This window comes from Salmo salar, chromosome 03, assembly GCF_965601325.2.
Source record: "Salmo salar chromosome 03, fSalSal1, whole genome shotgun sequence".
NCBI lineage: Eukaryota > Metazoa > Chordata > Actinopteri > Salmoniformes > Salmonidae > Salmo > Salmo salar.
Window position 1 is genome coordinate 14,156,881 of NC_138293.1, and position 72,089 is coordinate 14,228,969.

General features: G+C 42.8%; 3 protein-coding genes across 3 annotated transcripts in view; 2 read left to right on the forward strand and 1 right to left on the reverse strand.

Annotated features, from left to right (window-relative positions):
- Positions 1-5,350, forward strand: part of LOC106598862 (unconventional myosin-VIIa) — a 40,795-nt gene extending 35,445 nt beyond the window's left edge. The window contains exons 44-48 of the mRNA XM_014189878.3: positions 1-62; positions 3,591-3,707; positions 3,801-3,884; positions 4,597-4,716; positions 4,938-5,350. The exon at positions 1-62 is cut by the window's left edge and continues 124 nt beyond it. Of these exons, the coding sequence (XP_014045353.1) occupies positions 1-62; positions 3,591-3,707; positions 3,801-3,884; positions 4,597-4,716; positions 4,938-5,036 (482 nt within the window). The 3' untranslated portion in view covers positions 5,037-5,350. The remainder of the gene's footprint in view (positions 63-3,590; positions 3,708-3,800; positions 3,885-4,596; positions 4,717-4,937) is intronic.
- A 21,336-nt stretch (positions 5,351-26,686) lies between these two features.
- Positions 26,687-36,851, reverse strand: LOC106598864 (angiomotin-like 2a). The gene is made up of 10 exons (XM_014189879.3): positions 36,651-36,851; positions 35,153-35,973; positions 34,542-34,656; positions 31,278-31,422; positions 30,953-31,042; positions 29,509-29,980; positions 29,242-29,343; positions 28,925-29,082; positions 28,417-28,551; positions 26,687-28,063 (listed from the first exon to the last, which is right to left on the reverse strand). Exons 2-10 carry the CDS (start codon positions 35,908-35,910, stop codon positions 27,969-27,971), a joined length of 2,070 nt encoding a protein of 689 aa, XP_014045354.1. The 5' UTR covers positions 35,911-35,973; positions 36,651-36,851; the 3' UTR covers positions 26,687-27,968.
- Positions 36,852-68,218: 31,367 nt separating this feature from the next.
- LOC106598738 (uncharacterized) overlaps positions 68,219-72,089 on the forward strand; it is a 7,467-nt gene continuing 3,596 nt past the window's right edge. The window contains exons 1-3 of the mRNA XM_082973283.1: positions 68,219-68,443; positions 68,719-69,066; positions 70,857-71,024. Of these exons, the coding sequence (XP_082829409.1) occupies positions 68,398-68,443; positions 68,719-69,066; positions 70,857-71,024 (562 nt within the window). The 5' untranslated portion in view covers positions 68,219-68,397. The remainder of the gene's footprint in view (positions 68,444-68,718; positions 69,067-70,856; positions 71,025-72,089) is intronic.

The following is a 72,089-nucleotide window of genomic DNA, read 5'->3' on the forward strand; positions in this document are numbered from 1 at the left end:
TGCTGAAGGAGCTGGTGCCAGCTGACGAGATGAAAACCATGTCCCCAGAGGACTGGAAGAAGGTAAGGAGGAGGAGGAGGAGGAGATAACAGACACCTATGGTACACTGTCAGTTCTTCTCATTTTATTGAGCTTTATATGATATTTGGCATACATCTCTTGCTCTCTCCATTACGAAGCAGATGGATCATTCCAATAAAGCATAATTTCTGCAATTAGAACTGCTATCATGACCTCAAGACAATTCAACCACTACCCAAACAGTGTTCTTAGTAAATTAATAGCGCAACATTATGACAAAAATTTGGGCCAGATTTATATCACAGATATGTCAATATTTGAAAGCATACTATATATATATATATAATATATATATATATATATATATATATATATATATATATATATATATACTGCTCAAAAAAATAAAGGGAACACTTAAACAACACATCCTAGATCTGAATGAAAGAAATAATCTTATTAAATACTTTTTTCTTTACATAGTTGAATGTGCTGACAACAAAATCACACAAAAATAATCAATGGAAATCCAATTTATCAACCCATGGAGGTCTGGATTTGGAGTCACACTCAAAATTAAAGTGGAAAACCACACTACAGGCTGATCCAACTTTGATGTAATGTCCTTGAAACAAGTCAAAATGAGGCTCAGTAGTGTGTGTGGCCTCCACGTGCCTGTATGACCTCCCTACAACGCCTGGGCATGCTCCACCAACTCCTGGACAATCTGTGGTGCAACGTGGCGTTGGTGGAAGGAGCGAGACATGATGTCCCAGATGTGCTCAATTGGATTCAGGTCTGGGGAACGGGCGGGCCAGTCCATAGCATCAATGCCTTCCTCTTGCAGGAACTGCTGACACACTCCAGCCACATGAGGTCTAGCATTGTCTTGCATTAGGAGGAACCCAGGGCCAACCTCACCAGCATATGGTCTCACAAGGGGTCTGAGGATCTCATCTCGGTACCTAATGGCAGTCAGGCTACCTCTGGCGAGCACATGGAGGGCTGTGCGGCCCCCCAAAGAAATGCCACCCCACACCATGACTGACCCACCGCCAAACCGGTCATGCTGGAGGATGTTGCAGGCAGCAGAATGTTCTCCACGGCATCTCCAGACTCTGTCACGTCTGTCACGTGCTCAGTGTGAACCTGCTTTCATCTGTGAAGAGCACAGGGCGCCAGTGGCGAATTTGCCAATCTTGGTGTTCTCTGGCAAATGCCAAACGTCCTGCACGGTGTTGGGCTGTAAGCACAACCCCCACCTGTGGACGTCGGGCCCTCATACCACCCTCATGGAGTCTGTTTCTGACCGTTTGAGCAGACACATGCACATTTGTGGCCTGTTGGAGGTCATTTTGCAGGGCTCTGGCAGTGCTTCTCCTGCTCCTCCTGGCACAAAGGCGGAGGTAGCGGTCCTGCTGCTGGGTTGTTGCCCTCCTACGGCCTCCTCCACGTCTCCTGATGTACTGGCCTGTCTCCTGGTAGCGCCTCCATGCTCTGGACACTACGCTGACAGACACAGTAAACCTTCTTGCCACAGCTCGTATTGATGTGCCATCCTGGATGAGCTGCACTACCTGAGCCACTTGTGTTGGTTGTAGACGCCGTCTCATGCTACCACTAGAGTGAAAGCACCACCAGCATTCAAAAGTGACCAAAACATCAGCCAGGAAGCATAGGAACTGAGAAGTAGTCTGTGGTCCCCACCTGCAGAACCACTCCTTTATTGGGGGTGTCTTGCTAATTGCCTATAATTTTCACCTGTTGTCTATTCCATTTGCACAACAGCATGTGAAATTTATTGTCAATCAGTGTTGCTTCCTAAGTGGACAGTTTGATTTCACAGAAGTGTGATTGACTTGGAGTTACATTGTGTTGTTTAAGTGTTCCCTTTATTTTTTTGAGCAGTGTATATATATATACACAGTTGAAGTTGGAAGTTTACATACACTTAGGTTGGAGTCATTAAAACTCGTTTTTCAACCACTCCACAAATTTCTTGTTGCAAACTATAGTTTTGGCAAGTCGGTTAGGACATCTACTTTGTGCATGACACAAGTAATTTTTCCAACAATTGTTTACAGACAGATTATTTCACTTATAATTCACTGTATCACAAATCCAGTGGGTCAGAAGTTTACATTCACTAAGTTGACTGTGCCTTTAAACAGCTTGGAAAATTCCAGAAGATGATGTCATGGCTTTAGAAGCTTCTGATAGACTAATTTACATCATTTGAGTGAATTGGAGGTGTACCTGTGGATGTATTTCAAGGCCTACTTTCAGTGCCTCTTTGCTTGACAGCATGGGAAAATCAAAAGAAATCAGCCAAGAACTCAGAAAAGAAATTGTAGACCTCCACAAGTCTGCTTCACCCTTGGGAGCAATTTCCAAACGCCTGAAGGTATCATGTTCATCTGTACAAACAATAGTACGCAAGTATAAACACCATGGGACCACGCAGCCATCATTCCGCTAAGAAAGGAGACGCGTTCTGTCTCCTAGAGATGAATGTACTTTGGTGAGAAAAGTGCAAATCAATCCCAGAACAACAGCAAAAGACCTTGTAAAGATGCTGGAGGAAACAGGTACAAAAGTATCTTTATCCACAGTAAAACCAGTCCTATATCGACATAACCTGAAAGGCCTCTCAGCAAGGAAGAAGCCACTGCTCCAAACCCGCCATAAAAAAGCCAGACTACGGTTTGCAACTGCACATTGGGACAAGATCGTACTTTTTGGTCCTCTGGTCTGATGAAACCAAAATAGAACTGGCTTGCAAGCTGAAGAACACTATCCCAACTGTGAAGCATTGGGGTGGCAGCATCATGTTGTGGGGGTGCTTTGCTGCAGCAGGGACTGGTGCACTTCACAAAATAGATGGCATCATGAGGATGGAAAATGATGTGGATATATTGAAGCAACATCTCAAGACTTCAGTCAGGAAGTTAAAGCTTGATCGCAAATGGGTCTTTCAAATGGACAATGACCCCAAGCATACTTCCAAAGTTGTGGCAAAATGGCTTAAGGACAACAAAGTCAAGGTATTGGAGTGGCCATCACAAAGCCCTGACCTCAATCCCATAGAAAATTTGTTGGCAGAACTGAAAAAGAGTGTGCGAGCAAGGGAGGCCTACAAACCTGATTCAGTTACACCAGCTCTGTCAGGAGGAATGGGCCAAAATTCACCCAACTTATTGTGGGAAGCTTGTTGAAGGCTACCCAAAATGTTTGACCCAAGTTAAACATTTTAAAGGCAATGTTACCAAATACTAATTGAGTGTATGTACACTTCTGACCCACTGGGATTGTGATGAAAGAAATAAAATCTGAAATAAATAATTTTCTCTACTATTACTCTGACATTTCATATTCTTAAAATAAAGTGGTGATCCTAACTAACCTAAGACAGGGATTTTTTATTAGGATTAAATGTCAGGAATTGTGAAAAACTGAGTTTAAATGTATTTGGCTAAGGTGTATGTAAACTTCCGACTTCAACTGTATATATATAGTAATAAAGAAATACCAACATTTCTGAATCTTTCTGTTTTCTTCTTCCTGTATAGCACATCATCGCCTCCTACAACAAGCAGGCCGGGATCACCATGGACGAGGCTAAAGTGGCCTTTCTAAAAGGCATCTGCCACTGGCCGACGTTCGGCTGTGCTTTCTTCGAAGTAAAGGTGCGTTAGCAGACAGCTCAAGTCGATACAAAAATGATACATACAGACACCAACCATCCCATTGGTGAATTTCTGTATGCTCTTCCTTCACAGCAAACCTCTGAACCAAGTTACCCGAGTATCATCCAGATTGCAATCAGCAAGCAAGGAGTCAACTTCATCAATCCCAAAACAAAGGTAAACGTATCATTGTTTTTTTATATGATTATTTTGATTTGATCAACATTCAGAGCATTTTACTTTAATCTATAGTACATTTACTGACAGATTGTCATATAATTATGCTGACATCAGGTGCAGTTTCCTAAAAATCTGATCGCTTACATGTGTGCCGTGGAAATTACCACCAGGGAAAGTCAAATTTAAATGAATCATTCTGTATTATCAGCAAGCTGGGGAGATTCCAACAAACTTAATGCACCATAGTACACGTCGGTCGGGAGCTCTCCCGGGGCAGTCCCGTTAGTTCTCTTATATACTGCTTACACAGACAAGTTATATTTGCATGATTTACATTATTCATCATTAACATTTGGTTCCTGCATGTGACCGACCAATACTTCACGAGGCTTCTTCTCTCCAAGCTGAGACCTTGAAACTGAGATCCCTTTTGGTTCCTAGAACAATGTTCTGGGTGTACTGCCAATTGGTCTGAGGAGTTCACAGTCACCTGCACGAACCAAGATGGAGAGAGAGGAGATACTGTGTACAATACAATGCTATCTCTTCAGACAACAACATTTTCCCTCACGTTTGTTCTCCAAATGCTGCACCACAACATTAAGACAACATCAAGCTTGTATCCCACTTCTGCCACCATCAGCACTATAAAGTATTTACCTTCTCTGTTTAACCAAATATTACCTTTTGACCTTTACCTAAACCTCAGGAGTTTCTGGTCATGCACCCGTTCAACCGCATCACCAACTGGTCCAGCGGGAGCACTTACTTCCACATCACCATTGGCAACCTGGTCAAAGGGAACACTTTACTTTGTGAGACCTCATTGGTGAGTGGACATTATGTCTTTGAGGCAAAATTAAAGATGTTGCCTTCTTTAAACCAATAAATTACAATTTTGTGTAAATTGAAAGTAGTGTTTGCTGAGGGTGTACTAAATGACCTTCACAAACAGTTGCATTGTAGTGACTTATTCACAAGAGACAGAATGTGATGTGACTTTGCTTCTATGTTCATACCCCAACGACTCTTTTTGACTCTGCTCTTCAGGGTTACAAAATGGATGACCTCTTATCATCTTATGTGAACATGTACGAGATGCAGAGGCAGGCTGTGCGACCCAGAAATAACTCCATGTTCCCTACCTAATGCCTGCTGGGAAATATGGAGGACAAGGAAGATTAATTTAATTGATAGAACTAGTAATTTGATGGAGGAGTTTAATTATTATATTGCTTTTCAGTTGGTCTAAAACCTTTTGCCTAGCTTTGTAATTAAAATGCTGTATTGAATTGACACTGTGCCTTGTGTTTGTGTGTGTGTATGTGAGTAAAAGATTTCTCATAGCAATTTTGAAGACCGGTATCCACAGTGTGAAACCCCCCAAAAATGTAATGTGTAGGCCTATATACAAACAACAAGGATAACTGAATTCAAACTAATAAAGCAATTCTGAAATATAAGATGGCAGCTCATGTTGTATGTGTGAATTGAAAGGATTATTTCAAGGAGTAGAGGGGAATGAAGAGATGGATATTTTTTGGCCAACAACTGGGCACAGATGTCAATTCAATGTCTATTCCACGTTGTTTCAGTGTAATTTCATTGTAATGATGTGGAAACAACATTGATTCAACCATTGTGTGTCCAGTGGGTCTTAGACATATTAATGTTGACATGGAGGTCCCAGTAAAGCAGAGGCCAAGTGGCTAACTTTAGGGAAGTGATTGTTATTAAGAAGTGGCAGGAGATGTGGAATCAGGGGCGGACTGGCCATTGGGCAGTTCAGGCAAAAGCTATATGGGCTGATTCATTTTTGTCCCAGTGGGCCGGTCTAAATTGGGGGTTTTGCGCAAAATCATTATTTGGCTTATAATGGGGTAGGCAAAAATAATGGGTCGGTGTGGGGGCCTCAAGGGACGGAATGGGCCAGTGCGTTAGAAATGCTCGGGCCGATTTCTGAACCCAGTCCGCCCCTGTGTGAAATGGAGGGAAAGGGCCTACATCTTTTTAAGATCCAGGGAAAAGCGAGGGCAGGGAGGTCCTCGGGTAGACAGAAGGGAGACCATAGTTTCTAGGCTGAGACTGGGGCATAGAAGGTTGAAGGAATACTACATTGAATATTATAGGTAGCAGTCAACTGGGAGGTGTGATTATTGGCAGGAGGTTGAGATGGTGGAACATGTCAGCAATATGGGAGGGAAAGGGAACGTTTCCGGGTAAGTTTAACAGCATTCAGGAGGCAGATATGAAAGAGATGCTTAGTAAACCACCAGAGATGTGATGAATATATTTGTAATTTGTTTTCTTGGAGATAGGTGGGCAAAGAGTTCTAGAAGCATATCAGCAAGGTTTAGATCTTCCCTGCCACTGGTCCATGCTCCAGCCCAATTAATAATGGTAAATAATGCAACATTGAATTTGTTTTTCAACTGTCAATAAAATCTGAAGAAGAAAGTAGAATTGAACATTCCTTGTGGACGAAGCAAATCCCAGCAAGCCTGAAACCAGAGGAGGCGAAGTGAGAGGATAATATATATATTTTTTTTAAATACAGTTGAAGTCAGAAGTTTACATACACTTAGGTTGGAGTCATTAAAACTTGTTTTTCAACCACTCCACACATTTCATGTTAACAAACTATAGTTTTGGCAAGTCAGTTAGGACATCTACTTTGTGCATGACACAAGTAATTTTTCCAACAATTGTTTACAGACAGATTATTTCACTTATAATTCACTGTATCACAATTCCAGTGGGTCAGAACTTAACATACACTAAGTTGACTGTGCCTTTAAACAGCTTGGAAAACTCCAGAAAATGATGTCATGGCTTTAGAAGCTTCGGATAGGCTAATTGACATCATTTGTCACATCCTGACCAGTGAAAGAGGTCATTTGCCATAGTAGAATGGTCAGGGCGTGGCAGGGGGGTTTGTTTTGTATGTATTTTGGCTTTTCTGTTTCTATGTGGGTTTGTTCTAGTTGTCATTTTCTATGTGTTGGTTTTCATGTTCAGCCGGGTATGGTTTCCAATCAGAGGCAGGTGTCTTTCGTTGTCTCTGATTGGAAGCCATACTTAGGCAGCCTGTTTTTCCTTTGGGGTTGTGGGTAGTTGTTTTCCGTTTTAGTCTTTGTACCTGAAGGGTCGTTTTGGTTATTTTTGTCAAGTGTCATCATTAAAATATTGAAAATGAACACTATCCACACTGCGTCTTGGTCTCCATTTCACGACCCCCGTGACATCATTTGAGTCAATTGGAGGTGTACCTGTGGATGTATTTCAAGGCCTGCCTTCAAACTCAGTGCCTCTTTGCTTGACATCATGGTAAAATCTAAAGAAATCAGCCAACACCTCAGAAAAAAAATTGTAGACCTCCACAAGTCTGGTTCATCCTTGGGAGCAATTTCCAAATGCCTGAAGGTATCACGTTCATCTGTACAAACAATAGTATGCAAGTACAAACACCATGGGACCTCGCAGCCGTCATACCGCTCAGGAAGGAGACGCGTTCTGTCTCCTAGAGTTGAACGTACTTTGGTGAGAAAAGTGCAAATCAATCCCAGAACAACAGCAAAGGACCTTGTGAAGATGCTGGAGGAAACAGGTACAAAAGTATCTATAGCCACAGTAAAACGAGTCCTATATCGACTTAACGTGAAAGGCTGCTCAGCAAGGGAGAAGCCACTGCTCCAAACCCGCCATAAAAAAGCCAGACTACAGTTTGCAACTGCACATGGGGGCAAAGATCATACTTTTTGGAGAAATGTCCTCTGGTCTGATGAAACAAAAATAGAACTGTTTGGCCATAATGACCATCGTTCTGTTTGGAGGAAAAAGGGGGAGGCTTGCAAGCCGAAGAACACCATCCCAACCGTGAAGTACAGGGGTGGCAGCATCATGTTGTGGGGGTGCTTTCAGCAGGGACTGGTGCACTTCACAAAATAGATGACATCATGAGGATGGAAAATGATGTGGATATATTGAAGCAACATCTCAAGACTTCAGTCAGGAAGTTAAAGCTTGGTCGCAAATGGGTCTTCTAAATGGACAATGACCACCAAGCATACTTCCAAAGTTGTGGCAAAATGGCTTAAGGACAACAAAGTCAAGGTATTGGAGTGGCCATCACAAAGCCCTGACCTCAATCCCATAGAAAATGTGGGGGCAGAACTGAAAAAGTGTGTGCGAGCAAGGGAGGCCTAGAAACCTGACTCAGTTACACCAGCTCTGTCAGGAGGAATGGGCCAAAATTCACCCAACTTATTGTGGGAAGCTTGTGGAACACTACCCAAAACGTTTGACCCAAGTTAAACAACTCAAAGGCAATGCTACCAAATACTAATTGAGTGTATGTAAACTTCTGACCCACTGGGAATGTGATGAAATAAATAAAAGCTTAAATAAATCATTCTTTCTACTATTATTCTGACATCTCACATTCTTAAAATAAAGTGGTGATCCTAACTGACCTAAAATAGGGTATATTTACTTGGATTAAATGTCAAGAGTTGTGAAAAACTGAGTTTAAATGTATTTGGCTAAGGTGTATGTAAACTTCCGACTTCAACTGTTTGTCCATGTGAGATGGTGTCTATGGGAGAGTGGAGGTCTATGGGGGAGTGGAGGTCTATGGGAGAGTGGATGTCTATGGGGGAGTGGAGGTCTATGGGAGAGTGGATGTCTATGGGGGAGTGGAGGTCTATGGGGGAGTGGAGGTCTATGGGAGAGTGGATGTCTATGGGGGAGTGGAGGTCTATGGGATAGTGGAGGTCTATGGGAGAGTGGATGTCTATGGGGGAGTGGAGGTCTATGGGGGAGTGGAGGTCTATGGGAGAGTGGGTCTATGGGAGAGTGGAGGTCTATGGGGGAGTGGAGGTCTATGGGGGAGTGGAGGTCTATGGGAGAGTGGAGGTCTATGGGAGAGTGGAGGTCTATGGGAGAGTGGAGGTCTATGGGGGAGTGGAGGTCTATGGGAGAGTGGATGTCTATGGGGGAGTGGAGGTCTATGGGATAGTGGAGGTCTATGGGGGAGTGGAGGTCTATGGGAGAGTGGATGTCTATGGGGGAGTGGAGGTCTATGGGGGAGTGGAGGTCTATGGGAGAGTGGAGGTCTATGGGAGAGTGGAGGTCTACGGGAGAGTGGAGGTCTACAGGAGATATTAGCGGTGTGTGGGTAAAATCACTGGGGAACCCCCCCCCCCCCCCCCGAATACAACGTGTTGACCTTACCGTGAAATGCTTACAAGCCCTTAACCAACAATGCACTTCCAAGAAAAATAAGAGTTAAGAAAATATTTACTAAATGAACTAAAGTAAAAAAAATGTAATAACAATAATGAGGCTATATACAGGGGGTACTTGAAAAAGCAAAAGCGGAATACCAGGTGGAAAATGATCAAATCAAATCCAATTGTATTTGTCACATGCGCAGAATACTTACAGTGAAATTCTTACTTACTAGCCCTTAACCAACAATGCTTTAAGAAGTTAAGTTAAGTGTTAAGTAAAAAATAGAAAATAAAAGTAACAAATAATTAAAACAGCAGCAGTAAAATAACAATAGCGAGGCTATTTACAGGGGGTTCCGGTACAGAGTCAATGTGCGGGGGCACCGATTAGTCGAGGCAATTGAGATAATATGTACATGTAGGTAGAGTTAAAGTGACCATGCATAGCTAACAAACAGAGAGTAGCTGCAGTGTAAAAGAGGGGTCTGGGTAGCCGTTTGATTAGCTGTTCAGGAGTCTTATGGTTTGGAGTAGAAGCTGTTAAGAAGCCTTTTGGACCTAGACTTGACGCTCTGGTACCACTTGCCATGTGGTAGCAGAGAGAGCAGTCTATGACTAGGGTGGCTGGAGTCTTTCATCATTTTTAGGGCCTTCCTCTGACACCGCCTGGTATCGAGGTCCTGTATGGCAGGAAGCACGGTCCCGGTGATGTACTGGGCCATGCGCACTACCCTCTGTAGTGCTTTGCGGTCAGAGGCCGAGCATTTGCCATACAAGGCAGTGATGCAACCAGTCAGGAGGCTCTTGATGGTGCAGCTGTAGAACCTTTTAAGGATCTGAGGACCCATGCCAAATCTTTTCAGTGTCCTGAGGGGGAATAGGCTTTGTCGTGCCCTCTTCACAACTGTCTTAGTGTGATTGGACCATGATAGTTGGTTGGTGACGTGGACACCAAGGAACTTGAAGCTCTCAACCTGCTCCACTACAGCCCCGTCGATGAGAATGGGGGCGTGCTCGGTCCTCCTTTTCCTGTAGTCCACAATCGTATCCTTTGTCTTGATCATGTTGAGGGAGAGGTTGTTGTCCTGGCACCACATGGCCAGGTCTCTGACCTCCTCCCTATAGTGTGTCTCATCGTTGTCGGTGATCAGGCCTACCACAGTTGTGTCATCGGCAAACTTGATGATGGTGTTGGAGTCGAGCCTGGCCATGCAGTCATGAGTGAACAGGGAGTACAGGAGGGGACTGAGCACGTACCCCTGAGGGGACCCCGTGTTGAGGATCAGCGTGGCAGATGTGTTGCTACCTACCCTCACCACCTGGGGGCGGCCTGTCAGGAAGTCCAGGATCCAGTTGCAGAGGGAGGTGTTTAGCCCCAGGGTCCTTAGGTTAGTGATGAGCTTTGAGGGCGTTATGGTGTTGAACGCTGAGCTGTAGTCAATGAATAGCATTCTCACATAGAGGTTCCTTTTGTCCAGGTGGGAAAGGGCAGTGTTAAGTACAATAGAGATTGCATCATCTGTGGATCTCTTGGGGCGGTATGTAAATTGGAGTGGGTCTAGAGTTTCTGGGATAATGGTGTTGATGTGAGCCATGGCCAGCCTTTCAAAGTCCTTCATGGCTACAGACGTGAATACTACGGGTCTATAGTCATTTAGGCATTTACCCACAAAACACAAAGACAAACACACCCCATTATATAGGACTCCCAATCAAAGGCAGCTCAACACACCTGCCTTCAATTGGGAGTCCAACCCCAATTAACTATACATAGAAAAACAAACCTAGAACCTATACCAACAACTAACACCCCACTACACCACACACAAAACCCCAAAATACAAAACAAATATACCTCTGCCACGTCCTGACCAAAATATAATACAAATAATACCTAAATATTGGTCAGGACGTGACAGTAGAATAGGTTTGTATGTCATCTACCTACTAATGTAGCCCCATTTTTGGAAAAAAAAGGTTCCAAAAGGGTTCCTCGTCTGTCCCCATAGGAAAACCCTTTTTGGTTCCAGGTAGAACCCTTTTGAGTTCCATGTAGAACCCTCCAGAACCCTCTTCTACATGGAACCCAAAAGGGTTCTTCAAAGGGTTCTCCTATGGGGACAGCCAAAGAACCATTTTAAGTTCTAGATAGTATATTTTTTTCCTAAGAGTGTAGTTATAGTTCTATTCTTTCTTTCAGATGGCACGTGTCCTGACGATGTGGTCACTAAAAAACCCATGGCACTTACTGTAAGAGTAGGAGTGTTAACCATGGTGTCCTGAATTACATTTCCAACCTCGCCTAGTTCCATCATGGCCACTTAATCAACCCCCTCATTCCTAATTGGCATATGTCACTCCTCACCTCCCCACCTGATAGCTGATGTGTGGTTAGCGTTCTGGCACAAATGGTTGCCGTGCGTCACCCAAATGCGTGCTACCCATTGGTGGTAGATGAGATGAGTTTCCCCCCCTTGCAGCACATTGAGGATCTGGAAAGGCGATATATAAATGCAATCAACACTCAATAAACTGTTTAGGAAATCGTTTTTGATCTGTGTGCAAAATTGTCTGCGTCAGCAGTTTGAAATGGCAAGTCATGCCACTAAGCATTAGGCCAGGGAATGTCAATGGCATTTGGCCAGGGAATGTCTAAAGATGTAACATACTAGATAGACCTCTGTTCCTCTCTACTCCCCTTCAGAAACTCTGCAGCTCTCTCTCCCTGTCTCTGAAAAGGTTGTTTCCCCTGGGCAGCACTAGCACTGTGAGCAGGAGTGTGGACCAGGAGGACTCAGAGCCCACACAGATTAAAGAGGCAACTCCAGACCAGTCAGGAGGAAGAGCAGGTTCAAGGGCTGGAGGCTAAAATCATTGAGTTAATATTAATTGGCTCTCCCCGAGTGAAACGTAAATATGAGCAGGAGGACCCACTTCAGTCCTTAACCAAGAGAGCGACTCTAAACCAGTTGATCTCAAACCTTTTGAATCCCACCTTCAGTCTCAACATTCATTGTCATCCTCCAGATAACCTAAACAATGCCTTCAGCCAGAGCTCAGCTGTAAGCAAAGACCTAGTAGGACTTGACAGCAGCCCACCATTGGATCCCAACCTTCTATTGGATCAAAACCATAATTGGAAAAACAACATTCCAGACCCAGCACCATGTCTAAAAAGACTCACAGCTGCCTTGACTGTGGCAAATGCTTATCTCGAATTGGCCAGCTGAAGATGCACACAAGGATTCACACAGGGGAGGGAATCTATCGCTGCTGTGGCTTTGGCAAAACGTTTGCTCCGAAACTTGACCTGCTGAGGCACGTTATTCTTGGGAAATCGTACCCCTGCCCCATTTGTGGCAAGACCTTCAAACCCAAAGGAAATCTGTCCAAGCAAATGATGAATCACACAGGGGAGAACTCGTTTAGCTGTGGTGATTGTGGAAAAAGCTTCAATCGTAAGAAAAACCTGAAAGCACATAAACGGATCCACACAGGCAAGAAACCATTTAGCTGTGGAGACAGTGGAAAAAGTTTCCGTCAGAAGAGAACCTTAACCGCGCATACATGGACACACAGGGGAGAATCCCCTTTAGCTTTGGTGACTGTGGGAAAAGTTGTAAGGACAAGGAGAACCTGACCAAAACATTTTCGGACCCAAACAGAAGTTTTGGTAAAAGTTTCCATCAGAAGGGGACTTTAACCATGCTTACTGACTCACACAGAAGAGAAACAACATGGGTGCTCTGTCTGTGGTAGAAGATTCACCCAGAAAGGTGACCTACTGAAGCGTGTGAAAAACACCCACAAAGACAAAACTACAGGAGGAACACTTAAAGAAGATGAGGACAAAAATATATTCTATCTAAGATGGGAATAAGAAGGCAGGATGTGGACAACACTCTTAGGAGGAAATATGGAGGGAGGCTCACTAGGAGAGAGAGCAGGGCTACAACTCCTTCAACGTTTACTTACGTGCATTGCAGCTGTCTTTTATGCTGAAACTGTTTACCAAAAAGAAGTGTGTCAAAAGACTACTTGGTTTGTTTCAATATGAAAACTAAAGGGTTTCAGGACAAAATGGCTGTTGTTTCTTGACTGTCGGAAATATACATAACCTGGAATGCGTCCCAAATGACACCCTATTCCCTATTTGCCATTTGGGACGCAACCCTGCCCATCTTCCTCAGGATTAGGGTTGTCATTCTGGTCCACAGCCAGACCTGCACATAAAACATGTATTGAAATACAAGAAAGAGTTTATTATTAACTACTATATTGGATGACATATGGAGTTCTTTCTAGCCACTGTGCTTCTGCATCTGCATTGCTTTCTCTTTGGAGTTTTAGGCTGGGTATCTGTAAAGCATTGTGTGACAACTGCTGATGCAAAAAAGGGCTTTATAAAATAAACGTTATGAACCAAGCTGGTCAGAGCCACTAGGTGGCAGTACTTACCTTCAGTAGAACTGCATGTCAAGGGCACGAACAGTGATGTACTATGGAGGACCATTCACACAATGTAGAGGTATAGATTTCTCCCTTTTTTGAAATGCTTATGCTCCCTGAAAAGGTTCAATCGCAGAGACTGGTGGTCATTGATTTTGGACCGCATACCTCATACTGCTGAGAGACATTACACATACTTTGCCATAAGCTAAGCTTCATTCACTCTTGACTGAGGGATGTTTGGACAACGTTTCACTGTGTGGAGAGGGGAAATGATGTCAGTGAGAGGTGGGTCCCAGAACAGTATGTGTGTGTGAAGGAAGGGTGGTAAACACCAGAATTTGGGCCCAAAGTAAAATAACACTTTGCTTGTGTTTACGTTGTGGGTGTGTAGTGGAAAAAAGAAGTCCAGGGAAAATACACGTTGGATCATTCTTTAGGGCCATGACTGAAGGCAAACAAGAGTTAACTTGGGGATGTGGTTTCATGTGGGTGTTTCTTGGGTGTGTCTTTGCCATTCAATCAAAACAAACAAGGGCCGTAGCGAGTACAGCGAGTTAAGCTAAGCTAGCTTTGGTATGGAGACAACAAAGTTTTGAAGTTGAGGACTTCTCCCCTCCTTACTGACTGCCTATTCAAGATGGTCTGCTAATTCAGGTCTATGTGTAGGCCAAAGCCTGCGTTGACCTTGTGTTTAGCCAAGCGGACAGCAGCTAGCTAGCTGGTGATAGGATAGCCAGCTGCAGCTATCTAGCTAGCTGATATTTCTGTCAAATCAGTTATGGCAAGATGGCAAGAGACAGTGTCTGGAATGTGTTTCATAAGACACTCGTTCTACAACATTTACATTTACATTTACATTTAAGTCATTTAGCAGACGCTCTTATCCAGAGCGACTTACAAATTGGTGCATTCACCTTATGATATCCAGTGGAACAACCACTTTACAATAGTGCATCTAAATCTTTTAAGGGGGGGGGGGGGGGGGGTTAGAACGATTACTTTATTCATGTGTTATTTCCTCAAGTTTATAACTGTAGTTATATCATCAAACAAGAAATAATACTCTCATACAAATGTAATTGCACATTCAGTTTTTATTAAATTAATTACATATTCAATTATATAGTTACACTTTTTTGTTAATCCCTTTGAGGCCTTGCCTTCATTCAGCTTTGACTTAACTATCTCCAGATCCTCTTTTTAGTTGCAGCCACATATCTCCACCACATAACTTTTAAGAAAATAAAGACAAGCACAAGAGACAACCAATTATAAGCCATTATCAATCATCGGCTAACACAGAAAAACATTTGATAAACAATGTTAATCTTACCAACAATGGCTTCCAGTCTTATGTCGAGGACCTCCTTGTCAAAAGGTCAAAACGCACAGGAGGTTGGTGGCACATTAATTGGGGAGAACGGGCTTGTGGTAATGACTGGAGCGGAATGAGTGGAATGGTATCAAATGCATCAAACAAATGGTTTCCAAGTGTTTGATGCCTTTCCATTTGCTCTGTTCCGGCCATTATTATAAGCCGTTCTCCCTTTAGCAGCCTCCTGTACAAATTAGGTAAGTAGAATGGGTAAGTATACCAATATGAACATACTGTACATTTGCATACAAACACACATACTTATTAGCTAGTATAACGAAAACAGAGGCTACATAGCTACATTTCAGTAGGGCTAGCAAACAGCTAGGCTCAACACAAGACTGATTTGACTAGCAATCTTTTTGGCATGGTAAAAAGTTATATTAACGGCTAATCAACAACATGAAGGTATTCATAAAACATAATGTATAAATGGTGCCTGTATAAGGACTAGTGAAGATGAGGAAAGATGGAAGATAATTACATTTGGGATCGTCAACAGTTGCTAGCTAACAACAACCAACTACTTCCTGTTTTGTCTTCTTCTGTGGTTGCGAAAAAGCTGTGTAATCTGGCTATAGTGTTGTGACTACTTATTTACTATTAACATCAAGTAGTAAAAACTCTACCTGATTATTACTGGAAACACTTCTGTTTTCCTACTGAACATTACAAAACTATACTTGTGTATCTTGAGTAGTGTCATGAGGGTTATGGGAAGCCCATTTTCACTACAGTAGCTATTTCCTGAGCAAGGGCAAGTACTAAACACACCTGTCTTGTCTGTAGAAGATTTCGTTTTGTGTGACCCAGTACCTTTGGTGGGCGGGGTTTGCTCATTTTTGATCGTTCAATTGTTCCTCCTAAGAAGAGGTTTCCGCCCACTCGGGGCACCGGGCCATGCAAAGAAAACTCGCCCAGTCCTTTCCCAGAAAACACGGTGCCACTATGTGTTAATAGGCAAACGGGGGCATGAATTGATGACATAATTGTAATCCAAACCCAACCTTCATTTACCCATTGTGACACACTCACAGGTTCTAAACTCCGTTTTGAATGAGACTGGATGAGACTAACTTTATACCAAAATTATCCTGTTTAGACTATACACGAGAATACATGTTTCGGACTCATATCGATGCCACACAGGCCGTTTTCGAAGGAATTAGTTGGGTTTTAGGGGCAGTTGCCCTTTAATAGCTTTTGGCTTTAGTAGGCTAATAGGTGGGGCGAGTTACCTCCCTGCGGCTCTAAAGTCACCATAACACATTACACCTTAATTACCCAATGTCCAAAATATGTTCTGGTTCGACAACAAGAAAAACAAATGGTGTGAGGCTACGTCAATCCATTTCTCCTTTGGGTGTTTTAGAAATCCCTATCTGCTGGAGCAAACCTGGGCTTTGAAAGTTGTTCTAGATGTCCATTAATCAATACTGGAGATGTCTGCCCTTGGGAAAGTGAGTTAATCTTCTATTAACTCAGCCCCACCAGAGCACTGCATGGGGACTTTATTGGACACAATCTGTGTTTGGAAGATCTAAATATTACACATTCCAACTGGTTTGTGCATACATAAAACAGAGATGACTGGAAATGATATTGCTTCACAGCATTCCAACCAGCACAGAGCAGTGAGCCCATCCCTTGACAAAGGCAGTTAGCTGAAATATTCCGTATTTATTTGTGTTTGCTAATGTTTGGAATATAAATAAATGAACAATTAAGCATGCTTTTTTCTCTCTTGGATCGCTTTCCCCTTTCAAGGATTATACTGTACTTTCACAGCACTTCTTGTCATACAGGGATCCTTGAAAGTCGGGACAATCCTTGTCTGTCAGGGAAATTTCATTTTTATAGTTGTTTCATTATTTAACGAAAAAAATTACATTTAGGGGATTTTCTAAGGGAAAATATTCCCCGCAGGGAAGACCCCTCATGGTCTAAAAATTTCTCTACTTTTGATATATTTACAAACAATATTGAATTCACCATGGTTACAATTATAACCTGTCAACTCCATCTCCCTTATATACAGTAGAGTAACAATGGCGCCAGAGAAGGCTGACATTTTACGTGTCCCCAAAGATTGTGTTTTTTTGTTTGTTTATTTGCGTTTATTTTGTTTAGTTGTTCGTAACATATTTTTTTACTTATTTTGTATATAATGTTGCTGCTACCGGCTCTTATGACCGAAAATAACTTATGGACATCAGGACTGCGATTACTCACCACGGACTGGCAGAATCCTTTTTTTCCTTTTACTACTCTGACGAGCCCGACGTGAATGATATACTGCTTTCTTGGGAACAGGCCCAGATCCCCGTGATTTGCATGAAGAGGAGGCGGAAAAAAGGGCCCAGAGGGCGGACTGCCTTCTGAGAATTCGTAGGCGATCGAATAAACCTCCACTTCCATCCATTCTGCTAGCAAACGTGCAATCTTTGGAGAATAAAATAGATGACCTACGTGGAAGCTTAAACTACCAACGGGACATTCAAAACTGTAATATCTTATGCTTCACGGAGTCGTGGCTGAACGATGACACTATCAACATACAGCTGGCTGGTTATACGCTGTATCGGCACGACAGAAAAGCGGCGTCTGGTAAGACAAGGGGCGGACGACTATGTATTTTTGTAAATAACAGCTGGTGCACGATATCTGACGAAATCTTGAGCTATTGCTCACCTGAGGTAGAGTATCTCATGATAAACTGTAGACCACACTATCTACCTAGAGAGTTTTCATCTGTATTTTTCATAGCTGTTTATATACCACCACAGACTGAGTGTGGCACTAAGACAGCCTTGAATGAGCTGTATTTTGCCATAAACAAACAAGAAAACGCTCACCCAAGGCGGCGCTCCTAGTAGCCGGGGACTTTAATGCAGGGAAACTTAAATCCGTTTTACCAAATTTCTATCAGCATGTTAAATGTGCAACCAGAGGGAAAAAAACTCTGGACCACCTTTACTCCACAGACAGAGATGCATACAAAGCTCTCCCTCGCCCTCCATTTAGCATAATTCTATCCTTCCGAATCCTGCTTACAAGCAAAAATTAAAGCAGGAAGCACCAGTGACTAGATCAATAAAAAAGTGGTCAGATGAAGCAGATGCTAAGCTACAGGACTGTTTTGCTAGCACAGACTGGATTATTTTCGCGGATTCCTCCGATGGCATTGAGGAGTACACCACATCAGTCATTAGCTTCATCAATAAGTGCATTGGGGACATCGTCCCCACAGTGACCGTACGCACATTCCCCAACCAGAAGCCATGGATTACAGGCAACATCTGCACTGAGCTAAAGGCTAGAGCTGCTGCTTTCAAGGAGCGGGACTCTAACCCGGAAGCTTATAAGAAATCCAGCTATGCCCTCCGACGAACCATCAAACAGGCAAAGCGTCAATACAGGACTAAGATCAAATCGTACTACACCGGCTCTGATGCTCGTCGGATGTGGCAGGGCTTGCAAACCATTACAGACTAGAAAGGAAAGCACAGCCAAGAACTGCCCAGTGACACGAGCCTACCAGACGAGCTAAGCTACTTCTATGCTAGCTTTGAGGCAAATGACACTGAAACATTCTGTTTAACAGTATTAAAGATGTATCAAATTGGACCTTTGTACCAAGTTTCTATGTACAGAAGGTTTTATTTTTGTTAAAAAAATGTTGCTCAAAAAACTTGGGAGTCCAAATAAAACCACCCGCGGGCCGCCAGTTGGGGAAACACACATGTTGATTAGCTCAATGTGAAGACTGAACTCAAATGTTTTGTTTATTTTTATTTCACCTTTATTTGACCAGGTAGGCCAGTTGAGAACAAGTTCTCATTTACAACTGCGACCTGGCCAAGATAAAGCAAAGCAGTGCGATACAAACAACACCACAGACTTACACATGGAATAAACAAGCGTACAGTCAATAACACAATAGAAAAAAAAGAAAGTCTATATACAGTGTGTGCAAATGGCGTGAGGAGGTAAGGCAATAAATAGGCCATAGTAGTGAAGTAATTACAGTTTAGCAAATTAACACTGGAGTGATAGATGAGCAGATGATGATGTGCAAGTAGAAATACTGGGGTGCAAAAGAGCAGAAAAGTAAATAAAAACAATATGGAGATGAGGTAGGTAGATTGGGTGGGCTATTTACAGATGGGTTATGTACAGCTGCAGCGATCGGTTAGTTGCTCAGATAGCTGATGTTTAAAGTTAGTGAGGGAAATATGTCTCCAGCTTCAGCGAGTTTTGCAATTCGTTCCAGTCATTGGCAGCAGAGAACTGGAAGGAAAGACGGCCAAAGGAGGTGTTGGCTTTGGGGACGACCAGTGAGATATACCTGCTGGAGTGCGTGCTACAGGTGTTGTTATCATGACCAGTGAGCTGAGATAAGGCGGAGCTTTACCTAGCATAGACTTATAGATGACCTGGAGCCAGTGTGTCTGGCGACGAATATGTAGCGAGGACCAGCCGATTAGAGCATACAGGTCACAGTGGTGGGTGGTATAAGGGGCTTTGGTGACAAAACGGATGTCACTGTGATAGACTGCATCCAGTTTGCTGAGTAGAGTATTGGAAGCTATTTTGTAAATGTCATCGCCTGTAACGGTCGTCGTATGTAATGGACCAAGGTGCAGCGGATTGAGTGCTCATTTTAACGTTTATTTGAACACTGACAAAACAAAACAAGAAAACGAACAAACAAACAAACGAACGAACAGTAATGCAGTCTACACACACAGCAGTGCAAAAAAAACTTCCCACAAAACACAAGTGAAAAAAGGGCTACCTAAGTATGACTCCCAATCAGCAACAACGATGTACAGCTGTTCCTGATTGAGAGCCATACCAGGCCAACAAAGAAAATACACAACATAGAAAACATAGAAATACAAAACCAGAACAATACCCAAAACCCCGGAACACATAAAACAAACACCCCTCTTACATAAGGATATATCCCAACAAACCCCGAACCACATAAAACAAACACCCCTGCCACGTCCTGACCAAACTACAATAACCAATAACCCCTTATACTGGTCAGGACGTGACATTGCTGAAGTCGAGGATCGGTAGGATAGTCAGTTTTACGAGGGTATGTTTGGCGGCGTGAGTGAAGGAGGCTTTGTTGCGAAATAGGAAGCCGATACTAGATTTAATTTTGGATTGAAGATGTTTAATATGAGTCTGGAAGGAGAGTTTACAGTCTAGCCAGACACCTAGGTATTTGTAGTTGTCCACAAACATCTAATATCAAGTGCCTGATTCACACATAGGGCCGACCCAAACCATACTGTGCTGGCTCAGGTATCTTCTTTACACATTGTTCTTTTAGCATGGTTCCAGGAACTATAGTATGGTGGAGGCATAACCAGGCCAGCCTAGTACAGCTTGGCTTGGCTCAGCTCGGTTTGACTTCCAAAGCTCTTCCCTTTCAATTCACTGCTCTTATATTAGTGTTTCCCATCACTATTCTAAGCCCTCAAACTACAAAGCATCTTCTCAACTATTAGGAATGTGTTGTAAAACAGTAAAGGGCCCAGAGAAGAAACAAATGTTACAAAAACAAAAAGTGTACAAAAATGATCTCCGTGTTTAACACAACCGATATGATCCTCTAATGACAATTGGTTGAGGTCGAAGAAGAGCATTCAAGTGGTTGAGCAACAGAAGAAGAATGTCAAAATACATTTGCCCTGACATCTCTTGACATGCTAGCCCCGTTGCGGAATTTCACCCGTCAACATTACGATCTTTCTTCATCATGTAAAATCCAGGAAAGAGAACCTTTGTTGAAACATGTCAACTGCCTCTCAGAGAAACAGAAGGAATGTTGGCGGCTCCTCAAACTACTGTCAGTGCAAGGGGGAAGAAAAACTCACTCAGTCCGTAAATAAGATTGATAGCCGCTCGCATACCACCAGTTCCCATAGAATCTTTCCTGTTCCTATCTAATCAGTCTGATCTTGCCATCTAATTTCCTGCATGGGCTAATATAAGGGAGGGCCCTGCCAAGTCCATGCTTGTTGAGGTGCTTTAAACATCCAACCTCTATCTAACTATCAACCAACCCACAGTACCAAAGATTTTTTATAACTAACCCAAGATAGACCAGAGCCTGTCGTTTCTAATGGGAGCAAATTAATCATAGTTGGCAGAACAAGCAAGGAAGTGGTCAGAGCCAAGCACAAGCTAGTGAGAGCCAATTAGCACATTCTAGCATGTATTTGCATATTTCCGTTAGGGAACGCCTATTCTATGAAGTGTGCGTGTGCAATAACTCAATTCACTCCTTCTAAACAACGTAATTTTTTAAAACTTTGGCAAGTCTACAAAACGCAGTCGACTCTGTTTTTACAGATTCTAGTTTTGGAAACAGAAAACTGTACTGAGATCAAATGGTTCATCGATGAGAAAATGTGCAGAATGTCAGCCAAAATTCATCTAGCTCCGTCTTCTCCCACTGCTGGTCCACTTGGCTTCCTCTCATCACCATATTTGGTAGTGAGTGGAAACACCAACCGGATGTTTCACATTTATACATCTGGTGAAATATCTGGCTCATTGTTCTGTCTGTGACAGTAACATTGCCTGTGTGAAAATCAACATCATGGACAAATGGACAAATTACCTCGACTAACCTGTACCCTCGCACATTGACTCGGTACCACAGCCTCGTTATTGTTATTTTATTGTGTTACTTTTTTTTTTTTCTTTAGTTTATTTGGTAAATATTTGCTTAACTCTTCCTTGAACTGCACTGTTGGTTAAGTGCTTGTAAGGAAGCATTTCACGGTAAGGTCTACACTTGTATTCGGCACGTGACAAATAAAGTTACATTTGATTTGAAATGCTTCTGACTTGACTTAGAGGAAATTACGGTCGACAGCTCTCTATCTATGGGTTGGTTGCACAACTGATGAGAGTGTGTTCCTCAGTCATCCCTATGAATCAGATGAAACTGGAACTCATAGAAGTATGAACAGCTCAGGGTACATGGAAGTCAACATAAACTCATAGCCACAGCTATCAAGCAATACAACAGTCACACACTCATTACACTGTTGACCAGTGGAGGAAGGGGAAGACCATCCTACTCAGTGAATTTCATAAAAATAGTGAAACATTAAAAAAGTTATCCTTTTTAGATAAAACTAGTCTAAATATATTCACGTCACCAAATAACTGATTGAAGCACACTGTTTTGCAATGAAGGTCTACAGTAACCTCAACAACACTCTGTAGGGTAGCACCATGGTGTAGCCGGAGAACAGCTATTTTCCGTCCTCCTCTGAGTACATTGACTTCAATACAAAACCTTGGAGGCTCATGTTTCTCACCTCCTTCCATAGACTTACACAGTAATTATGACTTCTTTCGGATTACGTCCTCCAAAAGCTCTTGCATCATGAACTGACATGTTGTCCACCTAATCAAAGGATCAGAGAATTAATCTAGTACTGAAAGCATAAGCTACATCTAGCTAGCACTGCAGTACATACAATGTGGATAGTAGATTTGCTAGCTAATGCAGCTAGCTAATTTAGTCTACTCAAACACCCAGCTCAAACAGAGAGGAATGTTATTTATGTTAGCTAGCTGGCTAGGGCTATCCAACACTGGAACTCTCCAAGTCAAGGTAAGTGTTCAGTTTTATTAATTTATTGCTACCGGGGCCCGCCGGTGTAACTGCTAAACTGCTTGCTGTACACTGTACTGCGTGATTGTAGTGGGTTTACTAACACGTTAGTTCTAGTAGCTATGTTGACTATGATATTAATTTAGATAATATGTTAGGCCAGAGTGGCCCGCCGTTCCGGATCTGCCAGAGTGGCCCGCCGTTCTGGATCTGCCAGAGTGGCCCGCCGTTCCGGATCTGCCAGAGTGGCCCGCCGTTCCGGATCTGCCAGAGTGGCCCGCCGTTCCGGATCTGCCAGAGTGGCCCGCCGTGCCGGATCTGCCAGAGTGGCCCGCCGTGCCGGATCTGCCAGAGTGGCCCGCCAGCAGGGTGCAGCCATCGCCGCCCGCCAGCCGGGCGCAGCCAGGGTCGCCCGCCAGCCGGGCGCAGCAAGGGTCGTCAGCCAGCCGGGAGCAGTCATCGCCGCCCGCCAGCCGGGCGCAGCAAGGGTCGTCGGCCAGCCGGGCGCAGCCAGGGACACCCTCCAGCCGGGCGCAGCCAGGGTTGTCCGCCAGCCGGGCGCAGCAAGGGTCGCCTGCCAGCCGGGCGCAGCAAGAATCGCCCGCCAGTTGGGCAAGGATGGAGCGGAGTCCACGTCCCGCACCTGAGCCACCTCCCATATAGGTGGGTTGGGGAGGGGGGGTGTAGCACTGTGCCGTCGTTGACGGCAGCCACCCTCCCTTCCCTCCCTTTTTGTTTAGGGGATTTTTCTGGTTGTTTTGGGGTTTTTCTGTGTTTTGTGTAGGTGCATTCCGGGGTCTGCACCTTTGTGTGGGGGGGGGGGGGGGGGGGGGGTACTGTCACGTCCTGACCAGTATAGAGTATATTTGGTTATTGTAGTTTGGTCAGGATGTGGCAGAGGGTAGTTGATGTATGTATTATGGGGTTTGTCACTGGTCTATGTCTGTGTTTCTATGTCTAGTTGATTGGGGTTGGACTCTCAATTGAAGGCAGGTGTGTTGAGTTGCCTTTGATTGGGAGTCCTATATAGTAGGGTGTGTTTGTCTTTGTTTTTCGTGGGTAGTTGTTTGAGAGCACTGCTTTTTGTTGAGCCTGCTTTCACTGTTTCATGTCGCTAGTTGGTTTATTGTTTTCTTCCGTGGTGTTCGCATTATTTTATAAATAAATATGTTGAGCACGAAACCCGCTGCACATTGGTCCCTTTCTCTCTACGACGACAAGCGTGACAACTCCATATATGAGAAACCCGGATAAGTTGCCGGGGATATGCTGATCTAAGACAGGAGACTGTGTCATGTAAACATCTTATCCCGTTTACTGTTGTTTTTGTGGTCAGGCTCAGTTTAACATATCATGGATATTGTGTGATGTTTTCATCTGATTGTCAAATAAATCACTTCAAAAAGTAGGTTCCCTGCGCAGTTCCATCCACCATAATAAGTCCATAATACTTTAGCCTACTATAATTAATTTACTATAATTTACTATTGGCCACTTTCAACCTTAATTTAGACATGTTTCTGCTTATTATTTCCTACATTTGGTAGGCCATATTATAATTTCTGGCATTTGTTAGGCCATTTGTTTGCCAACTATATTTAGATACATTCAGCTTCTCTTCTGTCATAACTTGTTGCCCCAGAAGACAAACAAAAGTAGTGCTCACCAGTCTTACATCGATAGAATGAATGCATTAGTAATCTAGTTAATACTGGTAAAGTTGTCTGTTTCGTTTAGGGACCGGGGAGAAAAAGCAATAACTCCAAAACAGTGGAAAGATTGGTCCTGTGCAAAATTCGTGAAAGGTTATAGGCCTACAGTCAGTGTCCATATTTCATGTACTATTATATTTAACCCATATACATAAATGAGGATTATTCGGTTAATTCTTGGATCATGAGCGGGATATCAAAAGTGCATGTAAACAGCTTATCCTGAATAAGACCTTATGAGCTACTATCCGGAATACTGTTCTCCAATATGCTGTAATAGAAATAAGTCCACGCACATTAAACATGTATAATCCTCCCTAATCTTAAACAGCACCAACTGCCACCGGTGTTGATATACTTACATGTGTTGACATACTGATATGTGTAGTCTTGATACTAGTATACAATCTGAACATTTGACATCCTTGCTCACTAGAGTTAGTCAAAACTATAGCAAGGTCTGGCTGACACTGATAATGACACACACACACACACACACACACACACACACACACACACACACACACACACACACACACACACAGAGTCACATGAGTGAACCTGTCATTCTGCCGTACCCCAGCCATTATCTGTCATTGTCCTGTACTCAGAAATCTCATTGTGGTGTACAGACTAGCTATGACAGCTGGGTCATGTACAGTAGGGCACACCCGTAGCAAAATAATTTGTAAAAATCTGAGTTGTTATTCGACACATCCAGGTAGTATCTTCCCGTTTCACTCAATTTCAAAAGGTTTTCTCCCTTCTGAACACGACCCAAGTAAAGCCAATACAGGCCAATGCGGAGCACTCTTCCCTTTCAAACCAGGGGTTGGAAGTTGGAACCGCTTCAGGGAACAGAACCTAAAACAACTACATTTTTTGAGGAACAGAATCAGAACTGGGAACAAAAGGGATCTATCTTGCTCTGGAACAGAACCATTCTTTTTAAAAGCATGGGAACCGGTTAATAATGTTCTTTTAAATTCTGTGATTTTTTTTCCAGTCCCATAAAAAACACAACAATGCAAAGCCCTCAATCTGTCACTCAGAAACTTATTCCAGTGTCTGCCTGCCAGCTGGAAATCTTTGCGTGTGTGTGCGTATGTAGGCTACCTTCCCCTACCCTTCTGAAGCATACGCTACTGTGGCCTACAGACGCTCCAAGCGTGATTCAGAAATGGAGAGATATTTTATTAGAACAGATTAACTTTTTCAACGCTAGTTACAATATGATACAATAGTTATCCCATTTCACATTGGATTTATTAACTACCAAGAGGTAAGATGTGATTTTATTTTAATTCTGGTGCCACTGTGCACACACAAGCTTGTTAGCTAGCTAGCTAGCTCTGGTCCAACGTTAAGCCAACTGTCGGAAGTGCAAAGACATTCAAAATTCCTTCATAGAAGCTGCTCCTCCATGGGTATAATTCTGTGGGCCTAATTCAGATAACGTATGTCGAGTCAAGCCTCCTCCACCCTCTCTCCTCCCCACCTGCAAAATTTCAGTCTCATCTCGCGCTCTACACTTATGTCTAATGCATGTAAACACCTAGGCCTATAGCTTGACCGCTCTATAGCAAGCTGCTCTATTTGCACTGATTGGTAAAGTAATTTATTGTCGGGCTTTCAGAGGTTTAAAAATGAACAGAAAGGAACGATATAAATGATATAACGCATTTTATTTGTTCAAACCGGTTCAGAACTTTATTTTGCTTGTTGGAACAGAACAAAAAAAAATAATGGTTCTGTTCCGAACAAAACGATTGGAAAATAATTTGTTACAAACCCCATTTCAAACTGAGAATAATGCACTGTAACCCCCTATCAAATGACAGAAGGCTCATATCCTTATTTAACCTTTATTTAACTAGGAAAGTCAGTTAAGAACAAATTCTTATTTACAATGACGACCTACCCCCCGGCCAAAACCTCCCCTAATCTGGACAATGCTGGGCCAATTGTGCGCCGACCTATGGGACTATATAAACAGACCCGACTCAAAACTGTACTGCACATACTGTATAGGCACACACAGGGGTGGTAAAGCACTCAGTTACTATACATGTAGTCTATTTTGTTGTGTGTGGAAACTTCAACCAGGATAAGTTGAGAGAACATGAGAGCTGGCCACTGGGGAATGCTGAGCCTAAACAATGCATCTCTGGCATTCATTAACTAACGAGAGCCCTCATTATCTCTCTCTTTCTTGGTTTCTCTGGAAGGAATGAATGTGTCAAGAGAAGACAGGAGGTAAAGTGAGGGAAATAAAAAGTGTAAAGAAAAGAAAACCGCCAACAGAACACATTTTCAAATTCATAGTCACCAAAATCTTTTTTTTTTTCAAGAATAAAAAATGTCAAAGTAACAGGAGCTATATATTATAATATTTTATTGCTTCACAACCTTCATATTGTTAGGAGTTAACAGAAATGTCTTTGCTTGAGGTCAACGCTTTATCTGTTGGACAGCTGGACATAACCATGATTGTCTGCACATAAATTACAACACACAAAAAAATAATCTTTGGCATTCTGTTCTTAGCACTACATATCTAAAATAATTAGAGAAACGTCTGTATAAAATATATTAACCTGTTAGTTCAGAAAAAGGCTCACAGTAAACGAAAACCAAATGGTGTAGTTTGCAGCTTAATCAATGTGGTGAATCTGACCAGCGGATTCCCCACATCAGAAAATACACATGAAGAATAATACAAAAAAACTATTGGTGAAAAGCAATAAAACAAACTCTTCACCCTCCCCTGGTTGAGAATGGTCTCGCCGACCTCATGTTTAGAAGTCGGAATAGAAAAACCAGACTATACATTGCATACTGTATCATAACTATTTCTAAATCTGTAGAGACTAGTGGAGGCTGCTGAAGGGAGGACAGCTCATAATAATGTCTGGAACGGCGCAAACGGAATGGCATCAAACACCTGGAAACCATGCGTTTTATGTATTTTTTTCCACTCCACTCCAGTCATTACCATGACACAGTCCCCAATTAAGGTGCCACCAACCTCCTGTGGTAGAGACAGCTACTGGGGCTTAGGGAATATGGCCAAGGAAATTATGAACATTAAGACTGTTTGGCATTTTTATTAAATTATGGAGATGGGAGAGTTGTTTTCCTAACTCTGAAGAATTCCATGGCACAGGAATGTGGCCAGATTGTGGGCACATTTTTGCGCGGGGAGGGAATGCCGGTCAAAAGTCCAATGATAAATTCTAAAGACAAAGTTATTTGGAAAAGCGTGAAGCTTTCAGTTCATATTTGGGAATAAGTTCCTGAACTCGTTGTACACAGAAAATATAAATACTTTGGCATACACTGACAGTACTGTGGGGTGTTTCCCGTTACAAAACTGAAATACTGTCCCAAGTACCTCGAAAGTTTCACAGTCTCATATACCAAGACAGCTAGCCTGCAGCCACCTGGCTAAGAGAGAAAGAGATCGAGGAAGAGCACCGCTCTCCTCTAAATGTGAAAGCCCAAGTCCTTATTCCACACATGCGCCTCTCATTCTTCAACATTCTTGTCTTCTGTCTATTTTTCAGAGAAACTGACCATTGGCGTAGTCAGTTGCTCTGCACAGCTTCCGAGAGTTCATTACTCTCGAGTGAATCTCTTGTCAAGGATCAAAAGTCTTCCTCAAATGAAGATTTCCACTGCCTCCGCTTCAAAGTCATCCAGGCCTCTTAATGTGTTCAAGGAGGAGGCACGATGTTGTTGCGCAGCAGCGTTGTCTTTAAAATAGAAGAGGGCAAACGTGTTAGAGGAGTGGAAACAGTGGAAAAATAAGCCACAGTTACAGTACATTATCTGAAACCAAAGAAACATGCTGACGTTTCCACATTGGGATGATCCATTCGGGTAAACGCATGCAGTCAATCCTCGGGTCTAAGTGCGACAACATAGCACATTCCGGCAGCCCACTGATGACCTCTGACCTACAGAGCCATCGCCGATTGGCTTGTTCTATGGGAGTATGGTTGGTAAATCAATGATTGCCCTGGCACAGCATGTGATGCAGTTACAGAGAATGGTTTGGGTGTTTGGGCGACTGTGTGTGTGTGTGTGTGAGAGATAGACTACTCACCAATGCTGAGCTTAGAACCAGTGGCTGGCTCCTTGGCCTTAGCTCCATCCTCTGATCCACAGCTCTGGCTGGGGTGAGCTGGGGAGGAGCACCGGAGAAGAGAGAGAGCAGTCTGGTCGTCTGACAGAGTCTTACCTACAACACAGAACATGAAAGAGATCAGCCACTGGCACGCATTTCATTGATAAACAGGTGCTCTCATTCTAACCTTAATCCACTTCAATGCTCATTACTACTATAATTATCTTTGACAATAACTCCTTACTTAATATTTGATTGTTGCATGTATGTAGAGAACAACAGTGGCCCCTGAACAGAGCCCCGAGGGACCCCTTGAGTAATATCAATCAATCAAATGTACTTATAAAGCCTTTTTTACATCAACAGATGTCACAAAGTGCTATACAGAAACCCAGCCTAAAACCCCAAACAGCAAGCAATGCAGAAGCACAAGTAATAGTTAAAAAAGGTATTATGAGGTTTTTTCGTCTATGACCCTCATCCTTACTTTTGTTTATGCTGGTGCACTTGGCCGTGCTGGCAGGAGTGTACGTGGCGGCAGGCAGACAAGACCCATCCTTCTTCATCTGTTCCTGGTGCAAATGCTGGTGGAGGATATTGAGGACAGCATCCTTCTCCAGGATTTGGGTGTAGAGAGCACAGATCCTATTGACAGGAGAAATATTGAGTCAGATCTCTAATCACCGCCATCTGATGCAACAAAGTACATTAGACTTATTAGATGCATACAAAGTGTCATAACAGCAACAATACTATAAATTCTGAATAATATAGATATTTTTTTTAAATGTGTCATCTTTATACCGGTTTTCCATCTCCTGGTTTCTGTAGTCAGATACAGGCAGGTCCTCATTGAAGCTGTTGTTGGAAGAGTGGCAGGGGGAATGGTTGATGATGGTTGTGTCTCTGGAACAGAGAAAATACATTCCTTTAGGAAATGGATGCAGGTAAAAATGTAAAGTATAAAAACGTATTTAGCCTACATGTTTTGAAAACGTTTTCTCCTGTATGTGCATACAGAATACAACCCTTGAGCGATCTATCCCTTAACGTTTAACCTCTGACCCTCACCTCTGAGCGGCAGCGCTGGCGGCCACGTCCATGGCGAACTGCCTCATGGTGCTCTCCTCCAAGTATTTCTGCTCCCAGCGCACCAAGTCTGCCTCCAGGGCTAAGATACACTCCTCTCTCTCCCTCAGACGCTCGTGCAGCGGGCCCACCGTCACGCCCGGCGGTTGAGACTGCCGCTGCTGCGCCCTCAGGCTCTTCAGCTCTTGCTCCAGGCGTGTCCTCAACCTCATCTCCAGGCCCTCGCGCTTCTTGCAGGTGGTCTGCAGCTGAGCCAGGGCGCTCTGCAGCCGCTCCACCTTCTCCACGTAGGCCCGCTTGAGGCGCAGCTCCTCCTCCATCTGCCGTCCTCTGTACAACTGGGCCTCCAGGGCCTCCTCCAGCTGCTCCGCCCTCAGGCCCTGCTCCTCGGTGGCGTTGCGGAGCCGCTGGAGTTCACGCTCTGCACGCTCACGCTCAAACTGCTGCTCCTCGTCTGATGGGAGGAAAGAATGAGAAGAGGGGAGAAGAAGCGAAGAGGAGGAGAAGAGAAGAAAGAGAAGGTTAGATATGGTATAGCCAAAAAGCTACAAACTGTACAACATTCACACATAGGATACATTTAGAAGATATATCAGTGAAAAGCTAGTGTTGTGTAATGGGCTGAACACGAGACATGAAAACCAGTCTTAGTCTAAGGCCACATGGAGCTATTTCGAAGGTGAAAATGAGAGCTTGGACTGTCTTAAGCCATCACACCACCATCGCTCTAACCCTGCTAATACGTCCCAGGATTCACCGATCATGGCAGATGGTCTTCATTTGCCCAAGCACTCGTGGAATGTCAAGGGGGACGAAGAGGAAGTGATGCGGGCAGCCCCTATCCCTTTAACAAGAAACATTCCTCCAACCAAGGCCGTACACCTCCAACCCCATCTCTCATCTAGTCTTGGGAAAGGCCCACTGCTTAAATAGACAACGTAAATCAACAGCCCTAGGAACCTGATGTTAGTTCAACTGTATTTTGTCATTAATAGTTCCCTTTCCTATAACAATACATTATAATTATTTGGTGGGTGCTTATATTTGTCCTGTTTTTTTGCATATCCAAACTCCTGAGACACCCTCGGAGAGGGGAGTCAAGGTTAGGGTCAGCCATTATCAGCAGCGATGATAGAGCAATTAGGGTTAAGTGCCTTGTTCAAAGGCACATGGACCAAGTCACTCATCTGCTCTAGGATTCAAACTAGCGACCTTTCAGTTACTGGCCCAACGCTCTAACCGCTATGCTACATGTGTTTACTGTTGAGGCGTTCTCACCAGATAAGCGGAGGTTATACAACTAAAATTCCTGCGTAGAGGATGTAGCTTGGCTACAGGGTGCCGTGCTATGCTCCAGTCCTGTGACATGGCTGAAGGTCTAAGACTTGGAGTGGTGTGAGAGAGATGGAATGGATGGCGCACTTACTTTGCTCGAGCAGTTTGGTCATGATGTGCTGGTTGTGGTCGGCAGCTTCCACTTCTTTGGCAGCGTGTGTTCTTGCATTCTCCAGGCTTTCTGTAACGCAAATATTTAAAGTTTAGGAAAACTGGAAGCATTTCTAAACCGCTATACACTTACACTAAAAGTGATTTGGGAAAAGGTTTCCATGCCTCCAGTCCCACTCTAATATAAACCATTATAATCCCCCAAAATGGTTTTGGACCAGTTTTGGGGCATGAACGAAATACAAACAAGCCTGGCCAGTCAATGTCTAACAAACCAGAGAGCATGTGTTATTTGTAGTCCTTACCTCGGAGGTCTCTGTTAACGTCCTGCAGCCTCCTGATCTCATCCACCAGTTTGCTCCTCAAGGTCTGCTCCAGGCTCTCCCTCTTACAGCTGCCCTGCAGCAGAGTCTCATAGGCATTGGATACCCTCTGGACCTCCTGCTCCAACTGAATGGACAGATAGAAGGAAGAGGGGAAAGACATTTTTGGTCAGCCATCTTGTTTGTTGGTTTAATATCTTTATATGTGTTGGAGATGCGGGGGGGTGGGGGTGTTGGTTCAGGCGTAGAACTGTATACATGCAGTACAGCACATAAACATGTGGGCACATAAAGTTGAAGTCAGAAGTTTACATACACCTTAGCCAAATACATTTAAACTCAGTGTTTCCACAATTCCTGACATTTAATCCTAGTAAAAATTCCAGTCAGTTAGGATCACCACTTTATTTTAAGAATGTGAAATGTTTGAATAATAGTAGAAAGAATGATTTATTTCAGATTTTATTTCTTTCATCACATTCCCAGTGGGTCAGAAGTTTACATACTACCAAATACTAATTCAGTGTATTGCCTTTAAATTGTTTCACTTGGGTCAAATGTTGCAGGTAGCCTTCCACAAGCTTCCCACAATAAGGCGGGTGAATTTTGGCCCATCCCTCCTGACAGAGCTGGTGTAACTGAGTCAGGTTTGTAGGCCTCCTTGCTTGCACACGCCTTTTCAGTTCTGCCCACAAATTATCTATACGATTGAGGTCAGGGCTTTGTGATGGCCACGCCAATAGCTTGACTTTGTTGTCCTTAAGCCATTTTGCCACTACTTTGGAAGTACGCTTGGGGTCATTGTCCATTTCGAAGACCCATTTGCGACCAAGATTTAACTTCCTGACTGAAGTCTTGAGATGTTGCTTCAATATATCCACATAATTTTCCTTTCTCATGATGTCATCTGTTTTGTGAAGTGCACCAGTCCTTCCTGCAGCAAAGCACCCCTACAACATGATGCTGCCACCCCCATGCTTCACGGTTGGGATGGTGTTCTTCGGCTTGCAAGCCTCCCCCTTTTTCCTCCAAACCTTTCAATGGTCAGTATGGCCAAACAGTTCTATTTTTGTTATATCAGACCAGAGGACATTTCTCCAAAAAGTACAATCTTTGTTCCTATGTGCAGTTGAAAACCGTAGTCTGGCTTTTTATGGCGGTTTTGGAGCAGTGGCTTCTTCCTTGCTGAGTGGCCTTCTAGGTTGTCGATATAGGACTCGTTTTACTGTGGATATAGATACTTTTGTACCTGTTTCCTCCAGCATCTTCACAAGGTCCTTTGCTGTTGTTCTGGGATTGATTTGCACTTTTTGCATCCAAATACGTTCATTTCTAGGAGACAGAAAGCGTCTCCTTCCTGAGCGGTATGACAGCTGCGTGGTCCCATTGTGTTTATACTTGCGTACCATTGTTTGTACAGTTGAACGTGGTACCTTCCGTGTTTGGAAATTGCTCCCAAGGATGAACCAGACTTGTGGAGGTCTACAAATTTTTCTTTTTTAGCATATCAGAAGCTTCTAAAGCCATGATATCATTTTCTGGAATTTTCCAAGCTGTTTAAAGGCACAGTCAACTTAGTGTATGTAAACTTCTGACCTACTGGAATTGTGATACAGTGAATTATAAGTGAAATAATCTGCCTGTAAACAATTGCTGGAAAATTTACTTGGGCCATGCACAAAGTAGATGTCCTAACCGACTTGCCAAAACTATAGTTTGTTAACAAGAAATTTGTGGAGTGGTTGAAAAATGTGTTTTAATGACTTCAACCTAAGTCTATGTAAACTTCCGACTTCAACTGTATATACATATGGGCATATATATATAAATATCCCTGGGAGCACATTCCGTACATGTGGGCACATAGTACACACACACTATACGAGTATAATCCAGAGGAATTTGAGCAAACACCACTCCCTGTGTGTGTGTGGCTGATTTCTATCTGCATTCCTGGGAGCTAACAATCACGCTTGCCTTCCAGGTGTGGCTAGTTCACTCACACAGAGAGAGAGATGGAGGTCTGGGCGGGTTGCCAGTGTGGGAAAGGTGTGCATGCCTGTGCCTGTGGAAACAGAAACAGGCAAAGAAGTGGAGAAGTAGAGACGCCCACCATTACAGCAGCCACTCGGGCATGTCTACTCAGGCCTGCGGCCCGACAGTCCGGGGAAACTTTCCAACCCCGCAAATTATCATTCTTTAAGGCTGAGGGAGCACGAGGGGCGGGGTGACGTAACTCCAAAGGAGACCAGCAGCAGTTTATGCATTCACCATAGAGATAGAAAGATGGATATAACCCGTTTTAGCATGGACATTGCCATCGAGGGCTTCCACCATTTTAAAGATGAGTCCTCAATCTAGCTCTATGGCATCTACCAAGATAAATGGGTGAAGTCTTATCAGTTAGTGTTGTTGCCACCATCTTGATTCATAATAGTAGACAATAACATACTGACATGGGGTTGTCAAGAGGAGTAAACAGTTCTGTTAGGAACATATTATGAGCTGGTCAATGAACAGGGTCGAAAAGAGACGAAAACAAAAGGGGTTGAAAGAGGATGACAGTAAAAGAGGATTCAAGTTTTAAAAAAGGATGATTGACGAAAAGTGAAAATGCAGTGGGATCAAAGTACAATAGAGTCCTTTCAGTTGAGACACACAGACCTGCCACGGCTAGCAGAATGTCTCTGTCTCAGCACTCACAGCATGTCAGCTGTGCCAGGGGTCACAAACCCATCGACTGCTGTCTGACATTCCCTGGATAGGACCGAAAATCTATGGCCTCTCTGGAACTAAAGGGCACACAAGCACATACGCACGACCCCCATCTGCAGAACAATGCAGGGACTGTGGATACAGTAACAGCCTCTGGGCTCTATGGGGTCTCTATGTACAGCCAATGGTAGCAGCTGTTGTAATGATCTCCCATATACAGATAGGGGAGTGTGTCTGGCGTCGCTGCACAGTGCTACTTGGCTTGTGTTTCCTCCATTCCCTTCATTAAATGGCACATGTTGCAGACTTCAGTACTTTGCTATTCAGTAAGGGCATGCCAACTTGAGAAGTTACGTGTTTTGTGTAACTCAAAGTTCATCATGCATTGATGACCGAGGAAAATGTGAAAAAAAAAAAGTCTGATATAGGTCCTCCAAAACTAACATCAGTCCTTCACGCATATAACAACACAAACCATTCCAATGTCATGTCGCCATCTTCGAGATGGACTAAGAGGAGAATGGTTCTCACCTTGTGGATGCGGCAGACCTTCTCTCGGTGGCCCTCCAGCTCCTGTCTCAGCCTCTCGTTCTCCAGCATCAGCAGGTCCATCTGCCTTGGCTCAGATCTGCCTGGGCCCGCATACCTGTGAGGAGGGACGTGTGTTGTTGAGTTCACTAGATATCCAAAGATTTACAACTACAACGTTCTTTGGATGAGTGTGACTAACATAGCCCCTTAGCTCATAGAACCGTGGTTACGTGAGCAACCTACATTTGTTAGGCATCCTAGGAATTACAAGCACCCTATAATAGAATGAACACATCAACTCCACCCTAGGTAGGTTGGCTTCCAAAGTGTTCTCAGAAAGGCAATTGGAATTCCAACCTGCGCATGTAATGACTCACAATGCATGCTAGGAGGTTTGGAATGCAAGGCACCGATGACACATAGCCAATGACAGACAGCTTGAAGCCCATTATGCACATGGCTTTGCCCACAGAAATTAACACACTATGAAATGTGTGATGGCTGTTGATTCAGGGCAATGACAATCAAACAGTGGGTACACCTTTGCATGATCTTTCTGTATGTCCAACACACACACACACACACACACAATTGCTGAAATGCCTTAGTACCTGTGCTGCTGGATCTGGAGTGACTGGTGCATGTCCCTGTACACACACTGGGACTCTTGAGCGTGGATGGGCATATAACCTTGGGACATGATGGTAACCGATGAGTATTCTGGGTGTTGGATGTGTTGGTCCTGGAGGCCTTGTGGGGGGGCGTAGTAACCCAGCTCTGGGTAGCTCTGTGAGGAGTTCTTCACTGCCTCCGACTTCGCTATGGCACAATTTCTCTCCAGAGACAGCTGCAGGAGACGCTCGCTGAGCGACCGCACGTGCCCTCGCTTTAACTCAATCAGCTCCTCCTCCGCTACGCGGTAGTCCGCATCACGCAGGAGGGTCCCCTCTCGGAGCTGCTTGTGGGGGGCCGGGGCGGGTGCCCAATGCTGAGCCATGTATTGGGAGTGGGCCTTGGCCTGCTCGTAGGTGGGCAGCTCCTCGCCGTGGAGCTGGTAGAGCTGGTAGCTGCTCTCCGAGTGCAGGTAGTCTCCATGGTGCTCCTGGCCCTGGGGCTCCTGACGGGTGGACAGCTGGAGGAATGAGGAGTCCTCCTGTGTGAGGCTCTCCAGGGAAGAGCGGGGGCTTCCACTGGGACCCTCTTCTGCGTCGCTCCCAGGCCCTCCGCCAGGGGACCCTCCACTGCCTCCGCGCAGTGCCTGCTGCTGGATGGCCAGGAGGGTGCGGGCATCTGTGGGGTTACCATAGCGTAGTTGTTCCTGGATGAGACGGTGCAGGACCGTGCCAGACGGCTCTTCTGTAGACGCCATGTTGGTTCCTTGTTCGAAGCTGGTTATCAGGAGTAGACGAGGTGTCTATGGATGACCATGAACCTGGAATGTGAAAAACAATGAGAATCAATAAGAATACAGGTAATAAGAACTTGCAAGTAGGCCTACACCTAAAACTGGATACTTGATCATATACAACATTAACAGTCAATCATTTGCATGATAACGCAAATGTTGTGTGGTCCTCCAAAACATTACTGTAGAATAATGTACAGACTGCAAAAAACAACTTTTTTTTATTTTTTTAAGCCCATACATTCCTCAAGGCCTACAGGAAGAGTCAATTAAAAATCAACAATATATTCACTACTTTTGAGCGATGTCATTCCATGCATTGCCTTGTGTCAATTAATACCCTATGCGCTTCACTATTTAAATTTTAAAAACAATTATTATTACATTAGTTAAATCCACAACATTATGTTTAAAATGTTTGTTGTTCGTGAAAAGTTTCATAGAAGTAACTTTGCGACAAAGGGTAAACTTGCATTTGAAATTCCATTACAGAGCCAGGCACATAGCTCTATAAACAGTCTTAGGAATAGGAACCAACAAGTACTCATGGTGTAGCGTACATAGAAATTATTAACTATAATACAACTTCTGTGAACTTGTGTTTACGCACAATAGCTGAGTATTAGGCTACAATTCAAGGCTTAAATGTTACAAAGTAGCCGAAAGTGCACATTTCTCATACACACACACTTAACAATTCTTACCAGTTCACACTCGCATTCCAGCGAAACGTTTTAAAAAACTTAAAAATAGAAAATAAATTAAGCAAAAGTAATCCACAATGTTTCGTTTAAATCGTTCTCATCATTCCACCAGGAGTTTTGTGGTCTACTCTTTTCGGAACTTGCTCAACACTGACATGGTTGTCTAGCACAGAGAGGTAATAAGTAACTGAGCGGAGACTGAAGTCGGAATGCCTGGAATGTAGAGCGCGCGAGGTCCCTCGGGGATCAAAAGCGTAAACCACACGGTTCCAATGGGGGAGGTGGAGGACGAACTGATTAACTGCAGTTCTACTCACAACCATGAGGATGGCGTGTTATGGCGTTGGAACATCAATGCTTATGCATTTGTTCCTGATCATTAACAAAACTCGGGGATTCATTATAGAGAAATAAGCAGGCAGGAGTTACATAGGCCTAAACATGTTATAAAGATGAAAACAAGCTGACAATGTCTAAGACTTAAGTAAATATTCCTAGTTCCCTAACATCTCTCATTGTCTGTCTGATATTATACTGTTGCAGATATTGAGTGTGTAGTAATATAAATCTATAGATCTGTTTTGACACATTTCATTCAAGGGTTGGTCCTGGAGGCCTTGACCAACTGAGCATGTAACCATTCAGTCAATATGGCGCTATAGGATTCAGCTAATGAAATAGTTTATAGATTCAGGACTCTACACAACAAATCTATATTTATCTAGTGATGAGTGTAGCCATTGACTTGTGTGTGAAATGAGCATCTCAGCAGGACAGGAAGGGAAGGGAAAGTGGATAGTCAGTTGCACAACTGAATGCATTCAACTGAAATGTGTCCTCAGCATTAAACCCAACCCCTCTGAATCAGAGAGGTGCAGAGGGGGGGGGGGGGGCTGCCTGCAACCACGTCATCGGCACCTGGGGAGCAGTTAGGAGACAGAGTGGGGTGAGGAGAGGTGTATATACTGTAGGCAGCTGTCCATTGCAATCTGTGGCTTCAGTCTTCCCTGTAACCAGGACATAAAAAGTATTTGTGCCTAAAGCAATACATGATGCAGAGTGGTAGAGAATTCCAAACAGTAGCACCTGCTGGACTATGGGTTCAAATCTCAAAAACACTATATATACAAAAGTATGTGGACATCCCTTCAAATTAGTGGATTTGGCTATTTCAGCCACACCCGTTGCTGACAGGTGTATAAAACTTTCCAAAAAGTTAGTTTGTCAAATTTCTGCCCTGCTTGAGCTGCCCCGGTCAACTGTAAGTGCTGTTAATGTGAAGTGGAAATGTCTAGGAGCAACAACGGTTCAACAGCGAAGTGGTAGGCCATACAAGCTGACCTAACGGGACCGCCGAGTGCTCAAGCACATAGCGCATAAAAATCATCTGTCCTTGGTTGCAACACTCACTACCAAGTTCCAAACTGCCTCTGGATGCAACTTCAGCACAAGAACTGTTCTTCGGGAACTTCATGAAATGGTTATCCAAGGCTGAGCAGTCGCACACAAGCCTAAGATCCCCATGTGCAATGCCAAGCGTCAGCTGGAGTGGTGTAAAGCTTGCCGCCATTGGACTCTGGAGATGTGGAAACGCGTTCTCTGGAGTGAGGAATCACGCTTGACCAACTGGTAGTCCGACAGACTAATCTAGGTTTGGCGGATGCCAGGAGAAAGCTACCTGCCTCAATGCATAGTGCCAACTGGAAAGTTTGGTGGAGGAGGAATAATTGTCTGGATCTGTTTTTCATTGATCGGGCTATGCCCCTTAGTTCCTGTGAAGGGAAATCTTTATGCTACAGCATACAATGACATTCTAGATGATTCTGTGCTTCTAACTTTGTGGCAACAGTTTGGGGAAGGCACTGTTTCAGCATGATAATTGATAATGCCCCGGTGCACAAAGCGAGGCCCATACAGAAATGGTTTGTCGAGATCGGTGTGGAAGAACTTGATGGGCCCTGACCTCAACCCTATTGAACACCTTTGGGATGAATTGGAATGCCGATTGCAAGCGAGGCCTAATCGCCCAACATCAGTGCCCGACCTCACTAATGCTCTTGCGTCTGAATGGAAGCAAGTCCCCACAGCAATGCTCCAACTTCTAGTGGAAAGCCTTCCCAACTCCATATTAATGCCCATGATTGAATGAGATGTTTGAGGAGCAGGTGTCCACATACTGTTGGTCATGTAGTGTATGAAGGAGCAGAGGACATGTGGAATGTGAAACGGGCTTAGCATGCTTCATAAATGAACAACATTTGCCTCAAATGCCCAATGAACCAAGAACACAATTTTCAGCTCCTAAACTTTTCAAAATGCACAATAAAGGCACAATAAACCGCCATTTTGGATGGTGTTCTCTGGCCAGTTTAAGCTATTTATTACCTATGGACCCAACGTCTATGTAAACGGATCCTATTCGTTACTTATGGACCAAACGGCTATGTAGACAGAATCTGCCTTTCAGATTGGCCCCCAAATTAGCGTAGATGTTGCATATAGCCCGAAACTAACTGTGTAAACGACAAATACATACTGACCCTTCTCCTTTACTGACCCTTCAGCAACCATAAACACTGGCCAGAAGCTTCAAAGGACTACTGAAAAATCAAAACGCATAGTTAGCCAATTGTTTTGCCAACCTCTCTGCCGGTATGTGGAAACTGGCTTCAGGCACTTGTTCTGAGAAAGTTTAGTCTTTTCTTTTTACCTCTCTTGGTTAAGGTGAGGTTGGGGGAGGGAGGAAGCTGAACCAACAACTCAAGTCTCCATTATGTATTTTGAAGGAAATGTTGATTGTCGGATGAAGCTTCTGATGTTAGAATCAGGGTCTTTGGAAGCAAGGGTATTCTTGGCAACACATCAAAACCTCCCAGGCAAACCTAATAAACATTGGCATTTTCAAAATTTGGGAAGGTGAAAACAACAGTCCAACATAATACATTCCACGACGTTGTGCCTTGCTGAATGCAGCCCACAGCTCATTACACTCCGTGTAACCGACATCCAAAATCCTGATAATGCATTTCTTCTGGTGTGTGTCCCCTGGGATTCACTGTGCCTCCTTTATTAAAGCACACATTCCACATGTTTCGAGTGGTGGTGGGTATTCTTAAACATACTTTTTTTTAAAATGCAGCCAAGTTGTCTGGATGGCCATTTGTAATATGTTTTTTAACTAGGAAAGTCAGTTGAGAAGTAATTCTTATTTACAATGATGGCCTAGGAACAGAGGGTTAACTGCCTTGTTCAGGGGCAGAACAACAAATGTTTACCGTGTCAGCTCAGGGATTTGATCTAGCGACCTTTCGGTTACTGGCCCAACGCTCTAACAACTAGGCTACCTGCCGCCCCGACGTATGTAATAGGGCCGGGCGCAAGGTCAGCAAGGTGTTAAAGGCATGTTTGAGTTTCCCCTTGAATGTGGACAGTGGTGATCAGTGGACACCTGCATTAAAAGCATTGTTTGTTTTTAACACCTCCCCAATACTTCCTCTCCCCCCCCCCCCCGACCCTCACCTCTCTTTGTCTCCGCTGGTTAACACCAAGACGCTGGCTATTTGCCCCCATTGTGACAGACTTCCTGTGAACTTCCAAAGGAATGTCAAGTGGCGTTTCCCTTTGAAATAATGGACATTGAAAGGAGCCATTCCTGGTTCTAGTGGAATCCAAAATCGCTGGTCTTAAAATGTCCTGCTGTCTGTGGACTCGGGCGGGCTTCAGTTAACCAAAGTTAAAGCCCCATGGGTTGTGGGTTATACTTTGTGTTAAGATTGGGGAAGCATTGACAATATTTTTGAACAATGCTGCAAGAAAGACACAATACTTTGCTGTTATACCCCCACCAAATCCCATTCTGTTTTTGATCAAAATAAACACATATGACATTACGCAAACTACCAGATGTAGTACTGGAGACATCCTGACACTAAAGAGGGACTGTGTCTTGTCCTGTCCCTGTTCAGCACACTATGATAAATGTCTTTCTAAATAACAGCAACACAAAAGTAATTGTGGAAGGAAGGAGCTTTCATAGAGCTGTGTGATAGACAAAGCAGGCTAGCATTACTACACTGAATGACTTATTCTAAGAGAGGGTAGGAGGAGAGGTTATCTCACTGAGGACTGGATTTCTGTCCTGAGGCTCGGAGGGGACAATGGGATAACATGGGATTGAAACTGGACATGATAGAACTGTGTAGAGGAAAGTAGAATTCTAAAGGGGTGAGATAAAATGGGATAGGATAGTGGGGTATTAAATAGTGTGGCACAGAATGGAATACCGCGTAATACGATAAGGTGGGATGGAGAGGAATGCAATTGGATAGGGTTGTATTTGGATGGGATTAATTCCTTCTATAGATAGGGATCACATAGAATGTGTTGGGGTGGTATTTTGTTCTGTTACTTCAATGACATTGTATATTCCCATGTATTCATACTTCAATACAGAACGAATTCCTCTATTCTGACAGGAACCTTATGAGGAAACACAGAATTATTGCTGCAATTACTACAGCACATTATTCAGCAATCTCCCGCTTGCTTCATCCACTCCAGTTGAAGGGAATTTCCAGTAAAGTTTCTAACTGACACATACAGTATCAGACAATGACTCATGGGGGCAGAATCCTTCAAGTCTGTGACTAGACCACACTGCTGTTACAGGTGTGTGTAAAAACAACACAATTATTGGCTGGTCTACGTGTTGGAAACAACTTGAAGGCTCAATTATGCACATTTCGAACCCGTTGGAAGAATTCAAGAACCTGATGAAAGAATGTAACTAGTGTGTGTGTGTGTGTGTTTGTGTACTGTTGTGTGTTTGATGTAGTGTATCTGAACAGCACTCCCACTCTCTCCTGGCTTTCTGGGTCAAACTGGACTTGTGACATTTTTTTCCTGTGCCTTGATATCTGAGACACTCTTCTCATGAAAACAGTACGCAGGATGAGGATCGGTGCCGGTGGGAATGAATACAGCAACGGAAAATGAAAAAGTCTTAGGCCATTTTCCCCTTTTCCATGGGTGCTTTTGAGACACTCTTCTCGCAATGTGTTTAAGCTCTTACCCCACCGTTCCTCTCCTCCCTGTTGAAAATACAGAGAATGTCATGACATTACCTTTGTGACTTGACCGTTGCTCTTCTCCGTCTGAAAACACTCCAACTAGTTGGCATCTGCTCTCACATATTACTCACATGCCACTGAGGGCAAATAGTTGAGTGTCACTGTAATCGGTGGTGTAAAGTACTTATGTAAAAATACTTTAAAGTACTAAAGCCTTTTAGGGGTAGAGGGCAATGTTCGGAAGTTCGGATGAATGACGTGCCCAAAGTAAACTGCCTGTTACTCGGGCCCAGAAGCTAGGATATGCATATAATTGGTAGCATTTGATAGAAAACACTCTGAAGTTTCTAAAACTGTTAAAATAATGTCTGTGAGTATAACAGAACTGATATGGCAGGCAAAAACCAGAGGAAAATCCATCAGGAAAATGTTTTTCTGAGGTCACAGTCCATTTCATTGCTTGTCTATGGGATATACAAATAAATAGCTCCCAGATTGCAGTTCCTATGGCTTCCACTAGATGTCAGCAGTCTTTAGAAAGGGTTTCAGGCTTGTTTTTTGAAAATGATTGAGTAGTTGTAGTTTTTCCAAGGTGTCTCTCATTAGAAATGTAGTCTTGTTGCGCGCGTGAATGAGGTGCGCGCTCTTCATTATTTATCTTCCCTATTGAACATACTATTCTCTGTCTTAAATTTTTATCATTTATTTAGATATTAGAGTACCTGAGGATTAATTAGAAACATCGTTTGACTTGTTTGGACGAACTTTACTGGTAACTTTTTTGATTTGTTTGTATGCATGTTGAGCGAGTGGATTACTGAATCAAGCGCACCAAAGAAGGACTTTATCGAACAAAACAACCTTTCATTGTGTAGCTGGGACCCTTGAGATTGCAAACAGAGGAAGATCTTCAAAGGTAAGTGATTTATTTTATCGCTATTTGTTACTTTTGTGACACCGGTGATGGTTTGGAAAAGTATTTTGGTGTGGGGCGCTGTCCTCAGATAATCGCATGGTATGCTTTCCCCGTAAAGCCTTTTTGAAATCTGACAACGCGGTTGGATTAACAAGAAGTTAAGCTTTTAAATGATGTAGGACACTTGTATGTTCATGAATGTGTAATTTGAATTTGGCGCGCTCCAGCTTCACTGGATGTTGTCAATTTTGATCCCGCTAGCGGGATCCGTGCGCTTAAGTAGTTTTTTAGATTATCTGTACTTTACTTTACTATTTATGTTTTTGCCAACTTTTACTTTTACTTCACTACATCCCTAAAGAAAAGGATGTACTTTTTACTCCATACATTTTCCCCGACACCCAAAAGTACTTGTTACATTTTGACAGGAATATGGTCCAATTCACACACTTATCAAGAGAACATCCCTGGTCATCCCTACTGCCTCTGATCTGGCGGACTCACTAAACACAAATGCTTTGTTTGTACATTTTGTGTTGGCTATGCATCAATAAAAAAATAGAAAATTGTGCCGTCTGTTTGAAATTTGAATTGGTTTATACTTTTACTTTTGAAACTTATGTAGATTTTAGCAATTGCATTTACTTTTGATACTTAAGTATATTTAAAACCAAATACTTTGACACTTTTACTCAAGTAGTATTTCACTGGGTGACTTTCATTTTTACTTGATTCATATCTTTATGACAATTGAGTACTTTTCTGCCACAATTATGTTCCCTTTCCCCTCTCTCTCTCTCTTGCCTTTACTCGTTTCCTAATCTCATAAACACATTAACGGTGGCCTAGCTTCACTGTGTTTAAGCTGCTCGGAACACAAAATAACTTGACGAGTTCCTAAATTCTTAAGATAATACGTTTTTTAAAGTGTTAAAACAGGTGGAAACAAATCATTAAGACAGACATGACAACAACTATGGTGAGAAATAACTGTTTGAATTCTCATAAACTTTTCAAGCAGGGTCTGCTTAGAATGTATGACATGCTGCAGCACATATTTTTCCCCATAACAGTATTTGTTCCCTGCACCTGTAGATTTTTGTTGGAAGTGCGTACACTACTTTGAAAAAAGAAAACCTATAGTTGCCACAGGCAATCAGGCCTATGCTTTCAAGGCTTAGATCCTCAATAAGGAAATGTGTTGTGCAGCATACAGGCAAAACTATCAATGACATTGAAGAATCACCCTTTGTAAGGCTGACCTAAAGATTAAAGCAACTAAACGGAATTACAACACCTACTACACAAAATCTACAAAGTGCTTGATTGTCCATGATTTTTTTTCATTGGATTTTTTTTTTCATGGGATTTTTACAAGCCCATGAGGCTTTTCCTTTACAGTCACTCATCCAAAAGGTCTAAGTAAGTGAGAGACGAATGACACGGCAGTTCTGTGTCCAACCATGACATCCGTTTCTAAAACAGTCCTTAGGCCAATCAGGGCTGGAGATCATGGGAATGCCAATCATTAAGCCATGCTCGGCATGTGTGTCCCCCAGGACATAGCTATCTGCTGCCACTGCTGACTCTGCCATTGCTGACCCGGCACATTGCGGAAGATCAGTCATGTTGGCCACAGGCAGCGTGGTGAAAAGAGATAGTCCTTTATGACTGGAGAGGAGCTTTAAAAATCTCAGGGACTTTCCATTGATATATATGGCCTGGAGGGAAGTTTAGATGTGTTGGTTATTAGTGTTGGTTATTATTATGCTTAGGTGGGCTGTTACTAAGCATGGTTAGCCAAAGGGGATAGATTGGCCATATTTCTGTTATTAGTAGAGTACATTGTTAGATTTGTTTCCTGAGCATATGACTTGACTCAAAAAAAACGATGTCTTGTACTAGAGTTTATGAGTTTATGTCCGCACCCCATGGAAATTGAATTAGCATAATAATAAAAGACATCCCCATAAAAATATGTCTATTTAAGCTAGAGATATCTCATGGAGATAGATAGAGGACTCATCTTTATATCTGTGCCATTATAGGGTATGTGATAGCATGGGCAGCGCCATTGATGCTACAACCCATAGGGATCCCCTCCCTGTTGACTACTTTGACTACTTTAAAATGTCAGAAGCATGCTGGAAGCCCTCAATGGCGCTGCCCATGCTAAAACTGAGTTTTGGCCATTAGAGGCTTCTATCATTCTCTATGAGATATCTATATATTTTTGTTTTTTCCTGAGCTTTCTTATATCTCTCAGATATAGGAGAGACACTTCAAAACATACTTCCTTTTGATTTATTTTCAGGAATATACATTTTTTTCATGTATGGGCTAATAGCATTAAGGCCAAATTCAATGTTTAATAAAAAAAAATATATATATTTTTGATACCTACAGGGGTCCTAAAATTCTAAATAAAATAGCTAAATGATCCTTGGTATGACCATCTTAAAAAAATGTAAATGTTAGCTTAGTAGAAACCCAGCACCGGGCCATTGGACCTGAGCAAATGGGAGCCTGAAGTTGTTCCTGATTGGGCCACATGGTCGATTTGAATTTGATTGGATAATGGATATGAAATGATGTGAATGTAGTTTTGCCCCTAAGAAACATTTATGGTTCTGCTGTATTTATTTATGAAGTTTATTTGGACAGGGACAATGCTGAGAAGTGATGTTTTGCAAATCTTAACACTACAGCATACAATTAAATTCTAGACGATTCTCTGCTTCCAACTTTGTGGGAAGAGTTTGGGGAAGGCCCTTTCTTGTTTCAGCATGACAATGCCCCCATGCATAAAGCGAGGTCTATACAGAAATGGTTTGTCACGGTCGGTGTGGAAGAACTTGACTGGCCTGCACAGATCCCCGACTGTGAGCCAGGCCTAATCACCCAACATCTGTGTCCGACCTTACTAATGCTCTTGTGGCTGAATGGAAACAAGTCCCTGCAGCAATGTTCTGGAGGCTGTTATAGCAGCAAAGGGGGGACTAACTCCATATTAATGCCCATGATTTTGGAATGACATGTTCGGCAAGCAGGTCGAACATTAACATGCATGTTAATGGAGATATTGCTCGACATGTCAGCAGTCTCACATGAGACACAGTGCATTGTTTGATGCTCAAAAAGAGGGGCATTGTCTATTTCAGACAGACAGTCTATTTTTAGACATTGGGGTAGAATGTTCTTGGAACAAACATCTATTTTGGGATTAATAAAATCCAAAATGATGTATGATGCACAATGGAACAAACTCATTAGAATAGTTCTGAAGACGAGGAGATCAACAATGCATTTGTTCATTAACCAAGATAGATGGAGTGGGCAACAGTTGAATTTGAATTCGAGTCGAAGTTGAACTCAAGATTTCTATAGAGTTCATTGTGTTGAAGGACAACACATTCCTGATGCAGCCTGTTACAGATCAGCCTGTCAATCACATTTTATTATCAAGCTATATCCCTTATAAAGGAATTCCTTTAATCAGTTTAAAGGATTACATGCAGTTTTCTTAGTCCACTGAAAACACTTGGGTACACTTATTACACACAGTCAGTCACTTTGTATCATGTTATCGCTCATAGGAACTCTTAACTCTAAGCTCGCTCCGACTAGCTGCCACCTTCTATAAACCTACAATCTATAATATACTACGTTATATTTCATCTAGGAATTCTGTGCAGCCAACTTTACAGAGCATCAATGTCTAAGGCCCAGAGTTGGGTCCTTAAATGGGACTAGGGGCCCGGAGTTGGGCCCTTAAAGGAATACTTTGGGATTGTATCTACTTCCCCAGAGTTAGATTAACTAAAGGATACCATTTTTACATTTCTACATCCAGTATGAAGGAAGTTAGAGGTTGTTTCGCAAGCCAATGCTAACTAGTGTTAACGCAATGACTGGAAGCCTATGGAATCTACCAGCATGCTAGCAGTTACCACAGACTTCCAGTCATTGAGCTAATGTTAGTTAGCAACTTCCTTCAAACTGCATGGAGAGACATAAAAATTGTATCCACAAGTTCAATTGACTGGGGAATTAGATAAAGGGCTCCATTGCCAAAATCCTGAAGTACCCTTTAAACGGGGATCGGGCCAGGAGTTGGGACCTTAAATGGGCATAGGGCCAGGAGTTGGGACCTTAAATGGGCATAGGGCCAGGAGTTGTTCCTAACCACCTGATCTGAAGCCAGGAACAACACTGTGCCCCAGTTTCAGTAAATCCTAAAACTTGAGAACATGGAGATGAATCCCAGTTAAGTCCCATGGTCAGGAAAACTCCTGGGCCTAGCTATGTCCCAGTCCAATTTCACAGAGACGCACAACCTCTGCTGAAGCCAGGAAGGAAGAATGCAAACAGGGACCACTTCCAAGAATCCCAGAACCACTCCGGAATGCCCAAAAGTGTCTCTCCAGGTCGGTGTTAACAGTTCCAGTCCGATGCTACCCTACAATTTCCCTTCAACCGTGTCATTATCTTGCCGTTGCTCGGGAGAGAGTTGGAGTACTTGAACATTTTCTCCTGTCTTATTGGACGTTGTGGACGTCTCCGTATCTGACCATCTAACCCCGGAGAGCACTTAAACACAGACAGCTATGTCTGTGTCTCATACCAAGTCTCTTTTAGATGCAGTAAAAACACTATTGGGAGGAGACGTCTAGACAAGGGGCTGGGCTTTGCTGTTATGTCACATCACAAGGCTATCTTTGTCATGCCATTTATTGAAGAGTGTTCTGGGAAATTGTCAACCCAACTAATGAACATTTACTTAGCTTTACTCACAGTAATCATATTGTTGGTTAACTTACAAATATCATGATCTGACATTCCTTCCTTGTCTTTACTGTATCAGAATAACAAAAACAGAACTCAGGATAGAGGAAGAGTGGAAACGTAATTTAGATTACCCCTAGGCTGGTGGCTGGTGGCTGGTGGCTGGTGGCAGGTGTGTGTGGTGTGTGTGCGTGCTTGTGTGCCTGCGTGTGTTTGCGTGTGTCGGTACGTGCGTTCGCTCATGTGTGTGTGGTGACAGGGAATCTGCCACCAGCTCTCTATGTTCCTGCCATGTTAAAGGGGAATTGGCAGTGTTTTAACTACTTTTCAGATATGAAAAGGCTATTGTCTATGGCGCACCGGTGTATGTGGACTCCGGTCCTGGACAAGACACGTTTTTAGTAGATTTTATTTTCTGCAATGTCTATTAGTTGTCCAAATGCACGGCCACTTTCTCACTCGTCATTCCCAAACATTCTATGAATTCATAAAAACGTGAAAATATTCGCTTGTCAGAAAATGTAAAGAAATCTGTCATATTCTTCCTGGGAGTGTATATTAACAGATTTGAATAAGAAAGTATTTGATCCCCTGCTGATTTTGTACATTTGCCCACTGACAAAGAAATGATCAGTCTATAATTTTAATGGTAGGTTTATTTGAACAGTGAGAGACAATAACAACAAGAAAATCCAGAAAAACGCATGTCAAAAATGTTATAAATTGATTTGCATTTTAATGAGGGAAATAAGTATTTGACCCCCTCTCAATCAGAAAGATTTCTGTCTCCCAGGTGTCTTTTATACAGGTAACGAGCCGAGAATAGGAGCACACTCTTAAAGGGAGTGCTCCTAATCTCAGTTTGTTACCTGTATAAAAGACACCTGTCCACAGAAGCAATCAATCAGATTCCAAACTCTCCACCATGGCCAAGACCAAAGAGCTCTCCAAGGATGTCAGGGACAAGATTGTAGACCTACACAAGGCTGAAATGGGCTACAAGACCATCGCCAAGCAGCTTGGTGAGAAGGTGACAGCAGTTGGTGCGATTATTCGCAAATGGAAGAAACACAAAAGAACTGCCAATCTCCCTCGGCCTGGGACTCCATGCAAGATCTCACCTCGTGGAGTTGCAATGATCATGAGAACGGTGAGGAATCAGCCCAGAACTACACGGGAGGATCTTGTCAATGATCTCAAGGCAGCTGGGACCATAGTCACCAAGAAAACAATTGGTAACACACTACGCCGTGAAGGACTGAAATCCTGCAGTGCCCGCAAGGTCCCACTGCTCAAGAAAACACATATACATGCCCGTCTGAAGTTTGCCAATGAACATCTGAATGATTCAGAGGACAACTGGGTGAAAGTGTTGTGGTCAGATGAGACCAAAATGGAGCTCTTTGGCATCAACTCAACTCGCCGTGTTTGGAGGAGGAGGAATGCTGCCTATGACCCCAAGAACACCATCCCCACTGTTAAACATGGAGGTGGAAACATTATGCTTTGGGGGTGTTTTTCTGCTAAGGGGACAGGACAACTTCACCGCATCAAAGGGACGATGGACGGGGCCATGTACCGTCAAATCTTGGGTGAGAACCTCCTTCCCTCAGCCAGGGCATTGAAAATGGGTCGTGGATGGGTATTCCAGTATGACAATGACCCGAAACACACGGCCAAGGCAACAAAGGAGTGCCTCAAGAAGAAACACATTAAGGTCCTGGAGTGGCCTAGCCAGTCTCCAGACCTTAATCCCATAGAAAATCTGTGGAGGGAGCTGAAGGTTCGAGTTGCCAAACGTCAGCCTCAAAACCTTAATGACTTGGAGAAGATCTGCAAAGAGGAGTGGGACAAAATCCCTCCTGAGATGTGTGCAAACCTGGTAGCCAACTACAAGAAACGTCTGACCTCTGTGATTGCCAACAAGGGTTTTGCCACTAAGTACTAAGTCATGTTTTGCAGAGGGGGTCAAATACTTATTTCCCTCATTAAAATGCAAATCATTTTATAACATTTTTGACATGCGTTTTCTGGATTTTTTTGTTGTTATTCTGTCTCTCACTGTTCAAATAAACTTACCATTAAATTGATAGACTGATAATTTCTTTGTCAGTGGGCATACGTGCAAAATCAGCAGGGGATCAAATACTTCTTTCCCTCACTGTATGTCAACTAGCTGTTGGCTAGCTAGGCTAGTTAGCTGGCTAGGCAAGCTAACGGGCTAAAATAACTAACTTTAGCTGGCTGGCTTGTTGGATAAGATAACTGCACATACCGGTAGCATTATTTGATTACTGGTTAGATGGCGTTATGTATTTCCAAACGTTGGATTTACTTTAATGTAGCTGTAAGATAAGTGTTGATAGCAACTGGCTCATGCAGTGCTAACGTAATGTTAGCAGGCTGCTAGGGCTAACGTTAGCAGGCTGGTTGGCTAACAACCATGCGTTATAGGAAATAGGCTGGCTTGCCCGATCCTCCATATAACGTAACACCCCGCAAAAACGTTTTCCGGCATGATTTCGGCCTTCTTCGGAATTCTAGTTTTATGTAATAACTTGAAACTTTTTAAAGTGTGGTGTAACTTTTGATGTGTATACTAATTATAAATCCATATGTTACATGTGGTTATGTTTATGCTACCTACCCATTAAGTGAAGTGTGAAAGAATCAATAGGAAAAGAGTCTGGCTGGCTTGATCGACTTTTAAACACTGTTATACAATAGAGCACTATTGTAGTAGAGTAAAATACTATATCAAAGTCAGTGGCTTGAGTGTCACATTCCACAGGAAATGGAATGTACAAAACAGAATCCCTGGGCTAGGACTGTTTATTTATTTTATTTCACCTTTATTTAACCAGGTAGGCAAGTTGAGAACAAGTTCTCATTTACAATTGTGACCTGGCCAAGATAAAGCAAAGCAGTTTGACACATACAACAACACAGAGTTACACATGGAGTAAAACAAATATACAGTCAATAATATAGTAGAAAAATGTACTGGATCCATGTAATAATACATGATCAATAAACTATCCATACACTAGTGCTTACATACTGTACATGTACCGTACCTGTAGGGCTCAGTTCAATCAAATAAAATCGCATAAATATTTTCAGTACTGTAAAAACCTACTTCTAATAGTTTCGAATTCGATTTCGGCTAGGCGCCAGCCGAACTGAAGCATGCTGGCCTTATCCCCAGTAGCCTAGGCCCTAGGCTGACCCAACCCTAACCCCAGCCCGGGCTGAACCCAACCCAGCCTAGGCTAACCCCAACCCTAACCCCAGCCCAGGCTAACTCCAACCCTAACCCCAGTCCAAACCCAACCCTAACCCCAGCCCAGGCTGAACCCAACACCAGCCTAGGCTAACCCCACACCTAACCCCAGCGTAGGCTGACACTAACCCTAATGCCAGTTTAGGCTAACCCTAACAGTATCCCCTGTCTAGGCTGACTCTAACCCCAGATAAGGCTGAAATAAACCCCAGCCTAGGCTAACACTAACCCCAGCCTAATCTAACCCTAACCCCATATTAGGCTGACCCCAACCCTAACCCCAGCCTAGGCTGACCCCAACCCTAACCCCAGCCTAGGCTAACACTAACCCCAGCCTAATCTAACCCAACCCCATATTAGGCTGACCCCAACCCTAACCCCAGCCTAGGCTGACCCCAATTCTAACCCCAGCCTTACCCCAAGTTAAATGAAGGTTAAATAAATAAAAAACCCAGCCTATGCTGACCCTAACCCCAGCCTAGACTGACCCTAACCCTATCCCTGACCCCATCCTAGACTGAACCCAACCATAACCCCAGCCTAGGCTAACCCTAACACTAACCAGCCTAGTCTGACCATAATCCCATTCTAGTCTGACCCCAGCCTAGACTGAACCCTAACACTAACCCCAGCCTAGTCTGACCATAACCCCAGCCTAGTCTGACCCCAGCCTAGACTGAACCCTAACACTAACCCCAGCCTAGTCTGACCATAATCCTAGCCTAGTCTGAACCCTAACACTAACCCCAACCCAGGCTGACACTAACCCCAGCCTAGTCTGACCATGACCCCAGCCTAGTCTGACCATAACCCCAGCCTAGTCTGACCCCAGCCTAGACTGAACCCTAACACTAACCCCAGCCTTGTCTGACCCCAGCCTAGACTGAACCCTAACACTAACCCCAGCCTAGTCTGACCATAACCCCAGCCTAGTTTGACCCCAGCCTAGACTGAATCATAACACTAACCCCAACCCAGGCTGACAGTTACCCCAGCCTAATCTGACCACAGCCTAGTCTGACCCCAGCCTAGGCTAACCCTAACACTAACCCCAGCCTAGGCTAAACCTACTATTAATCCCAGCCTAGTCTGACCCTAACCCCAGCCTAGACTAACCCTAACCCCAGCCTAGTCTGACCCTAACCCCAGCCTAGTCTGACCCCAGCCTAGGCTAACCCTAACCATAACACTAACCCCAGCCTAGTTTGACCCTAACCCCAGCCTAGACTAACCCTTATACTAATCTCAGCCTAGGCTGACCCTAACTCTAGCCCTAACCCCAGCCTAGGCTGACCCTAACCCCAACCCCAATAGCCTAGGCCCTAGGCTGACCCTAACCCTAACCCCAGCCTAGGCTGACCCTAACCCCAACTCCAATAGCCTAGGCCCTAGGCTGACCCTAACCCGAACCCCAGCCTTGGCTGACCCTAACCCCAGCCTAGGCTAACCCTAACCCCAGCCTAGGCTAACCCTAACACTAATCCCAGCCTAGGCTGACCCTAACTCTAGCCCTAACCCCAGCTTAGGCTGACCCTAACCCTAGCCCTAACCCCAGCTTAGGCTGACCCTAACCTTAACCCCAGCCTAGGCTGACCCTAACCCTAACCCTAACCCCAGTAGCCTAGGCTGGGCCCACAGGGGCAAAGACAATAAGCACCACTTCCTCTCCATAACAATAGTATTGGAAGAGTGGGGTCATGCCTGGAAGTCAAGCTCCCCTCATCCTCCTCAGATCAGTCATGGCACAACAGGAACACCCGTGTGATCTCTTCACAGCCAAATGGCTGTGCAGATTCTCTGGAATGTCCTAAAGCTGTGAAAAGAGGACGCCTAGCGTGGGAATTTCACTTATCATATTATTCCAAAGAATTCCAGGGCCATGAACGACAACAGAGTGACAGGATGTGGTGGAAGCTCTTCTTGAGAAGATGAATGAGAGATCAGCTCTGTATGTACACACACATAGCCCGTTTTGTCTCAACTCACAACCCAAACATGAAACAAAAAATGTCAGAGAAACATTCTAGTCTTTCAAAACAGAGATGACTTAAGCATAGGGTTGAACCACAAAGATACTCAGTGGTAGAGGGAGTAGTGCAGTTTGGGCATTTGTAAACAGTAACCTACTGTGCATTCGGAAAGTATTCAGACCTCTTGACTTTTTCCACATTTTGTTACGTTACAGCCTTAAAACTGATTAAATTGTTTTTTCCTCCTCATCAATCTACACACAATACCCCATAATGACGAGGCAAAAACAGGTTTTTAAATATTTTTGCAAATGTATAAAAAAATATATATATGAAATCACATTTACATAACTATTCAGACCCTTTACTCAGTACTTTGCTGTAGCACCTTTGGCAGCAATTACAGCTTCAAGTCTTCTTGGGTGACACTACAAGCTTGGCACACCTGTTGTTGGGGAGTTTCTCCAATTCTTCTCCACAGATCCTCTCAAGCTCTGTCAGGTTGGAGGGGGAGCGTCACTGCACAGATGTTTTCAGGTCTATCCATAGATGTTCATTCCGGTTCAAGTCCGGGCTCTGGCTGGTCCACACAAGGACATTCAGAGACTTGTCCTGAAGCCACTCCTGCGTTGTCTTGGCTGTGTGCTTAGGGTTGTTGGTTGTCCTGTTTGCTCCAGTCTGAGGTCCTGAGCGCTCTGGAGCAGGTTTTCATCAAGAATCTCTCTGTACTTTGCTCCGCTCATCTTTCCTTCGATCCTGACAAGTCTCCCAGTCCCTGCCGCTGAAAAACATCCCCACAGCATGATGCTGCCACCACCATGCGTCAACGTAGGGATGATATTGGGCAGGTGATGAGTGGTGCCTGGTTTCCTCCAGACGTGATGCTTGGCATTGAGGCGAAAGTTTCATCAGACCAGAGAATCTTTAGGTGCCTTTTGGCAAACTCCAAGCGGGCTGTCATGTGCCTTTTACTGAGGAGTAGCTTCCATCTGGCCACTCTACCATAAAGGCCTGATTGGTGGAGTGCTGCAGAGATGGTTGTCCTTCTGGAAAGTTCTCCCATCTCCACAGATTAACTCTGGAGCTCTGTCAGAGTGACCATCGGGTTCCTGGTCACCTCCCTGACCAAGGCCCTTCTCCCCCAATTGCTCAGTTTGGGAGACCTTCAATGCTGCAGACATTTGTTGGTACCCTTCCCCAGATCTGTGGCTTGAAACAATCCTGTCTTGGAGCTCTACGGACAATTCCTTCAACCTCATGGCTTGGTTTTTGCTTTGACATGCACTGTCAACTGTGGGACCTTATATAGACAGGTGTGTGCCTTTCCAAATCATGTCCAATCAATTGAATTTACCACAGGTGGACTCCAATCAAGTTGAAGAAACATCAAGGATGATCAATGGAAACAGGATGCACCTGAGCTCAATTTTGTCTCATAGCAAAGGGACTGAATACTTATGTAAATAAGGTATGTCTGTTTTTATATTTAATACATTTGCAAATATTTCTAATTTCACTTTGTCATTATAGGGAATTGTGTGTAGATTGATGAAAGCAAAAAAGATTTAATCCATTTTAGAACAAGGCTGTAACGTAAGAAAATGTGGAAAAAGTCAAGGGGTCTGAATACTTTCCGAATGCACATACAGTATGTAGATTGCTGTACATCTCAAACCTGGCAAGCAAGGCTGACATAAACAGTAGCCTTTAATCTACAGAGAGACATAACAATGTCTAGTTCTTTGACAAATGTGGCCTGACTCTTTTGCCACCCATGACATGTACTTATGAATGATTTCGGCATAATCTATATAGGCTTTATAAAGTGTTTATGGAGGCTTTGTTATGAGAGTCCTGATAGTGAAAACATGACATAGAGGTTTGTAGAGCTGAACAGAGCCAGAGTACATCCAGGCCTGATCTTGTTCGAATACCAGATACATTAAATCCATCTGGTTCACAATGTTCACATCTCATGTTTGTTTTGGAAATGAAAGGAATGGCAACATCCCCCTACTCTGTGCCTTGGCAAGTTTCCCCCTTTCTCTCTCTCCTTCAGAGTTAGTCTATTGATGGGCCTCCTATAAAGACATTGAGTCCCGATGGTACTCTTCATTGAGAATTCTAACAATTGTTTCATGACAATTTCATGACAATTTTTACATGATGTTGGGCCTTTCACAGATTGATTGACATATGAGTGCCACCTAGAGGTGTCTTAAATGTGTTCTTCAGCTATACTTGCACACTGGAACAACAGAGCACAACCCCACACATACAACGTTCATAATTACAAATCAATGTTGGCACACATACATCACCATTATCATCCATCAACGCTTTAACACTGTCAAGAAAAACAATATTGCTGCCAACTGTGAAGCGTGGTCCCGCTCAGAGTCTCCAAATATAGAGGGTTTCTTTCATGAGCCGTCGATCGTTAACGTCCACAGCACCGCATTCCTCACCCCGTCGATCGTTAACGTCCACAGCACCGCATTCCTCACCCCGTCGATCGTTAACGTCCACAGCACCGCATTCTCACCCCGTCGATCGTTAACATCCACAGCACCGCATTCCTCACCCCGTCGATCGTTAACGTCCACAGCACCGCATTCCTCACCCCGTCGATCGTTAACGTCCACAGCACCGCATTCCTCACCCCGTCGATCGTTAACGTCCACAGCACCGCATTCCTCACCCCGTCGATCGTTAACGTCCACAGCACCGCATTCTCACCCCGTCGATCGTTAACGTCCACAGCACCGCATTCTCACCCCGTCGATCGTTAACGTCCACAGCACCGCATTCCTCACCCCGTCGATCGTTAACATCCACAGCACCGCATTCCTCACCCCGTCGATCGTTAACATCCACAGCACCGCATTCCTCACCCCGTCGATCGTTAACATCCACAGCACCGCATTCTTCACCCGGGCGATCGTTAACATCCACAGCACCGCATTCCGCACCCCGTCGATCGTTAACGTCCACAGCACCGCATTCCTCACCCCGTCGATCGTTAACGTCCACAGCACCGCATTCCTCACCCCGTCGATCGTTAACGTCCACAGCACCGCATTCCTCACCCCATCGATCGTTAACATCCACAGCACCGCATTCCTCACCCCGTCGATCATTAACGTCCACAGCACCGCATTCCTCACCCGTTATTTTGGGGCCTTGAGGAGCAGGTCACCGTAGCAACCAAATACTTGCGGAGGGGAAAACATCTTTCTCCTGCTTGGCAAAAGTCTATCCATCTTGGAGTTCTGCTAAACTCCTGAAAATGTACAAAAACAACATTCCAGAGCTAAGTGTCAGCCTTCAAGGAATTTGAGTTAAAAACAGAGGCATTCTCAGTGTCCGTAGCTATAAAAATTAAACCATCTGTTGTATGGGACTGTTGTGGATCCTTCCTTTAAGGATGAGAGAGAGGAGAGACAGAGGGAGACAGAGAGAGACAACGAGAGAGACAACGAGACAGAGAGAGACAACGAGAGACAACGAGAGAGACAAAGAGACGGAGAGACAGAGAGACAGAGATGGCGAGAGAGAGAGACAGAGATGGCGAGAGAGAGAGACAGAGATGGCGAGAGAGAGACAGAGACAGAGATGGCGAGAGAGAGAGACAGAGATGGCGAGAGACGGACAAATGTCCATAACAAATGTCCAGAACTTGGTGTATGAGTGCACAAGAATGCTTGTGTGTGTGTGTGTGTGTGCGCTTTTAGGTGCGTGCGTGTTTCATTGGAAGTTGCCCTGAGTATCTGAGAGGGGCCTGGAAATATTGTGGAAAGCCAACTGGAGGATCCCATCTATGGAGCCCTGCTGAAAGAGGAACAAACACAGAACATCTTATCATTAAACAATATCTACCACAAACATATGTATTGCCTATTACAGATAAATAGTGATGGAACCGGTTTGAAATATGGGTGGTTAGAGCGTTGGGCCAATAACCGAAAGGTTGCTAGTTCGAATCCCCGAACTGACAAGGTGAAAAATCAGCTCCAGGGTCGCCTTTGAAAATGGCAGACCCTTGATGTGACCCCACTCTCCGAGGGTGTCTCATGGAGATTTGAGATATGCAAAAAACACATTTCCAATTCACACGTGTATTGTACATTGTGTGAGATAGAACAAATATAAGCACCCACCAAATTATTATAATTAGCTTGACTTAGATATTTAAATGAGATATCCACACCGCTTTTATAGGCTTTGAAGGGTCGAATCCTAACTGAGGAAAAGTGTATCCTAAATGTTTGCACAAATTTCCCATTGATTTCAAAGTAGGCTACAAAAAAGTTAAGTCACCTCTCCCACGATGAAGTCTAGTTCATACTTGTGTAGGATGGTCTCTGAGAGAGAGGAGCTCTGCTCCTGAGTTTTTGGAGTCTGACCAACCTGGGAGTACAGAGGTGGAGAGAGAAAATGACACACACACACACACACACACACACACACACACACACACACACACACACACACACACACACACACACACACACACACACACACACACGAAGCCCCTGGATTCAGCCTGTCTATTTGTTGAGGTGCCCCAGCGCCTGGTCCAGGAAGAGCAGATGGACCTCCCACTGCTGACTGATATACTGTTGACTGTTCCATTACTGGCCATCGGTAGCCACTAGCTTCACACCAATTATCACTGTGATCACAAACTCTCAGTTGATGTACAGTAAAGTACATGGTTATTGTTCGAAAATATACAACGGGTGGGTCTAATCCTGAATGCTGATTTATTTAAACCTCATTGCAGCCATTGTCTTACCACCGGCTAAATCTATGACGTTAAAATGCATTTAATTGATCAGAAACATAAGATATGACTTCATGGTTAAAACAATAATATTTAGAGGTGGGATAAGATGGATTTAGAGGTGGGATAAGATGGATTTAAAGGTGGGATAAGATGGATAAGATGGATTTAGAGGTGGGATAAGATGGATTTAGAGGTGGGATAAGATGGATTTAGAGGTGGGATAAGATGGATTAGATGGATTTAGAGGTGGGTAAAATGGATTTAAAAGATGGATAAGATGGATTTAGTGGTCTTACTTTGGGATGTGACAGCAGGTGTGTAGACACTGAAAACAGAGGCTCAGGGCTCCTCCACTGAGGAGGCAAACCCCACACACCTCCCTGACCCCCACCACCTTACCACCTGCACACTGGAACACAGGCGTGCATGCACGCACGCACGCTCACGCACACACACATGCAAACACACATACTGTTTATATACTACACAAAATAATTCTGAAAGAGACTGATTAACAATAACAGATTGAAGAAAAATAGGGAACAGTGTAGAAAATAGAAGAGGCTAAAGTTAAAAAGACAACAAAAATAAACCAATAATCATCTGATATGCAGAGACCTGGCCGCTGTTGGTCGCGTCGACGCTGGAGAGAGAGAGTGGTGGAGGACAAGGAGGAGAAGGAGAAGTCTAAGGTGGAATTACTGGAGCTGGTCTCTGTGAGCTGGCTCTGAGCCAAGAGATATGGCAGCAAAAAATTAGAACTGCTTTACATCAATATCATACTGAAGTAGAGCCCTTATACCTCAATATCATACTGAGGAAGAGCAGTTATACCTCAATATCATACTGAAGTTGAGCTGTTATACCTCAATATCATACTGAGGTAGAGCAATTAAACCTCAATATCATACTGAAGTAGAGCCCTTATACCTCAATATCATACCGAGGAAGAGCAGTTATACCTCAATATCATACTGAAGTTGAGCTGTTAAACCTCAATATCATACTGAGGTAGAGCCATTATACCTCAAGTTCGTTTTGTTCGTAAAACCTACCAGTGTTTGTTTCCCTGCTCCTGCCTGTTTTCCTGCTCCTGCTTTCTAGTCCGTCCCGGTTTTGACCATTCTGCCTGCCCTGAACCTGAGACTGCCTGCCGTTTTGTACCTTACCCCGCCGTTCTGGATTATTGACCCCTGCCTGCCCTGACCCTGAGACCGCCTGCCATTCTGGACCCTTTACACCCTTTCTGGAATACTGACCCCTGCCTGCCTTGACCTGTCATTTGCCTGCCACTGTGGTTCTAATAAACTCTTGTTACTTCTACACTGTCTGCATCTGGGTCTAAACGTGATAAATATCCTTCTGAGGTAAAGCTGTTATACCTCAATATCTTACTGAGGTAGAGCCGTTATACCAGAATGTCATACTGAGGTAGAGCCATTATACCTCAATATCATTCTGCGGTAGAGCCGTTATATATCATACCGAAGTAGAGCAGTTATACCTCAATATCATACTGAGGTAGAGCCATTATACCTCAATATCATACTGAGGTAGAGCCATTATACCTCAATATCATACTGAGGTAGAGCCATTATACCTCAATATCATACTGAGGTAGAGCAGTTGTTGCTCAATATCATACTGAAGTATAACCGTAATACCTCAATATTATGCTGAGGTAGAAACATTACACCTCAATATGATACGTTGAGGTAGAAGTAATAGCAGTGGAAGTAAATGGGTAGTTACAATTGAAAAAAATGTAATTCAAAAAAAAATACTGACCTGAACAAGTTACGTGTACAGAACTCCAGTAAGGATTCTGGTCACATACAGTATACCAAAAATACAGGGGGTGGTCCGCCCAGGTCTTACCTAGTGTGCATAGACAGATTAAATACTACAGGTTATGTATTCCCGCAGGCCTCTTGCCTAAACACTCCCAAGGTGTGTTCCCCTTCCCCCCGGGGAACAAATGAAACAGAATAATTTACCAATAATGTAAGTGAACAATTTCAATAACCAAAAACACTAAGTCCTATTGGCATACACATACCTCTGAAGGAGTGGCTACAAAATAATATCAACAAAACTTTCACTGACCAACAACCAACACAAGACATAAAAATAAGCTATTTTCTCTGACAAAGGAACACTGGCTTTTTTCAAGCTGGAGAAGGAGTTGGTAATGAAGAGACAGATGTATCCCCTGACGAGAGGGAGGGGTCAGAACTCCAATCAGCGATGGGGCCGACCAATCAGCTGCTTCAGGAATCCAGGAAGCCATTTCCTGAAATGCACACACATACAAACCCACAGCAACACAGAAACTGGGGAACGTAACACGGGTTTTGTTGCTAATATACAGAATACAAACATTACATTACAGCTAAACAATGGATATATAGCGTTTAGCTGGAATAGAAAGTTTGTATTGTGTATATTTGACTGTTAAGATGAAAGCACTTGCTGCAAGTTGCTCTGGAAAAAAGCATCTGCTAAATGACAACATTTTTAAATTTAAATATTTTACATAAAGATCTCATATTACTGTATTGATTCAGAAAAAAGTATGTATTTAAATATTGATGTCAAAAATGTAGAATTTGTACAGTTGTGTATTAAAAATGTAGTTATTTATTACATTTGACTGTGTAAAACCTAGCAGAAGTTTAAAGTTTTAATGTCACATGCATAAATACAGTGAAATGCCTTTCTTGCAAACTCTAAACTCAACAATGCAGTAATCAATAACAATGTAATACTAAAAATATCATAAGGTAGAACAAAAGCACAAGATAAATAAAATTAAGAAATAAGAAGAGCCATAAGTAATCATACTATAAACAGGGTTAGTCAGTTCCATTGTCATATTTACAATGCGCAGGGATACTGGAGTGATAGAGGTAGATATGTATAAGGGTAAGGTAACTAGGCATCAGGATATACACTGCCTTCAGAAAGTATTCATACTTATTCCACATTGTATTGTGTTACAGTCTGAATTAAAAAATAAATTAAATACATACAACACCCCATAATGACAAAGTGATAACATGTTTTGAGAAATGTTTGCTATTTTATTAAAAATGAAATACAGAAATACCTAATTTACATAAGTATTCAGACCCCTGAGTCAATACTTTGTAAAAGTACCTTTGCGAGCTATTGAAGCTGTGAGTCTTTCTGGGTAAATCTGTAAGAATTTTCCACACCTGAAATGTGCAACATCTTTCTCATCTGGATTGTGCAACATTTACCATTATTATTTTCACAATTCTTCAAGCTCCATCAATTTGGTTGTTGATCATTGCTAGACAACAATTTTCAGGTCTCGCCATAGATTTTCAAGGATATTTAAATTAAACATGTAACTCGGCCACTCAGGAACGTTCACTTTCTTGGTTAGTAACTCCGGTGTAGATTTGGTCTTGTGTTTTAGGTTATTGTCCAGCTGAAAGGTGAATTAATCTCACAGTGTCTGGTGGAAAGCAGAGTGAACCAGGTTTTCCTCTAAGATTTTGCCTGTGCTTAGCTCCATTCTGTTTATTATTTTATCCTGAAAAACTGCCTAGTCCTTAATGATTACAGGCATACCCATAACATGATGCAGCCACCACTATGCTTGAAAATATGGAGAGTAATACTCATTAATGTGTTGTATTGGATTTGCCGTAAACATAACACTTTTTATTTAGGACAAAAAGTTAATTACTTTGCCACATTTTTTGCAGTATTGCTTTAGTGCCTTGTTGCAAATAGGATGCATGTTTTTAAATATTTGTACTCTGTACAGGCTTTCTTCTTTTCATTCTGACAATTAGGTTATTATTATGGAGTAACTACAATGTTGTTGATCCATCCTCAGTTTTCTCCTATCACAGCTATTTTAACTCTGTAACTGTTTAAAGTCACCATTGGCGTCATGGTGAAATCCCTGAGCGGTTTCCCTTCTCTTCGGAACTGAGTTAGGAAGGACGCCTGTATCTTTGTAGTGACTGGGTGTATTGATATGCCATCCAAAGTATAATGAATAACTTTACCATGTTCAAAGGGATATTCAATGTCTGCTTTTTTTTTACCCATCTACCAATAGGTGCCCTTATTTGTGAGGCATAGGAAAACCTCCCTGGTCTTTGTGGTTGAATCTGTTTGAAATTCACTGCTTGTCACGGGTATCGTCGGTGAAGGAGGACCAAAATGCAGCAGGACTGTGTTTGTTTATTTTGAACATTTATTAAATCAAAACGAACACAAAAACAACAAACAAGAGAACGAACGATCCACTGACAGTCTGGCAAGGCACAAGGCTAAACACAGAACAATTTCCCACAAACACACAGACAAACACACCCAACTAATATAGGACTTCCAATCAAAGGCAACACCACACAGCTGCCTTCAATTGGAAGTCCACCCCAATTAACTCCACATAGAAACACACTTACTAGACTACACATAGAAATACATAAACATAGACCATAAACCAAAAACCCGGAAATCCTAAATCAAACACCCTTTTACCAAAACACCACCCCGGACCACATAAAACAAATACCCTCTGCCACGTCCTGACCAAACTACAATAACAATTAACCCTTACACTGGCCAGGACGTGACACTGCTCGACTGAGGGACATTACAGATAATTGTGGGGTACAGAGATGAGGTAGTCATTCAAAAATCACGTTCAACACTATTATTGCACACAGAGTGAGTCCATGTAACTTATTATGTGACTTGTTAAGCACATTTTTACTCGCAAACTTATTTAGGCTTGCCATAACAAAAGGGTTGAATACTTATTGACTTAATACATTTCAGATTTTCATTTGTTATTAATTTATTAACTTCAATGGGCTAGGTGGGACACAGCCAGTGAAATATCAGGGGGGCAAATTCAAAAACAACAAAATGTCATAATTCAACTTTCTCACTCAGATTTCAAAAAGGCTTTACGGCGAAAGCATACCATGCGATTATCTGAGGACAGCGCCCCACATCAAAATAATTTTTCAACCAGCACAGGCATCACAAAATCACAAATAGCGATTAAATAAATCAGTTACCTTTGAAGATCTTCCTCTGTTTGCAATCCCAAGGGTCCCAGCTACACAATGAAAGGTCGTTTTGTTTGATAAAGTCCTTCTTTATTTTGAAAAAAGTCTGTTTAGTTGGCGCCAATGATCTCAGTAATCCACTCGTTCAACATGCATACAAAGATCTTCCTCTGTTTGCAATCCCAAGGGTCCCAGCTACACAATGAATGGTCGTTTTGTTCAATAAAGTCCTTCTTTATTTTGAAAAAAGTCTGTTTAGTTGGCGCCAATGATCTCAGTAATCCACTCGTTTAACATGCATACAAACGAATCCAAAAAGTTACCGGTAAAGTTCGTCCAAACAAGTCAAACGATGTTTCTAATTAATCCTCAGGTACTCTAATATCTAAATAAATGATAATATTTAAGACGGAGAATAGTATGTTCAATAGGGAAGATAAATAACGAAGAGTGCGCACCTCATTCACTCGCCAACAAGACTACTTTTCTAATGAGAGACACCTTGGAAAAACTACAACTACTTGCTATTTTTTTTTAAAACAAGCCTGAAAACCTTTCTAAAGACTGTTGACGTCTAGTGGAAGCCATAGGTACTGCAATATGGGTCCTATCTATTTGTATTTCCCATAGGCTAGCATTGAAATGGCCTGTGACCTCAAAAAGTAAACATTCCTGATGGATTTTCCTCTGGTTTTTGCCTGCCATATCAGTTCTGTTATACTCACAGACATTATTTTAACAGTTTTAGAAACGTCAGAGTGTTTTCTATCCAATGCTACCAATTATATGCATATCCTAGCTTCTGGGCCTGAGTAACAGGTAGTTTATTTTCGGCATGTCAGTCATCCGAAATTCCGAACAATAACCAGTATGCTAATGAAGTTAAAATAATTCCTAATTTGCCTGAGAAAATCACACAGTGATTGGTGGTCATAGTGAACTGATATAACAGTCTCTTACATGTACATCTGTAACCCAGGTGCTGGACTCCCCCTAGTGGTAGTCTTTAGTCTTTGCAGTCTTTGACTTGTGTTCTGCATTCTTTGACTTGTGTCCTGTTCTGTAGTCAAATCAAATCAAATCGTATTGGTCATATACACATGGTCAGCAGATGTTAATGCGAGTGTAGCGAAATGCTTGTGCTTCTACTTCTGACCGCGCAGTAATATCTAACAAGTAATCTAACAATTTCACAACAACTACCTTATACACAAGCGAAAAGGAATGATTAAGAATATGTACATATAAATATATGGATGAGCGATGGCCGAACGGCATAGGCAAGATGCAGTAGATGGTATAGAGTACAGTATATACATATGAGATGAGTAATGTAGGGTATGTAAACATTATATAAAGTGGTATTGTTTAAGTGACTAATGATACATTTATTCCATACAATTATTAATTATTAAAGTGGCTAGAGATTGAGTCTGTATGTTGGCAGCAGCCACTCGATGTTAGTGATGGCTGTTTAACAGTCTGATGGCCTTGAGATAGAAGCTGTTTTTCAGTCTCTTAGTCTCTTTTTCTCAGTCTCTCAGTCTCTCGGTCTTTGACTTGTGTCCTGCAGTCATGGCATCCAATGGGACAGAGGAGTAATACTCACCACCCACTTTAACGCACTTTTTGTCACTTCCTGTAGAAAGAACACATTTTAGTCCTGCTCTCCACGTTGTTATTATTTAAATTCCTGTTATGGTGAGATAGTGTTGTATGGTTTCTGTGAGTTCACCATATCTAGCCATTGTCTGATGGATAAATTATATCTAGATTAGATCAACTTTATTATCTCACCAGGGGAAAATTCTTTTGGTCATGTGCTTAAAAAGATAAAGTACATAATACATAAAAATACAGAATAATACACAATAAAATTCATTTGAAAGTGCAATAGGCTACATATTTACAGTGAAAGTGGAATAGGCTACATATTTACAGTGAAAGTGGAATAGGCTACATATTTACAGTGAAAGTGGAATAGGCTACATATTTACAGTGAAAGTGGAATAGGCTACATATTTACAGTGAAAGTGGAATAGGCTACATATTGACAGTGAAAGTGGAATAGGCTACATATTTACAGTGAAAGTGGAATGGGCTACATATTGACAGTAAAATGCAATAGGCTACATATTGACAGTGAAAGTGGAAGAGGCTACATATTTACAGTGAAAGTGCAATACAGATTTACAGTGAAAATGCAATATGCTACATATTTACAGTGAAAGTGCAATACATATTCACAGTGAACATGCAATAGGCTACATATTTACAGTGAAAGTGCAATACAGATTTACAGTGCACTCCTATCAACTTACAATACAAGGTTTACAGTCATCAGGTTTCGGGTTGTGGTTCCAGCCTTTCTCACCAAATCCAAACACCTGTTTGATGAGGATCTCCTCTGTGGCCCCAGAGCTGACCAGCAGCTATCTGGAAGACTGAGTGACCGCCCTGTGGACCGAGGTGGACACTGCCTGGACACCTGCTAAATGGTAATAACACAGTACCTCCTGTGGATATACCAATTACCCTCAGGGGTACTAGTTCCACAGGTTTAGAAACATTGCTTTAGAAGTGGGAACCTAACTGGTTGTATGCTGGTCAGGGGGGCCTGCACTCTGGGGTAGCTGTCCTGGTTGTAGTCCTTGGCCAGGTTGGTCCAGGAGGCCTGGATGGTGGTCCTACTCTGCTCCAGGAGCCTGGAGAGCAGGGAGTACATGGCTTTGTGGATCTCCTCTCTGCCCTCTCTCTCCAGGGTCTCCTATGGATGGTCTTAACAAAAAATGTATCAGTCTTACAATGTTCCATGTAGAAAATGGTTCAGTGAAGCATAGACTGATAAAGAATAAGATATTGATGATCTACAAGGTAATCTCTGCACCCAGAATCCAATCGGTCCACTAACCCATCGATTGCCATGGAGATGTCTGTGCAGAATTTCTTGAGCTGTGAACGCGATTCAGAATCCCAGAAGCCTCGACTCTGTCGTAATCATTGATTACGTGATTGAATTATTGTTGTAAGTACTTGGTTATCAGCACGAACCCTAGCTAACAAGTTTAATCAGCAATACACAAATTGAGTTAATTATTTATTTACTAAATACCTAAATAATCACACAGAATTACATATATATACACAGGATAGATCACACATTGATTACTGATCATGTCATGAAACGCCCCTAGTGGGTTAACCCAATATGATGGCTGGTTACACAAAGGAAGGGGGTTGGGTTTGGATGAAAGAGCGGGAAGACTGAGGGACAAAGAGATTGGGTCTCTATCGGTACTTGAGAAGCTATGCTACCGTAAATACAGAATCTTATGCATTCTAATAACCGCCCATTCAGAAAAGGAAAATGCAAGATATATATATTTAATCTGAGCTGCGCTTCGGATTGAAGATGGAAGACTGGTTTACCCAGCAGAGATCGCCATTCTCCTTTGAAGAACATTTCTTAGTGTTGTAGAGCAGATACATTAAAGTACCCTGTCGTTATTAGGAGATTGTCTGTCCTTTCCTAGGCCACGTACGTTTACAGCTGCAGCTGATAACTCGACGTCTAGGAGGTATCACTTCTTCTTTAGTGAATAATCGTTCAAAGTTCATACCAAGTTGCCATAATCAGCTTGCACTGTTTTCGCTAGTCTAGTCGAAATTCACCATTCCAGCATGGTGATCGTCACCTCCACGTTGAAATTCTCCCTTTTAAACGTTAGGAAAGCAGTCCTAACATTTCTGGAATGAAATGTTAATTTTGTTAGGATGTAGTTGAAATTAGCCCTTTTAAACGTTAGGAAAGCAGTCCTAACATTTCTGGAATGAAATGTTAATTTTGTTAGGTTGTAGTTGAAATTAGCCCTTTTAAACGTTAGGAAAGCAGTCCTAACATTTCTGGAATTAAATGTTAATTTTGTTAGGTTGTAGTTGAAATTAGCCCTTTTAAACGTATCGGGAACGTCACCGGGAACTGAGTTTGATTTCTGTCAACGGGCTTTTGTATTGGGGGAGAGAAGGGCGTGTTTCACAGTTCTCAACCAATGTCTGTTCACTTGGTCGTGGCCACTGAGTGAGCATAGTTTACTTATGAAAACAATTCTCTCATTTGGAAGCTAAAATTACAGTTAATCTTTTCACAAATAGTTTCATATTCAAATATATAAATTGCACAACAATTCCATGTGAATCTGATAACTAGAATGTGTATACTTTCCAAGATACAATTTATGTTGTCCTATCATCAGTAATAATGTCCCAGACACCAACTGATCTGACATCATATTCTTTATGTACCAACGGACACTTTCAACTGGTTGAGAACGGGAAATATTGTTCCATTTCCCAACCTTTTGATGTTGCCATACTCTCTCTAAGTTAGCAAAGGGCTTTCCAAGAATCCATTCTGTAGAGTGGAGAGAAAAGGGGGAAAGGTATTTATGGGGGGTCATAAACCTCACCTAACAGGGCAACGTCATGACAGTAAGGTGTTTATTAATACTTGAGTTTAAGCTAGAGATATGTTTTTTTTTGCATGTGCTGCATCTCAATCCACCACACCCACCTACGCCACAGAGCTACAGTGCTGTTTGTCAGATGGGAGACATCCCAAAAATGGGTCTTCTCACGAAAACGTCTGATGTATCCGAACGGTTTGGTTTTGCTCTATGACCCACCATGAGTGCCATGGGATTCGTCGGAAGTCAGTAACGCCGATGGTCCAACTTTTGTCTGTAGCATCTGACCCATTTGGGCTACAAACTAATATGACCCCACTGTAGAAAGTGGAGACTGTCACAAACACAATTGTGTTCACGTGACTCATCTGAAGGTAACGCAAATGAATGGAAGTATGGAGGAAGTTTTGTGGCAACAAAAATAAGGAGTTAAATATGTGTCTATCTCCTAGTTATAGGACAGACTCTTCTCATCATTCTTTATGATACATTTTTTGACTGTTTTTTTTTGCCATTTCTGAATGTGTTAATCAATGTGTTTCTATGGACAGATTCAATATTTTATCAAATAATTTGGAAATAAAACATTTTTTATACGTAAAAGGGTCCTTAAATTAACAATCAGATACCAAAATGAGCTAAATGAGCTAAATGAGCCATGGCATGACCATCTTAAAATAACTCCATATATAAGTTCCATATGTGGCTCAGTTTGTAGAGCATGGTGTTTGCAAAGCCAGCATGGTGTGTGCAATGCCAGGGTTGTGGGTTTGATTCCCACGGGGGGCCAGTACAAAAAAAAAAAGAAATGTATGCATTCACTAGTGTAAGGTGCTCTGGGTAAGCGTGCTTGCTAAATGACTAAAATGTTAAATGTAATAATACAAGGATCTATATCATTTCACAGATGCTCTTATCCGGAGCAACTTACAGGAACAATTAAGGTTAAGTGCCTTGCTCAAGGGCACAGACAGATTTTTCATTTAGTCTGCTTGGGGATTTGAACCAGCAAGCTTTCAGTTACTGGCCCAATGCTCCTAACTGCTGGGCTACCTGCCACCCTAATTAATAACCATTAATACATATTTTAAAAGTTGTTTGAATAACTGTCCATATATATTATGATTAATGAATGATGAGAAAGCTATTTATAAGTTATTCATATACGGTTTATTGCTGGATGTTATTAAAAAGTTTTACGGAGGAGTGAAACGATTTCAGGAAGAAATTAATCAAACAGCAGGACTTCCTGCACTACACACACTAACAGAATGGTTCTCATGCGCACTGCAGGAACAGATCTTCCTGTACTGGGGTGGTAACTGGACGTAGAAGTATTGAGGGGACTGGAGTAAACAAGATGTACAGGGTCTAAAGAGACTTGAACTAGCTGGGAGCCACAAGTCATCATGGTTATCTTGCTGGTCCCCACACTGAAGATTGTCCTCCTCTTAGGTGAGTACATCAGACTGAATGAACACATCTCCAGTGACTCCTCTCTATAGTTTGATACATTTGGTTATAACATTTTACAGTGTAACTCCATTCACTCACTGATAATGTTTTTAGATAAAGGGGAGGGGACACTGAGGAACACAAGGTCCAGTATGTACTGATGGATGTGATGGATCACCAGTGGTGTACCAGACCAGAAACCACTCTTACAGTATGTGAAATGGAAGCTGGGGTGTTTGTACTGTTTGTAATGAGACTGTTGGTGTGTTCTGCAGCTGCTGTGTGGAGTGTGTGTACAGCAGAGTTGATCACAGTGGAAGGATATGAGGGGGGCAAAGCAGAGATCAGATGCCCCTATAGAGAGGAGTGGAGGAGCCACCAGAAGTACCTCTGTAAAGGGGTTTGTCCTGTTTTAAATAAAGACAAAGTTATTAAGACTGAGGCGGGGGAAAACAGTGCTTCTAAAGGGAGATACTCGCTGAAGGACAACAGAGAGGAAAGTGTCTTCATTGTGACCATCACCAACCTGACGTTAAAGGATGCTGGGAGATACTGGTGTGGAGTGGAAACAGCCACATGGAAACCTGATCACTACGTTGAAATCAACCTTATTGTCTCTGAAGGTACTGTAAACCTTTCATTCTCAAAACTTTAGCACTTCCAAACTAAACATATTATAATACACATTCCTGTGTATTGGTTAAATTTCTCCAGCCCAAACCCTCAGCCGTTTACCAAAAACAGTGATGGGGTGCCGACTTTGTTGTTTGATCTGTAGATTTTCCCTTTAAGGGAACTGCATCTCAACAAGATTCCACCCTAAATGAGGCCAGGTCATTCAACTTTCATGAACAATGTGATCAAACACACAACACAGATCTTATCATTAATACATTAGACAAGGAAGTTTCATGGTGTACAATTCTTTGTCATTGGAATTTCCCAAACCACTCTAGTTCTGTTATGACATAGAATCATCTTGTAATAAATTGGTTGAACATGTTTCTGAGCGCTAGGCCTAGATGTTTGTTTAAAATGACAGATTGGTGTTGTGAGAACCTCACTGAAGTGACAGGCTGTGAAGAACCGTCAGTCTCCATCCATTGTGTGTATGAAGAAAAGCATGAAAACAATGACATGTAAAAGTGACAACAACCAAAAGCCAGTACTGGAGGTTCTAACTGTTCGACAACAAGACAGTCAGCGTTGTCATCACCAGCCTAATCCAAGAGGATGCTGGGAGATGTCTGTGGCGTGCAGAACAACCACACTCTTCGTACCCCGTCAGCAGTCCAGCTAGATATCAAGAGTAAGGGTTCTATTGCATGAGCCTGTTCTGCATTGTGAGACAGATTGATCAGGACAAAACGTAACTTTCTGTGTGATGTATTGCATGTTTATACGTCTGTCTCGGATTCAGAAACCTGCCAGTATTACTCAGTCTTCAGCTGTTGTATATTTAGGGTATTTGCTCCTATGTATGAGAGAGAGAAAGATGTGGATCTTTAAATGACAACTACAATATCTGCACAGGAAGAGCAGAAACCACACTTCCTTCTATGCGTCTGCCAGTGAGTGTATTGGTCAGGGTACATTTACATTTCAGTCAATTCAGGAAGTATACAGAAATTCAGCTTCTCTTTAATGCTTATCATTAACCATGCTTCCATCCAGTTTTTATGCGAGTAAAGTTGTACCATATGACAAAAAGAAAAATCAGGACAGATGTGATGGAAACAGGAAGTGTCAGTACAATTTTATAAATGCTGACAGATAATTTGTTCTTTCGACATGGTTGGGTCTTTTTGTCGGTAAAATTAATTTTGCGAGAAATAGCAGTGGAAACACCTTTATGCACTAACATTTATTTAATAAACATCATATCGAAGTAAACTAGGAGACAATCAGATATTCTCACACTTATCCATAATAATCTCATAGTGTATACTAGTCTACGCAGTACCCTCACAGCCGACTATCTTTGAGCTGTTGGCTAGAGCACACATGCCAAGTCCAGAGGTGAAACATTCGCTATATAACGCAGCAGTTTTTGGGAAAACTATTGGTGGAGTTGAAAATGAGATGGAAACACATTGAACTTCAGATTTTTATTCTGTACATGAAAACTGAAGCGAAAAAGTACATTTTGTGTGAAGTACATCATCACGTTCCGCAACAAGTTTGTTAATAAGTGGAAACCACTTATTCTTTATGCAGATTTTATAATATTTGCATGAAAATCTGTCACCAATTGGAGGGAAACCTAGATAAAGACAAGTCATTTTGGAATTTGGTTTACTTCCTGAATTGACTGTAGTTGAAATGACCCCAACCCGGGTAGTATTTGAGTAATTTCACCTGTCACACACTCAAGCATACTATATGTGTCTCTTTCTCTCCCTCTAAAACCCAGTTTCACCAGCTCTATCATCACCATCACCCATATCCATGTCTTCACCATCACCCATATCCATGTCTTCACCATCACCCTCATCCATGTCTTCACCATCACCCTCATCCATGTCTTCACCATCACCCTCATCCATGTCTTCACCATCACCCTCATCACACAACAGATCTGGTGAATAAACAATGAGCCTTTTTACACTATGCTAGTTTGTAAACACATTTTGGAAGTGTAAAGACACAGATCTGGGGTCAAATCTGACTTTGGAATCAGATTCCCAGGGTCTAAAGAGACTTGAACTAGTTGGGAGCCACAAATCATCATGGTTATCCTGCTGGTCCTCACACTGAAGATTGTCCTCCTCTTAGGTGACTACATCTGTCACGTTCGTCTAAAGGAGTAGACCAAGGCGCAGCGTTCTTAGAGTTCCACATGTTTAATAAATATAAAACTCACCAAAACAATACAGACAAAAACGAAGCGCGACGTTCTGGGCTGCTCACAGGCAGCCACACAAACACAAGATCCCACAAAGCACAGGTGGGAAAAGGCTGCCTAAGTATGATTCCTAATCAGAGACAACGATAGACAGCTGCCTCTGATTAGGAACCATACTTGGCCCAAAACAAAGAAATACAAAAACATAGAAAAAGGAAAATAGAACGCCCACCCTAGTCACACCCTGGCCTAACCAAAATAGAGAACAAAACCCTCTCTATGGCCAGAGTGTGACAACATCAGACTGAATGAACACATCTGCAGGTATTGTGGGACACTATTGTGGGACACTCATACCAAAACTATGTCTCTCCGAAAGCACATGTCCCTGCAAGAATAACTTTAATACCAGTACACAGCATTTGTTGTGTTAGCTAACTGAAAAATTAAAACCTTTTAAAATATCAACACATTTGTGAATTGATGCCTAATTCAAGTGTGCAATATGGTTTAGATGAGAATCTCCTGTATAGTTTGAACAGCTAGCCTTCTTTTGTTAGTCTACATACTATGGTGTATACAGTATGCTAATAGCTGCACCCAGACATGAAACATGAATGTTGGCCACCACATCCAAGGCTAATGTGAGGACAGGAAGTAAACAGAAAAGTTACACATTTGATGAGGAAGAGAGGCAGATCTTACTTCACATATTAGTGTAAAAGGCCCTATGTAAGTTGAACAGAAGTGCTGATTGTAAAGTATGTGTTCTAGTGGTACTGTTTGTGTCTGTGTTCTGAT

Coding starts and splice junctions, on each gene's coding strand:
- LOC106598864 (XM_014189879.3), bottom strand. CDS start 35,910: ATGGCGTCTACAGAAGAGCCGTCTGGCACGGTCCTGCACCGTCTCATC. Junction 31,423..34,541: donor AGGTCTGCCGCATCCACAAG/GTGAGAACCATT, acceptor CTGTCCATTCAG/TTGGAGCAGGAGGTCCAGAG. Junction 29,344..29,508: donor GCCAGCGCTGCCGCTCAGAG/GTGAGGGTCAGA, acceptor TCTCTGTTCCAG/AGACACAACCATCATCAACC.